The sequence below is a fragment of the Hyla sarda genome, unplaced genomic scaffold (assembly GCF_029499605.1).
Source record: "Hyla sarda isolate aHylSar1 unplaced genomic scaffold, aHylSar1.hap1 scaffold_1104, whole genome shotgun sequence".
Lineage (NCBI taxonomy): Eukaryota > Metazoa > Chordata > Amphibia > Anura > Hylidae > Hyla > Hyla sarda.
Genome location: NW_026607724.1, coordinates 10,432 through 82,520, shown reverse-complemented (window position 1 = coordinate 82,520; position 72,089 = coordinate 10,432). Strand labels below are relative to the sequence as shown.

Genomic DNA, 72,089 nt, shown 5'->3' with positions numbered 1-72,089 from the left:
TTAGACCAGACATTTTTCTCCACACAGACTTCGCATAACCACACTCCCAAAACACATGTACATAATTCTCACATCCACCGCAACCATCCCTGGGACACACTTCACTGTCTACCAATCTCCTTCTCCTCTGAATATCCCTTGTTGGCAGACACCCATGAGCTAACATCCAAGACAAGTCCTTTTGTTTATTTGTCAGTTCCTTGTGACTGACATTTTTCCACACTACCTTACAATCCTTCTCAGACAGACCTCCCACACATTCCACTGTTTCTCTCTGCTCCAACACTTTCATCACCTTCTTACTATCATTCCATTCAGTCACACATTCCAGATTATTTTTCCTGACACACCGCCCTATTCTCTGATAGAACCAAGGAACCTCAAAACTTACAGGTACCCTTAAGTCCCTTTCCATTAGCTTATATTTCAACAACACATTACCAGCCAAATACCTTACCATGCACCCAAACACACATTCCTTCTTACTTACAGCGAGACAAAAACTGACATACTTCACAGCCAGGAACACTTCCACATTCATCATTCCTTTCCCACCATGCATTCTGCTTTTCACCACCTTCCCACGACTCAATTTCTCCATCCTTGAATTCCATAAGAAAACAAAGATCTGCCTGATAATTCTTGCCAGACACCTATCCGGTGGAGGAAACACATAATTAACATAAAGCAAAATAGGAATTATAACAGCTTTAATAACCAGAATCCTTCCCTCAATCGATAAAGTCCTTAAAGACCAGAAGTTTATTTTATTCCCCACCCTCCCCAAAACCCTCTCCCAACTTTCTTTCCCATACAAATCATTATCAAACACCACCCCAAGCACTTCCACACCCCCCTCTCTCACAGGCCACTCGCACAACCCACTCTCTCCCCACCCCTCAAAAAATTTACAACCACTCTTCCCAACATTAAGCTTAAACCCACTCATTAAACAGAAACACTCAATCAATAACTTAGCACGCCTTACCCCTGCCATTGACTTACATACAACAGTAACATCATCCATGTAACCAATCACTCGCATATCCTTCCCATGACTACCAGGTATTTCTATACCCCGCATCACCTTATCTCTCCTAATCATCCCCAACAAAGGCTCAATCATACAAATAAAAAGAATTGGCGACAGGGGACACCCCTGCCGCACTCCAGATTTTATACTCACTTCCCTACTCAGAAAACCATTGACCTGAATCTTACTATAAATGTCCCTATACAAACATTCAATCCACTTCACCATTCTGTCCGGCACATTCATCCTCCTCAAAACCCTAAACAATAAATCATGCACCACCCTATCATACGCTTTTTCAAAATCCACCGTAACAACAGCCACACCTTGCTTCCTAGTTTTACAGTCCCACAATACATCCCTCAGACCTAACAGACATTCAGAAATCCTACGATCAGGCACTGTACACATTTGCTCCTCACCTACCATACAATCAATCACATCCTTTAACCTATTCGCAATAACTTTAGCAATAATTTTGTAATCACAATTCAAGAGCGCTATAGGCCTCCAATTTTTAAGATCCCTCTTATCCCCTTTTTTAAACAATAACACAGTCACACTCTCACTCATACTTTTAGATAACTTCCCTCTCCTAAGTACTTCCTTACACACCTCCCATACATAATCCCCTAACATATCCCAAAACACAAGATAAAATTCCACAGGCAAACCATCACTCCCTGCCACCTTTCCTTTCTTCATCCCATTCACAGCATCCTCCACCTCACTCTTCCTCACATCCTCTTCCATAAAGAACCCATCAATTTCATCCAAACGCTTATCCACATATCCCAAACATTCCTCCTCTAGAGTCACGTCCCGCTCCTTCTCCGTGAATAAATCAGAATAAAACTTCCACACTTCCTCTAACACCTCATCCTTACCAAAGACCTCTACCCCATCATTCGTAAAAACACTCATCATCTCAGTTTTTTTACTGAATGCCTTTTTAAAGAAAAATTTGCTACATTTCTCATCCTTCTCTTTCACTTCAACCCTAGCCTGTGCAATAATCTTCCTTCCATTCCTCTCCAGACACTCATTCACACTTCCACGAGCTTCCTCAATCTCCTTCTCAACACTCATCCCCAAACGCCTCAATTCATACAAATACTCTAACCTTCTTTGCCATCTCTCATACTCTTCTCTATCTTTCCTCCCTTTCTCACACCCTTTTTTAATAAAAAACCTTTTAGTCTCTAACTTCACCCACTCCCACCACTCAACCACACTATAAAATGCATCCTTCCTCAACACCCATCCATCAAAACGCTCCCTATATTCTTGTAATACACATTCATTATCCAATAAAGACACATTCAACTTCCAAACACCCTTTCCATACTCACTTAGACCACCACCTTTTACCACACACTCAATCCAGGCATGATCCGTGAACGGTAACCTCCTCCGTCTGAAATTAGAAACAGACATTAGTTTTGAGACAAAAATGAAATCAATACGCGAACTTGTATTGTTAGAAAAATATGTATAACCGATAGTACCATCATTATGGGCAACAAAGGAATCCTTTAACCCAAATAAATTTACAATCTCTTTAAGCTGCTTACTAGTACTGTCTAAACCAGACCCACCACCCACCGTAGTACTACTCCTATCCCCCTCTGTTATTATACAATTGAAATCCCCTATAAGGAACACATCATCCCTCCCACTCAAAAAGAAATATAATTTCTCAAACACCTCCCCTCTTTCCTTCCTCCCAGTTGGAGCATAAACATTAATTACTTTATATGTGAAACCCCTGAAAATAAAATGCACTAATAATACCCTACCCGGAACAATATGGACAACTTTTTTAACAACAAACTCATTACTTTTGAACAAAATCCCCACCCCCGAATTACGTTCCATTGAACCAGACCATACCGATTGCCCATAAGGCCAGGAGATATTTGGCTCCCCATCCAAGCAGCACTCCTGGAGACCTAGAACATCAAAAGAATATCTAGAAAGTAAATCAAAAATGGCGGATCTCCTTTCTAAAGATCTAATACTGCGGACATTTAGAGAACCAATTGTTAAACTCATTCAAACATTTGAAGGAAAAAAAGGAAATACAAAATCAAGCATTATCAAAAGGAGGCCTAGCCTTTCCCCGACCTCTACCCTTATTTTTTGCCTCCCCTTCCTTAAACTTAAGAGTCTTTGTCAATTTTTTGACTGAACATTCCTCCAAATAACCTGTGCCCAGGGAGGATAAAGAGGAGTCAGAATCAATCTGACATGACGACCCTCCACCTGCCTCCTCCCTTCCCGGGCTAGGAAAGTCCTCAATCCTTTGACTCTGAGGAGTCGGACAGTCATCCTCCGATTCTTCCACCGGCATCTTTCTCTTCAAGGATTCTTTGTCCACAGTCATCTCCTCTGGGGGATCAGAGGCCTCCGAAACAGATGCCCCCGAAACAGACTCCGCCTTCTCCCCCTCTGCCACCAAAGCATCCGGAACAGACCTAGAAATGGAAGGAAAAACAGGGGCAGACTCTGCTTCACTGGTCAGCACGCTAACCTCTGCATCGCCTGCCCTGGCAGCATTGGAGTCCTCAGGAACTGTCCCACCTCGAAGAGCCATTGCATATGATCGGGGTGCCCCGGACTGGTAAGTGGGGCAACTCCTAGCCAGGTGATCCGAAGAACCACAGAAATGACACTTGCGTTTCTCGGGACAGTCTGCAGTGCGGTGATCAGGCTTGTGGCAGTTCCTGCAAACCTGCCCGGTTGTACAGTTCTCTCTGGTATGACCAAAGCAAAAACAGTCCCGGCAAAAACTTGGCATCCCCGGGTAGTGCAGAAACCCCCTGTTGTTCCCTATCGCAAAGTTCTGCGGGGGGTGACAAAAACCTTCAGCACCACCCTCAGGGGCAGGCCTAAACTCCACCCAAAAACGTCTCATGCCTGTGAAAGTCCCCAGGATGTTATTTTTCCTCTCCGCACCAGAAACAGACACACAATACCTTCTTAGAAAGGTCTGGATCTCCTCATCCCGCACAAAAGGGTTGTACATATGCACTACCACTGGAACTTTCTTAGGCCGAGCCTCGCAGGAAATGAATCGGATCCCTTGTAGGTCAGGGTGAGAAGCATTCTCCTTACTCCGGTAGAGACAGGTACGGAGATCATCCAGGTTGTAGAAGGTCACGTCAAAGAATCCTTGGCTGGGAAAGACCTGGACACAGAAGATGGAAGCATGCGGCATCCTCAGCACTCCTTCCACGACCTTCTGCTGGACATGCAAAATCCCGTAGGCACTCCTCTTTTCCTCCTCGATAAACAGCCGTACTGTATTAGGAGCGTTCGGCGCATTAGCCATCCTCTCCGGCAGACCCGTCCTCCGATGATCACCTTCCCGTTATCCTGGGACTAAGCCCTCTCCCCAATAGCAGCAGGTGGGTGAAGCCCAGGCAATAAACCTGGGCGATCCCACAAGGCCGAGGAGAGGGGTACCCGAATACCTTAGGGCAAGACACTTGATCTTAGCCAAAAGGCCGAGAAGCGATAACCGTGAAAGGGGCGGGCCCAACAAGGTGCCCTTCATGGGCACTATCACTGCTTGCTGTCAGGGAGGCTGCCAGACAATTTTCCATGCACACTCTGGGCTGGGGGGCAGTCAACCACCAGTACACACAGCAGAACCTAAACCCATACCATTATTGCTAAGCAGCAAGACAGGGGCCCATTGCACTCCCACGGGGCCTTTTTAAATGCAATCCATAACCCGGATTTGCCAGGAACCCTTCTTACTCCTCCTACTTGCATGTGACACTGGGCTTAGGATCTGCATAGGAAACACACACACAAGCACACACCTACCTTTGTTGCCTGCAGATGCCTCCTTGGCTGTCCCCAAACGGTATCAAACCAACACCCACGGGAAGCTGTAAGCATAGAGGACATGCCTGCACCCCATTGGACTTACCTGTGTGGGTTAAACCCGGGTTATTTGACAACCTAGGGCGGTGATGGTTCTGCTCAGGCAGAGCAGTGCTGATGCTCCTCATAAAGCTGTCGCTGCTGTGAAGGTTCTAGGTGACATCACAAATCCCTATGGTTACATACACAACAAAGCTGGGTTGTTGTTGTTTACACTCTGCAAGGCCTGTGGAAGTGAGTGACATCATAGCACTGTAGTTCTGAGGGTTCTAGATGGATGCAACAATCTCCTGTTGCTTCTATGAAGGCCATAATAGACGACATCACCAAACAGCTCCATAGTCACATACACAGCAAAGGAGAGATGTTGTTTACACCTAGTGATGTCAGTGGTATTGAGTGACATCACAGCACAGTGCTAAGGCTCCTGGGCCTGGACACAGCAGCGGCTGCAATATCTCAACGGAGAATACGTTTATATATATGTGTGTGTGTGCGCGTATATATATATATATATATATATATATATATATATATATATATATATTCTCCGCCGAAATCACTTTTAAACCCATTTCCACCTTTTTTTCCCTTCTCTTCCTCTTACTTTTTTTTCACGTTTTTTTACGTTTTTCTCCTTTTCGCCTCTTTTCTGGGCGTATTATTCTTCTTTTTCTTCTTTTTTTTCGTCTAATGCATACCCCATCAGTGCAGCAATGCTTATTCAATACCGCCAGCAGATGGAGACACTGGGGGATAATTTTCTAAGGATTTATACTGATTTTTCCTGTCTGAATTTGTCGCACAGAAAGTTGCAGGCCAAATATGTGTGACATTTCTGCGACTTTAGCTTCTAGAGCATTTTTACAACATTATACATAGGTGCTGAATACATAAAAAGCGACTGTTCAGCGACAGACAAGTCGCATCGGCTGAAAGTAGGCCAGAATGTCAGTCCATGTTGGAGCAGGTTTAGATACAGTCTAAAGTATAGATCTCAAAGTCTGTGCACAGAATTTAGCAAGGGCCTCGCACCTTCTGATGCATCAGGTAGGTGCACAATAGCATAGCCTAACCCTCTGTACTTTGGTCTATATTGATGCGGGACATAGACAGCCAGCTGATGACCAATCCATTAGTGCAATGGATGGCTGGAAGCATTTGTCTTTGCCTTTGCAATACCACAGAAGCAATGCATGGTCAATGTACAGCAATGACACACCTGTGTGAACAGCCAGGAGACCCCCCCCCCCCCCCCCATGTTATGTTACATAGTTACATAGTTAGTACGGTCGAAAAAAGACATATGTCCATCAAGTTCAACCAGGGAATTAAGGGGTAGGGGTGTGGCGCGATATTGGGGAAGGGATGAGATTTTATATTTCTTCATAAGCATTAATCTTATTTTGTCAATTAGGAACATTCAGCACCCACCCGCTATCAAGGCAGCTGCCTATCATGTCATGCCCTACCTGCACAGGTGTGCTGGCTACTCAAATGATCCAATTAAGGAGGCCATTTAGTCAGCAGCAGCAGAAGTCCTGTGCCTGGACGCTCCAACAGCGGCCAGACACAAGCAGAAGCAGAAGCAGCAGAAGCAGCAGCAGCACCACCTTTTGTTTTTTGGCTGCAGCAGCAGCAAGGCCCACAGGGCTGGCTAGCTGGCTAGCCAGCAAGCAGGTAGCAATGAAAGTAGGAATCTTTCTTTTTAACCCTGTAAGGGGGTGGTGCACTGTACCCGAAGATACTGCCATATCGGGTCAATGCATAGGGCGACGGAAGCAAGCTTCGAAATCGGCCCCCGTTCTCAAAAATCCATTTAATATATGGTCCCCAGATAGGGGACGTATCAGATATTAAACTGATAAGAACAGATACTACACTTGATCTTAGCCAAAAGGCCGAGAAGCGATAACCGTGAAAGGGGCGGGCCCAACAAGGTGCCCTTCATGGGCACTATCACTGCTTGCTGTCAGGGAGGCTGCCAGACAATTTTCCATGCACACTCTGGGCTGGGGGGCAGTCAACCACCAGTACACACAGCAGAACCTAAACCCATACCATTATTGCTAAGCAGCAAGACAGGGGCCCATTGCACTCCCACGGGGCCTTTTTAAATGCAATCCATAACCCGGATTTGCCAGGAACCCTTCTTACTCCTCCTACTTGCATGTGACACTGGGCTTAGGATCTGCATAGGAAACACACACACAAGCACACACCTACCTTTGTTGCCTGCAGATGCCTCCTTGGCTGTCCCCAAACGGTATCAAACCAACACCCACGGGAAGCTGTAAGCATAGAGGACATGCCTGCACCCCATTGGACTTACCTGTGTGGGTTAAACCCGGGTTATTTGACAACCTATGGCGGTGATGGTTCTGCTCAGGCAGAGCAGTGCTGATGCTCCTCATAAAGCTGTCGCTGCTGTGAAGGTTCTAGGTGACATCACAAATCCCTATGGTTACATACACAACAAAGTTGGGTTGTTGTTGTTTACACTCTGCAAGGCCTGTGGAAGTGAGTGACATCATAGCACTGTAGTTCTGAGGGTTCTAGATGGATGCAACAATCTCCTGTTGCTTCTATGAAGGCCATAATAGACGACATCACCAAACAGCTCCATAGTCACATACACAGCAAAGGAGAGATGTTGTTTACACCTAGTGATGTCAGTGGTATTGAGTGACATCACAGCACAGTGCTAAGGCTCCTGGGCCTGGACACAGCAGCGGCTGCAATATCTCAACGGAGAATACGTTTATATATATGTGTGTGTGTGCGCGTATATATATATATATATATATATATATATATATATATTTCTCCGCCGAAATCACTTTTAAACCCATTTCCACCTTTTTTTCCCTTCTCTTCCTCTTACTTTTTTTTCACGTTTTTTTACGTTTTTCTCCTTTTCGCCTCTTTTCTGGGCGTATTATTCTTCTTTTTCTTCTTTTTTTTCGTCTAATGCATACCCCATCAGTGCAGCAATGCTTATTCAATACCGCCAGCAGATGGAGACACTGGGGGATAATTTTCTAAGGATTTATACTGATTTTTCCTGTCTGAATTTGTCGCACAGAAAGTTGCAGGCCAAATATGTGTGACATTTCTGCGACTTTAGCTTCTAGAGCATTTTTACAACATTATACATAGGTGCTGAATACATAAAAAGCGACTGTTCAGCGACAGACAAGTCGCATCGGCTGAAAGTAGGCCAGAATGTCAGTCCATGTTGGAGCAGGTTTAGATACAGTCTAAAGTATAGATCTCAAAGTCTGTGCACAGAATTTAGCAAGGGCCTCGCACCTTCTGATGCATCAGGTAGGTGCACAATAGCATAGCCTAACCCTCTGTACTTTGGTCTATATTGATGCGGGACATAGACAGCCAGCTGATGACCAATCCATTAGTGCAATGGATGGCTGGAAGCATTTGTCTTTGCCTTTGCAATACCACAGAAGCAATGCATGGTCAATGTACAGCAATGACACACCTGTGTGAACAGCCAGGAGACCCCCCCCCCCCCCCATGTTATGTTACATAGTTACATAGTTAGTACGGTCGAAAAAAGACATATGTCCATCAAGTTCAACCAGGGAATTAAGGGGTAGGGGTGTGGCGCGATATTGGGGAAGGGATGAGATTTTATATTTCTTCATAAGCATTAATCTTATTTTGTCAATTAGGAACATTCAGCACCCACCCACTATCAAGGCAGCTGCCTATCATGTCATGCCCTACCTGCACAGGTGTGCTGGCTACTCAAATGATCCAATTAAGGAGGCCATTTAGTCAGCAGCAGCAGAAGTCCTGTGCCTGGACGCTCCAACAGCGGCCAGACACAAGCAGAAGCAGAAGCAGCAGAAGCAGCAGCAGCAGCACCACCTTTTGTTTTTTGGCTGCAGCAGCAGCAAGGCCCACAGGGCTGGCTAGCTGGCTAGCCAGCAAGCAGGTAGCAATGAAAGTAGGAATCTTTCTTTTTAACCCTGTAAGGGGGTGGTGCACTGTACCCGAAGATACTGCCATATCGGGTCAATGCATAGGGCGACGGAAGCAAGCTTCGAAATCGGCCCCCGTTCTCAAAAATCCATTTAATATATGGTCCCCAGATAGGGGACGTATCAGATATTAAACTGATAAGAACAGATTTTTTACTTTTAGATATAATATTCTTAGACTAAAAGACCTTACGCAGTCCAGATTATACTTAGTCTGCTAAAAGCATATTCCACAGATGTAGATTCCAAAGACTTTTAGCCACTTTGTGACCTAATCTTTTTTTATCCAATAAATAGAAAACATACATCTCACTAAGAGCTAGGCGAACACAATCTTTAGAGGTAATAGTGTCTCTTTTAAAAAGAAGAATATTCCTCGTCTTCCATAGTGCAATTTTAATACAATTTATACTAATCCACAAAACCCGAGACTTTTCCACAGATAAAACATTATAAAATCCATATAAAATAACTTCATGATTTAAAAAATTAAGATCAGAAATGAATTTTAGTAAGGGTCCTATCAAATGCCATATCTCTTGGGCGTAAAAACAGTTCCAAAAAAGGTGTAAAACTGTTTCCTCACTAGGACACCCCATTCTCGGGCACTTTGCACTACGACACAATCCTCTTCTGTGTTGGAATTCTCTGGTAGGCAAACATTGATGTGCTATCTGCCAGGCCAGATCTTTTAAGTCATTAGATAAGAATCCCATATTCACCATCCTCCAAACTCTTAGAGATTTCTCAGTGGAATAATTAGATATTAAGCAAATCTGTTCTATCTTCCTGATTTCAGGAACTAATTTTCGTGCATTACTACAAATTTCTTGACTAAAATTAGCAATGCCATAAATACGAATAATCTTTTCTAAAACCACATAGTGCGCTGGGGGAATAAATAAGATTGGGGACGTTAAAGGTAAGGTTATCCACTTTCTTTTTCTAAAAATGTGACCTGCAGCATATTTTAAAAAATAAGACCAATAACAGTTTCTTTGCAAGCCATTAAAACACATAGAAAAAAAGTGAATATATAAAAACCTTTTTAAATCAGGCACATCCTTACCCCCCAATTTCTTTGTCTTCATCATTACATCTCTCCTGAGTTTATCCATTTTAGACCCCCATAAAAAATGAAAGCAAATCTTGTTTAAAAACTTTAAGGTGCGTTCACTCGGTGGGAAAACCAAGCTTAAATATAGCATGATAGGTAGCAACAAAGCTTTCATTATCAGTACTTTTCCTTCTATTGTTAATTTCCTCATTTTCCAAAAACTTATTTTCTTTTGCACTTTCTCTTTGACGATGGACCAGCTTTCCTCTCCATTATTTTCATTGTCAAAGATGACACCCAAGATTTTGATTTTATCATATTGCACATTCACCTCCGTATTGCCCCAATTCCCTATTGCAAAGCAATCACATTTATTTTTATTTAATTTGAAGCCAGAGCCCTCACAAAAAAATTCTGTCTGTCTGATAGCACGTTTCAGGGATGGTTCATCTGGACATAGAATATTAACATCATCCATGTATGCTATCGTCTTTACGCTCTGTCCTCCACTTCCAGGGATTGGCACTCCTCTAATGAGCTTATCTTTTCTCAAAACATTCAACAGAGGTTCTATTGCACATATGAAAAGAATGGGTGATAGGGGGCACCCCTGTTTCACCCCAGACTGTAAACATACCTCTTGGGATAAAAAACCGTTAATTAAAATACGACTAAAACAGTTTTTATATAAAAGTGCAATTTTTCCAACAATAAAATCAGGAAAATTCATTTTCTTTAAAACCAACCATAAAAAATCATGAGAAACACGGTCATAAGCCTTTTGAAAATCCAAGGATAAAATTGCCAATTTCTGATCACATTGTTTCTGATACCATAAAACATCTTTTACAAGGTTTAGATGATCACTTATTTTCCTTCCAGGTACTCCGCATACTTGGTCACTGTGTATAACCTTAGAAATTACCTGCTTGAGCCTATTTGCTAAAATTTTTGCTAAAACCTTATAGTCTGTATTTAGCAGGGTAATAGGCCTCCAATTTTCTAATTTAGAGATGTCTCCTTTTTTAAAAATCAGAGTAACAACACCATCTCTCCAGGACGCAGGTAAAATCTCAGATTTAAAAGCACAGTTAAAAATACCTAAAAGATCATCTTTTAAAATGGACCAAAAACACAGATAAAATTCAACTGGCAACCCATCCGAACCAGGTGTTTTACCATTTAAAAAACTCTTAAAAGTGCTTAAAAGTTCAGGTAAAAAGATTTCATCACAAAGGCTCTCTTGGTCAGTTTTGTCAAGTTTTGAATCCAAGGTATCTAAAACATCATTAGTAAAGGAAATATCAATATCTTTTTTATTAAAAAGCTCCTGATAAAATACTTGTGCTTCTCGCAACATCTCTTCATTAGTTATCTTCCCTTCTATTACAGATATCATTTCTTTCTTTCCCACCACCTTCTTAAAAAAGAATCTCGAACACTTTTCATCATTCTCCAGACATTGCACCTTGCTGTTAAAAATCATTTCTTTTCCTTTTTGACTAATGGCATTTTTTATTTCATTCTTTGTCTGAGCAATAACATCATCCATCTCAAGCCCGGCTTGCTTTAGTTTATAATATGTTTGGATTTTAGTGTTTAACATTTTAAACCATAACTTTTTCTCCTTAGCCTTTTGGATGCCCACACGGATAAAAAACAGTTTAGTCCACTTTTTAACATCCTCCCACCAATCCAAAATATTTTTATATTGGGATTGACGCAATCTCCATTTGTTATAAGCAGCAATAAAATCATTTTTTGTTTTCATGTCCTCTAATAAAGTAGTGTTGAGCTTCCAAACGCCTCTGCCTTTCTCTAGGCCAGGTAAAGTGACATGTGCATGTAATAACTTATGATCAGAGAAAATATTCGATAAAAGAGAAACCTCAACTAGATTAAAACTTTCCGATAAAAAAATAAAATCAATCCTGGATTTGCAGACATTATTTTCCCATGTGTAACCAGGGTCGTCTGGGTATTTTCTCCTCCAGACATCGGTAAAGTTAAAATCCTCAGTCATACTCTTAATCTGTTTCTCTGTTTTATCCACTCTGACATGCACACTTCCACTCTCACGATGATCACCACTCATACAACAATTAAAATCTCCAGCCATTAAAATAGGTGTTGAACCTGGGATAAAAGCCTGAATATCATTAATCAAGTCGGCTCTCTCATTTTTTTCAGGAGAAGCATAGATGTTAAAAAGCTTAATCTCTGAGCCATTGTACTTAATATTAACTAATAGCGCTCTACCAGGTATAATTTCTAAGAAGGACAAAACTTGTACATCTGAACCTCTAAACAAGATCCCAACACCTGAAGATCTGTTCAGATTGTCACCCGACCAGACCGATGGTCCCAAAGTCCAGCTACGACAAAGGTCCTCATAATTTGGACTATGTTCAATTCCACATTCTTGTAAAAAGAACAGAGAACAGTCCAAGGTCTCTAAAAAACTAAACAAAGCAGCCCTTCTCGTAGGGCTCTTTAGACCTCTCACATTAAGAGAGGAGCACTTTAAGGAAGCTATTCGCTACTGGAGTTTGAGTCCGATATGAAACCCACAGGTGACTCCGGGCTTTCGAACTCTTTGATATTTTTTGGATCGGACGCTGATCTTATAGAAGGCCTCCATGCATGTTGACTGTCCTCACATTCGTCTGAGCTTTTTTTGACAGGCCGTTTAATGCCAAGTTGTGGCTCATCTCCAAGTTCCTTCTTCCGCTTGATCTCCTTCACGCCAACCTCCATGGCTTCACTGCTCACTAGTGACCCTCCACCACCAGAACCCTCCACAGAAGGTCTCCCCTCTGTCTCAGGCACAGCAGAAAGGTCCATAAGCTCCGCCACGACATGAGAAGTTACAGCCGGCTTTTCTGAAGGCGCCTCAGACCGCTGGGGTGCTTTCGCAGGTGGTACTTCAGCTTGCACTACACCCACTCTCCCCGCTACACGGTCAGCCCACGATCTAGCTACACTGGAACGGAGACTGCAATCTTTAAAGGCATGGCCTTCTTCACCACAAATGTTGCAGACGATTTTAGCACAGTCCTTAGAAACATGGCCTTCTTGATTGCACCGACCACAGCGAACTGTAGTGTCCGTGCAAACTTCCATAGTATGTCCGAATTTCTTACATTTCCTACAAAAAGTAGGCATCTCGGGATAAAACAAATAGCCCTTATCCCGACCGATAGAAAAGTTGGAGGGTGGATGACACAACCCTCCAATGCCAGTAGCATCCTCCTTCATTTTCACAAAAAACTTATGTTTCCCCGTCCATAGGTCTTCTGAATTCATCACCTTATGGGAATACTTAACAGAACTGCAGTATTTCCCCAAAAAGAGCTCAATATGGGACACAGTCACAAAGGGATTGTGCATACACACAACTAGAGGAATATCGCCTCCAGTATACAACACTGTGACCGTGATCCCATCAAGCTCAGCAAGGTCTTGATTGCTTTTCAGCTTCTCAAAAAGATTCTGGCATGCATAAGCAGAGTCCAGAGTTAGGATGAAGCTGCCCTTCCGAGGATCTCTGAGACAGACGATGTTCTCTTTCTTCACCCCAAGAAGCTTGTAGAGAGTTTCTTTCACAAAATAAGAAAGTTGGACGAGTTCTTGCTTGTCTTCATCAACATCAAAGCGAAAGGAAAAACGAATCCGCGTTTCACCGGATGTAAGGTAACGGATGCGAACACCCATCTTGTCGATCGCCTTTTCGGTTCCTCGTAGCAGCCCCCCTTGGAAAAGGTAGGACAAACTCCCAGGATCCTCCTGACCAGACACTTGATCTAGCCAAAAGGCCGAGAAGCGATAACCGTGAAAGGGGCGGGCCCAACAAGGTGCCCTTCATGGGCACTATCACTGCTTGCTGTCAGGGAGGCTGCCAGACAATTTTCCATGCACACTCTGGGCTGGGGGGCAGTCAACCACCAGTACACACAGCAGAACCTAAACCCATACCATTATTGCTAAGCAGCAAGACAGGGGCCCATTGCACTCCCACGGGGCCTTTTTAAATGCAATCCATAACCCGGATTTGCCAGGAACCCTTCTTACTCCTCCTACTTGCATGTGACACTGGGCTTAGGATCTGCATAGGAAACACACACACAAGCACACACCTACCTTTGTTGCCTGCAGATGCCTCCTTGGCTGTCCCCAAACGGTATCAAACCAACACCCACGGGAAGCTGTAAGCATAGAGGACATGCCTGCACCCCATTGGACTTACCTGTGTGGGTTAAACCCGGGTTATTTGACAACCTATGGCGGTGATGGTTCTGCTCAGGCAGAGCAGTGCTGATGCTCCTCATAAAGCTGTCGCTGCTGTGAAGGTTCTAGGTGACATCACAAATCCCTATGGTTACATACACAACAAAGCTGGGTTGTTGTTGTTTACACTCTGCAAGGCCTGTGGAAGTGAGTGACATCATAGCACTGTAGTTCTGAGGGTTCTAGATGGATGCAACAATCTCCTGTTGCTTCTATGAAGGCCATAATAGACGACATCACCAAACAGCTCCATAGTCACATACACAGCAAAGGAGAGATGTTGTTTACACCTAGTGATGTCAGTGGTATTGAGTGACATCACAGCACAGTGCTAAGGCTCCTGGGCCTGGACACAGCAGCGGCTGCAATATCTCAACGGAGAATACGTTTATATATATGTGTGTGTGTGCGCGTATATATATATATATATATATATATATATATATATATATATATTTCTCCGCCGAAATCACTTTTAAACCCATTTCCACCTTTTTTTCCCTTCTCTTCCTCTTACTTTTTTTTCACGTTTTTTTACGTTTTTCTCCTTTTCGCCTCTTTTCTGGGCGTATTATTCTTCTTTTTCTTCTTTTTTTTCGTCTAATGCATACCCCATCAGTGCAGCAATGCTTATTCAATACCGCCAGCAGATGGAGACACTGGGGGATAATTTTCTAAGGATTTATACTGATTTTTCCTGTCTGAATTTGTCGCACAGAAAGTTGCAGGCCAAATATGTGTGACATTTCTGCGACTTTAGCTTCTAGAGCATTTTTACAACATTATACATAGGTGCTGAATACATAAAAAGCGACTGTTCAGCGACAGACAAGTCGCATCGGCTGAAAGTAGGCCAGAATGTCAGTCCATGTTGGAGCAGGTTTAGATACAGTCTAAAGTATAGATCTCAAAGTCTGTGCACAGAATTTAGCAAGGGCCTCGCACCTTCTGATGCATCAGGTAGGTGCACAATAGCATAGCCTAACCCTCTGTACTTTGGTCTATATTGATGCGGGACATAGACAGCCAGCTGATGACCAATCCATTAGTGCAATGGATGGCTGGAAGCATTTGTCTTTGCCTTTGCAATACCACAGAAGCAATGCATGGTCAATGTACAGCAATGACACACCTGTGTGAACAGCCAGGAGACCCCCCCCCCCCCCCCATGTTATGTTACATAGTTACATAGTTAGTACGGTCGAAAAAAGACATATGTCCATCAAGTTCAACCAGGGAATTAAGGGGTAGGGGTGTGGCGCGATATTGGGGAAGGGATGAGATTTTATATTTCTTCATAAGCATTAATCTTATTTTGTCAATTAGGAACATTCAGCACCCACCCGCTATCAAGGCAGCTGCCTATCATGTCATGCCCTACCTGCACAGGTGTGCTGGCTACTCAAATGATCCAATTAAGGAGGCCATTTAGTCAGCAGCAGCAGAAGTCCTGTGCCTGGACGCTCCAACAGCGGCCAGACACAAGCAGAAGCAGAAGCAGCAGAAGCAGCAGCAGCACCACCTTTTGTTTTTTGGCTGCAGCAGCAGCAAGGCCCACAGGGCTGGCTAGCTGGCTAGCCAGCAAGCAGGTAGCAATGAAAGTAGGAATCTTTCTTTTTAACCCTGTAAGGGGGTGGTGCACTGTACCCGAAGATACTGCCATATCGGGTCAATGCATAGGGCGACGGAAGCAAGCTTCGAAATCGGCCCCCGTTCTCAAAAATCCATTTAATATATGGTCCCCAGATAGGGGACGTATCAGATATTAAACTGATAAGAACAGATACTACACTTGATCTTAGCCAAAAGGCCGAGAAGCGATAACCGTGAAAGGGGCGGGCCCAACAAGGTGCCCTTCATGGGCACTATCACTGCTTGCTGTCAGGGAGGCTGCCAGACAATTTTCCATGCACACTCTGGGCTGGGGGGCAGTCAACCACCAGTACACACAGCAGAACCTAAACCCATACCATTATTGCTGAGCAGCAAGACAGGGGCCCATTGCACTCCCACGGGGCCTTTTTAAATGCAATCCATAACCCGGATTTGCCAGGAACCCTTCTTACTCCTCCTACTTGCATGTGACACTGGGCTTAGGATCTGCATAGGAAACACACACACAAGCACACACCTACCTTTGTTGCCTGCAGATGCCTCCTTGGCTGTCCCCAAACGGTATCAAACCAACACCCACGGGAAGCTGTAAGCATAGAGGACATGCCTGCACCCCATTGGACTTACCTGTGTGGGTTAAACCCGGGTTATTTGACAACCTATGGCGGTGATGGTTCTGCTCAGGCAGAGCAGTGCTGATGCTCCTCATAAAGCTGTCGCTGCTGTGAAGGTTCTAGGTGACATCACAAATCCCTATGGTTACATACACAACAAAGCTGGGTTGTTGTTGTTTACACTCTGCAAGGCCTGTGGAAGTGAGTGACATCATAGCACTGTAGTTCTGAGGGTTCTAGATGGATGCAACAATCTCCTGTTGCTTCTATGAAGGCCATAATAGACGACATCACCAAACAGCTCCATAGTCACATACACAGCAAAGGAGAGATGTTGTTTACACCTAGTGATGTCAGTGGTATTGAGTGACATCACAGCACAGTGCTAAGGCTCCTGGGCCTGGACACAGCAGCGGCTGCAATATCTCAACGGAGAATACGTTTATATATATGTGTGTGTGTGCGCGTATATATATATATATATATATATATATATATATATATATTTCTCCGCCGAAATCACTTTTAAACCCATTTCCACCTTTTTTTCCCTTCTCTTCCTCTTACTTTTTTTTCACGTTTTTTTACGTTTTTCTCCTTTTCGCCTCTTTTCTGGGCGTATTATTCTTCTTTTTCTTCTTTTTTTTCGTCTAATGCATACCCCATCAGTGCAGCAATGCTTATTCAATACCGCCAGCAGATGGAGACACTGGGGGATAATTTTCTAAGGATTTATACTGATTTTTCCTGTCTGAATTTGTCGCACAGAAAGTTGCAGGCCAAATATGTGTGACATTTCTGCGACTTTAGCTTCTAGAGCATTTTTACAACATTATATATAGGTGCTGAATACATAAAAAGCGACTGTTCAGCGACAGACAAGTCGCATCGGCTGAAAGTAGGCCAGAATGTCAGTCCATGTTGGAGCAGGTTTAGATACAGTCTAAAGTATAGATCTCAAAGTCTGTGCACAGAATTTAGCAAGGGCCTCGCACCTTCTGATGCATCAGGTAGGTGCACAATAGCATAGCCTAACCCTCTGTACTTTGGTCTATATTGATGCGGGACATAGACAGCCAGCTGATGACCAATCCATTAGTGCAATGGATGGCTGGAAGCATTTGTCTTTGCCTTTGCAATACCACAGAAGCAATGTATGGTCAATGTACAGCAATGACACACCTGTGTGAGCAGCCAGGAGACCCCCCCCCCCCCCCCCCCCATGTTATGTTACATAGTTACATAGTTAGTACGGTCGAAAAAAGACATATGTCCATCAAGTTCAACCAGGGAATTAAGGGGTAGGGGTGTGGCGCGATATTGGGGAAGGGATGAGATTTTATATTTCTTCATAAGCATTAATCTTATTTTGTCAATTAGGAACATTCAGCACCCACCCGCTATCAAGGCAGCTGCCTATCATGTCATGCCCTACCTGCACAGGTGTGCTGGCTACTCAAATGATCCAATTAAGGAGGCCATTTAGTCAGCAGCAGCAGAAGTCCTGTGCCTGGACGCTCCAACAGCGGCCAGACACAAGCAGAAGCAGAAGCAGCAGAAGCAGCAGCAGCACCACCTTTTGTTTTTTGGCTGCAGCAGCAGCAAGGCCCACAGGGCTGGCTAGCCAGCAAGCAGGTAGCAATGAAAGTAGGAATCTTTCTTTTTAACCCTGTAAGGGGGTGGTGCACTGTACCCGAAGATACTGCCATATCGGGTCAATGCATAGGGCGACGGAAGCAAGCTTCGAAATCGGCCCCCGTTCTCAAAAATCCATTTAATATATGGTCCCCAGATAGGGGACGTATCAGATATTAAACTGATAAGAACAGATTTTTTTTTTTTTTTTTTTATTGAAAAGGAAATATACAATACATAACCAAGTAAATCATTCAAAAAATTACATATTCATCTGAAAACACATGAATAACACATATTTGACATATACAATATATACAGGAAGCATGTCTTTACATGTACATATAACAAAAAGCTTTCCCTTCATGACTTTCCCTCAGAAAAAATAAATTGCAGCGGATTCTGTCCCTCCAACTCTCCCTTCATATCAGGATATAATCTGTAAGAAAAGAAAAAGAAAGACAAATAAGAATACAATCATAACCAGTACTTCCATTTTTTGTGTTTCCAGATCCCCTCTGCATCATCAGAACCATAGTTTTTCCTATCACATAATACGTAAAGTAAATTTTACCACGGATCATGCCCAGACATTCCTTCACACTTACTTCAGTTTGATTGAAAATCCTAATATTCCTTACATCCCACAGAACCTCTTTTACACAATTTACTATGAACCATAACACTCTTGCCTTCTCTCTCTCCACTGCACACAAACCAAACATCATCATATTAAAGGATAAGATTTCAATTCCAGTAAGATTTTTAATTAGACCAGACATTTTTCTCCACACAGACTTCGCATAACCACACTCCCAAAACACATGTACATAATTCTCACATCCACCGCAACCATCCCTGGGACACACTTCACTGTCTACCAATCTCCTTCTCCTCTGAAATTCCCTTGTTGGCAGACACCCATGAGCTAACATCCAAGACAAGTCCTTTTGTTTATTTGTCAGTTCCTTGTGACTGACATTTTTCCACACTACCTTACAATCCTTCTCAGACAGACCTCCCACACATTCCACTGTTTCTCTCTGCTCCAACACTTTCATCACCTTCTTACTATCATTCCATTCAGTCACACATTCCAGATTATTTTTCCTGACACACCGCCCTATTCTCTGATAGAACCAAGGAACCTCAAAACTTACAGGTACCCTTAAGTCCCTTTCCATTAGCTTATATTTCAACAACACATTACCAGCCAAATACCTTACCATGCACCCAAACACACATTCCTTCTTACTAACAGCGAGACAAAAACTGACATACTTCACAGCCAGGAACACTTCCACATTCATCATTCCTTTCCCACCATGCATTCTGCTTTTCACCACCTTCCCACGACTCAATTTCTCCATCCTTGAATTCCATAAGAAAACAAAGATCTGCCTGATAATTCTTGCCAGACACCTATCCGGTGGAGGAAACACATAATTAACATAAAGCAAAATAGGAATTATAACAGCTTTAATAACCAGAATCCTTCCCTCAATCGATAAAGTCCTTAAAGACCAGAAGTTTATTTTATTCCCCACCCTCCCCAAAACCCTCTCCCAACTTTCTTTCCCATACAAATCATTATCAAACACCACCCCAAGCACTTCCACACCCCCCTCTCTCACAGGCCACTCGCACAACCCACTCTCTCCCCACCCCTCAAAAAATTTACAACCACTCTTCCCAACATTAAGCTTAAACCCACTCATTAAACAGAAACACTCAATCAATAACTTAGCACGTCTTACCCCTGCCATTGACTTACATACAACAGTAACATCATCCATGTAACCAATCACTCGCATATCCTTCCCATGACTACCAGGTATTTCTATACCCCGCATCACCTTATCTCTCCTAATCATCCCCAACAAAGGCTCAATCATACAAATAAAAAGAATTGGCGACAGGGGACACCCCTGCCGCACTCCAGATTTTATACTCACTTCCCTACTCAGAAAACCATTGACCTGAATCTTACTATAAATGTCCCTATACAAACATTCAATCCACTTCACCATTCTGTCCGGCACATTCATCCTCCTCAAAACCCTAAACAATAAATCATGCACCACCCTATCATACGCTTTTTCAAAATCCACCGTAACAACAGCCACACCTTGCTTCCTAGTTTTACAGTCCCACAATACATCCCTCAGACCTAACAGACATTCAGAAATCCTACGATCAGGCACTGTACACATTTGCTCCTCACCTACCATACAATCAATCACATCCTTTAACCTATTCGCAATAACTTTAGCAATAATTTTGTAATCACAATTCAAGAGCGCTATAGGCCTCCAATTTTTAAGATCCCTCTTATCCCCTTTTTTAAACAATAACACAGTCACACTCTCACTCATACTTTTAGATAACTTCCCTCTCCTAAGTACTTCCTTACACACCTCCCATACATAATCCCCTAACATATCCCAAAACACAAGATAAAATTCCACAGGCAAACCATCACTCCCTGCCACCTTTCCTTTCTTCATCCCATTCACAGCATCCTCCACCTCACTCTTCCTCACATCCTCTTCCATAAAGAACCCATCAATTTCATCCAAACGCTTATCCACATATCCCAAACATTCCTCCTCTAGAGTCACGTCCCGCTCCTTCTCCGTGAATAAAACAGAATAAAACTTCCACACTTCCTCTAACACCTCATCCTTACCAAAGACCTCTACCCCATCATTCGTAAAAACACTCATCATCTCAGTTTTTTTACTGAATGCCTTTTTAAAGAAAAATTTGCTACATTTCTCATCCTTCTCTTTCACTTCAACCCTAGCCTGTGCAATAATCTTCCTTCCATTCCTCTCCAGACACTCATTCACACTTCCACGAGCTTCCTCAATCTCCTTCTCAACACTCATCCCCAAACGCCTCAATTCATACAAATACTCTAACCTTCTTTGCCATCTCTCATACTCTTCTCTATCTTTCCTCCCTTTCTCACACCCTTTTTTAATAAAAAACCTTTTAGTCTCTAACTTCACCCACTCCCACCACTCAACCACACTATAAAATGCATCCTTCCTCAACACCCATCCATCAAAACGCTCCCTATATTCTTGTAATACACATTCATTATCCAATAAAGACACATTCAACTTCCAAACACCCTTTCCATACTCACTTAGACCACCACCTTTTACCACACACTCAATCCAGGCATGATCCGTGAACGGTAACCTCCTCCGTCTGAAATTAGAAACAGACATTAGTTTTGAGACAAAAATGAAATCAATACGCGAACTTGTATTGTTAGAAAAATATGTATAACCGATAGTACCATCATTATGGGCAACAAAGGAATCCTTTAACCCAAATAAATTTACAATCTCTTTAAGCTGCTTACTAGTACTGTCTAAACCAGACCCACCACCCACCGTAGTACTACTCCTATCCCCCTCTGTTATTATACAATTGAAATCCCCTATAAGGAACACATCATCCCTCCCACTCAAAAAGAAATATAATTTCTCAAACACCTCCCCTCTTTCCTTCCTCCCAGTTGGAGCATAAACATTAATTACTTTATATGTGAAACCCCTGAAAATAAAATGCACTAATAATACCCTACCCGGAACAATATGGACAACTTTTTTAACAACAAACTCATTACTTTTGAACAAAATCCCCACCCCCGAATTACGTTCCATTGAACCAGACCATACCGATTGCCCATAAGGCCAGGAGATATTTGGCTCCCCATCCAAGCAGCACTCCTGGAGACCTAGAACATCAAAAGAATATCTAGAAAGTAAATCAAAAATGGCGGATCTCCTTTCTAAAGATCTAATACTGCGGACATTTAGAGAACCAATTGTTAAACTCATTCAAACATTTGAAGGAAAAAAAGGAAATACAAAATCAAGCATTATCAAAAGGAGGCCTAGCCTTTCCCCGACCTCTACCCTTATTTTTTGCCTCCCCTTCCTTAAACTTAAGAGTCTTTGTCAATTTTTTGACTGAACATTCCTCCAAATAACCTGTGCCCAGGGAGGATAAAGAGGAGTCAGAATCAATCTGACATGACGACCCTCCACCTGCCTCCTCCCTTCCCGGGCTAGGAAAGTCCTCAATCCTTTGACTCTGAGGAGTCGGACAGTCATCCTCCGATTCTTCCACCGGCATCTTTCTCTTCAAGGATTCTTTGTCCACAGTCATCTCCTCTGGGGGATCAGAGGCCTCCGAAACAGATGCCCCCGAAACAGACTCCGCCTTCTCCCCCTCTGCCACCAAAGCATCCGGAACAGACCTAGAAATGGAAGGAAAAACAGGGGCAGACTCTGCTTCACTGGTCAGCACGCTAACCTCTGCATCGCCTGCCCTGGCAGCATTGGAGTCCTCAGGAACTGTCCCACCTCGAAGAGCCATTGCATATGATCGGGGTGCCCCGGACTGGTAAGTGGGGCAACTCCTAGCCAGGTGATCCGAAGAACCACAGAAATGACACTTGCGTTTCTCGGGACAGTCTGCAGTGCGGTGATCAGGCTTGTGGCAGTTCCTGCAAACCTGCCCGGTTGTACAGTTCTCTCTGGTATGACCAAAGCAAAAACAGTCCCGGCAAAAACTTGGCATCCCCGGGTAGTGCAGAAACCCCCTGTTGTTCCCTATCGCAAAGTTCTGCGGGGGGTGACAAAAACCTTCAGCACCACCCTCAGGGGCAGGCCTAAACTCCACCCAAAAACGTCTCATGCCTGTGAAAGTCCCCAGGATGTTATTTTTCCTCTCCGCACCAGAAACAGACACACAATACCTTCTTAGAAAGGTCTGGATCTCCTCATCCCGCACAAAAGGGTTGTACATATGCACTACCACTGGAACTTTCTTAGGCCGAGCCTCGCAGGAAATGAATCGGATCCCTTGTAGGTCAGGGTGAGAAGCATTCTCCTTACTCCGGTAGAGACAGGTACGGAGATCATCCAGGTTGTAGAAGGTCACGTCAAAGAATCCTTGGCTGGGAAAGACCTGGACACAGAAGATGGAAGCATGCGGCATCCTCAGCACTCCTTCCACGACCTTCTGCTGGACATGCAAAATCCCGTAGGCACTCCTCTTTTCCTCCTCGATAAACAGCCGTACTGTATTAGGAGCGTTCGGCGCATTAGCCATCCTCTCCGGCAGACCCGTCCTCCGATGATCACCTTCCCGTTATCCTGGGACTAAGCCCTCTCCCCAATAGCAGCAGGTGGGTGAAGCCCAGGCAATAAACCTGGGCGATCCCACAAGGCCGAGGAGAGGGGTACCCGAATACCTTAGGGCAAGACACTTGATCTTAGCCAAAAGGCCGAGAAGCGATAACCGTGAAAGGGGCGGGCCCAACAAGGTGCCCTTCATGGGCACTATCACTGCTTGCTGTCAGGGAGGCTGCCAGACAATTTTCCATGCACACTCTGGGCTGGGGGGCAGTCAACCACCAGTACACACAGCAGAACCTAAACCCATACCATTATTGCTAAGCAGCAAGACAGGGGCCCATTGCACTCCCACGGGGCCTTTTTAAATGCAATCCATAACCCGGATTTGCCAGGAACCCTTCTTACTCCTCCTACTTGCATGTGACACTGGGCTTAGGATCTGCATAGGAAACACACACACAAGCACACACCTACCTTTGTTGCCTGCAGATGCCTCCTTGGCTGTCCCCAAACGGTATCAAACCAACACCCACGGGAAGCTGTAAGCATAGAGGACATGCCTGCACCCCATTGGACTTACCTGTGTGGGTTAAACCCGGGTTATTTGACAACCTATGGCGGTGATGGTTCTGCTCAGGCAGAGCAGTGCTGATGCTCCTCATAAAGCTGTCGCTGCTGTGAAGGTTCTAGGTGACATCACAAATCCCTATGGTTACATACACAACAAAGTTGGGTTGTTGTTGTTTACACTCTGCAAGGCCTGTGGAAGTGAGTGACATCATAGCACTGTAGTTCTGAGGGTTCTAGATGGATGCAACAATCTCCTGTTGCTTCTATGAAGGCCATAATAGACGACATCACCAAACAGCTCCATAGTCACATACACAGCAAAGGAGAGATGTTGTTTACACCTAGTGATGTCAGTGGTATTGAGTGACATCACAGCACAGTGCTAAGGCTCCTGGGCCTGGACACAGCAGCGGCTGCAATATCTCAACGGAGAATACGTTTATATATATGTGTGTGTGTGCGCGTATATATATATATATATATATATATATATATATATATATATTTCTCCGCCGAAATCACTTTTAAACCCATTTCCACCTTTTTTTCCCTTCTCTTCCTCTTACTTTTTTTTCACGTTTTTTTACGTTTTTCTCCTTTTCGCCTCTTTTCTGGGCGTATTATTCTTCTTTTTCTTCTTTTTTTTCGTCTAATGCATACCCCATCAGTGCAGCAATGCTTATTCAATACCGCCAGCAGATGGAGACACTGGGGGATAATTTTCTAAGGATTTATACTGATTTTTCCTGTCTGAATTTGTCGCACAGAAAGTTGCAGGCCAAATATGTGTGACATTTCTGCGACTTTAGCTTCTAGAGCATTTTTACAACATTATACATAGGTGCTGAATACATAAAAAGCGACTGTTCAGCGACAGACAAGTCGCATCGGCTGAAAGTAGGCCAGAATGTCAGTCCATGTTGGAGCAGGTTTAGATACAGTCTAAAGTATAGATCTCAAAGTCTGTGCACAGAATTTAGCAAGGGCCTCGCACCTTCTGATGCATCAGGTAGGTGCACAATAGCATAGCCTAACCCTCTGTACTTTGGTCTATATTGATGCGGGACATAGACAGCCAGCTGATGACCAATCCATTAGTGCAATGGATGGCTGGAAGCATTTGTCTTTGCCTTTGCAATACCACAGAAGCAATGCATGGTCAATGTACAGCAATGACACACCTGTGTGAACAGCCAGGAGACCCCCCCCCCCCCCATGTTATGTTACATAGTTACATAGTTAGTACGGTCGAAAAAAGACATATGTCCATCAAGTTCAACCAGGGAATTAAGGGGTAGGGGTGTGGCGCGATATTGGGGAAGGGATGAGATTTTATATTTCTTCATAAGCATTAATCTTATTTTGTCAATTAGGAACATTCAGCACCCACCCACTATCAAGGCAGCTGCCTATCATGTCATGCCCTACCTGCACAGGTGTGCTGGCTACTCAAATGATCCAATTAAGGAGGCCATTTAGTCAGCAGCAGCAGAAGTCCTGTGCCTGGACGCTCCAACAGCGGCCAGACACAAGCAGAAGCAGAAGCAGCAGAAGCAGCAGCAGCAGCACCACCTTTTGTTTTTTGGCTGCAGCAGCAGCAAGGCCCACAGGGCTGGCTAGCTGGCTAGCCAGCAAGCAGGTAGCAATGAAAGTAGGAATCTTTCTTTTTAACCCTGTAAGGGGGTGGTGCACTGTACCCGAAGATACTGCCATATCGGGTCAATGCATAGGGCGACGGAAGCAAGCTTCGAAATCGGCCCCCGTTCTCAAAAATCCATTTAATATATGGTCCCCAGATAGGGGACGTATCAGATATTAAACTGATAAGAACAGATTTTTTACTTTTAGATATAATATTCTTAGACTAAAAGACCTTACGCAGTCCAGATTATACTTAGTCTGCTAAAAGCATATTCCACAGATGTAGATTCCAAAGACTTTTAGCCACTTTGTGACCTAATCTTTTTTTATCCAATAAATAGAAAACATACATCTCACTAAGAGCTAGGCGAACACAATCTTTAGAGGTAATAGTGTCTCTTTTAAAAAGAAGAATATTCCTCGTCTTCCATAGTGCAATTTTAATACAATTTATACTAATCCACAAAACCCGAGACTTTTCCACAGATAAAACATTATAAAATCCATATAAAATAACTTCATGATTTAAAAAATTAAGATCAGAAATGAATTTTAGTAAGGGTCCTATCAAATGCCATATCTCTTGGGCGTAAAAACAGTTCCAAAAAAGGTGTAAAACTGTTTCCTCACTAGGACACCCCATTCTCGGGCACTTTGCACTACGACACAATCCTCTTCTGTGTTGGAATTCTCTGGTAGGCAAACATTGATGTGCTATCTGCCAGGCCAGATCTTTTAAGTCATTAGATAAGAATCCCATATTCACCATCCTCCAAACTCTTAGAGATTTCTCAGTGGAATAATTAGATATTAAGCAAATCTGTTCTATCTTCCTGATTTCAGGAACTAATTTTCGTGCATTACTACAAATTTCTTGACTAAAATTAGCAATGCCATAAATACGAATAATCTTTTCTAAAACCACATAGTGCGCTGGGGGAATAAATAAGATTGGGGACGTTAAAGGTAAGGTTATCCACTTTCTTTTTCTAAAAATGTGACCTGCAGCATATTTTAAAAAATAAGACCAATAACAGTTTCTTTGCAAGCCATTAAAACACATAGAAAAAAAGTGAATATATAAAAACCTTTTTAAATCAGGCACATCCTTACCCCCCAATTTCTTTGTCTTCATCATTACATCTCTCCTGAGTTTATCCATTTTAGACCCCCATAAAAAATGAAAGCAAATCTTGTTTAAAAACTTTAAGGTGCGTTCACTCGGTGGGAAAACCAAGCTTAAATATAGCATGATAGGTAGCAACAAAGCTTTCATTATCAGTACTTTTCCTTCTATTGTTAATTTCCTCATTTTCCAAAAACTTATTTTCTTTTGCACTTTCTCTTTGACGATGGACCAGCTTTCCTCTCCATTATTTTCATTGTCAAAGATGACACCCAAGATTTTGATTTTATCATATTGCACATTCACCTCCGTATTGCCCCAATTCCCTATTGCAAAGCAATCACATTTATTTTTATTTAATTTGAAGCCAGAGCCCTCACAAAAAAATTCTGTCTGTCTGATAGCACGTTTCAGGGATGGTTCATCTGGACATAGAATATTAACATCATCCATGTATGCTATCGTCTTTACGCTCTGTCCTCCACTTCCAGGGATTGGCACTCCTCTAATGAGCTTATCTTTTCTCAAAACATTCAACAGAGGTTCTATTGCACATATGAAAAGAATGGGTGATAGGGGGCACCCCTGTTTCACCCCAGACTGTAAACATACCTCTTGGGATAAAAAACCGTTAATTAAAATACGACTAAAACAGTTTTTATATAAAAGTGCAATTTTTCCAACAATAAAATCAGGAAAATTCATTTTCTTTAAAACCAACCATAAAAAATCATGAGAAACACGGTCATAAGCCTTTTGAAAATCCAAGGATAAAATTGCCAATTTCTGATCACATTGTTTCTGATACCATAAAACATCTTTTACAAGGTTTAGATGATCACTTATTTTCCTTCCAGGTACTCCGCATACTTGGTCACTGTGTATAACCTTAGAAATTACCTGCTTGAGCCTATTTGCTAAAATTTTTGCTAAAACCTTATAGTCTGTATTTAGCAGGGTAATAGGCCTCCAATTTTCTAATTTAGAGATGTCTCCTTTTTTAAAAATCAGAGTAACAACACCATCTCTCCAGGACGCAGGTAAAATCTCAGATTTAAAAGCACAGTTAAAAATACCTAAAAGATCATCTTTTAAAATGGACCAAAAACACAGATAAAATTCAACTGGCAACCCATCCGAACCAGGTGTTTTACCATTTAAAAAACTCTTAAAAGTGCTTAAAAGTTCAGGTAAAAAGATTTCATCACAAAGGCTCTCTTGGTCAGTTTTGTCAAGTTTTGAATCCAAGGTATCTAAAACATCATTAGTAAAGGAAATATCAATATCTTTTTTATTAAAAAGCTCCTGATAAAATACTTGTGCTTCTCGCAACATCTCTTCATTAGTTATCTTCCCTTCTATTACAGATATCATTTCTTTCTTTCCCACCACCTTCTTAAAAAAGAATCTCGAACACTTTTCATCATTCTCCAGACATTGCACCTTGCTGTTAAAAATCATTTCTTTTCCTTTTTGACTAATGGCATTTTTTATTTCATTCTTTGTCTGAGCAATAACATCATCCATCTCAAGCCCGGCTTGCTTTAGTTTATAATATGTTTGGATTTTAGTGTTTAACATTTTAAACCATAACTTTTTCTCCTTAGCCTTTTGGATGCCCACACGGATAAAAAACAGTTTAGTCCACTTTTTAACATCCTCCCACCAATCCAAAATATTTTTATATTGGGATTGACGCAATCTCCATTTGTTATAAGCAGCAATAAAATCATTTTTTGTTTTCATGTCCTCTAATAAAGTAGTGTTGAGCTTCCAAACGCCTCTGCCTTTCTCTAGGCCAGGTAAAGTGACATGTGCATGTAATAACTTATGATCAGAGAAAATATTCGATAAAAGAGAAACCTCAACTAGATTAAAACTTTCCGATAAAAAAATAAAATCAATCCTGGATTTGCAGACATTATTTTCCCATGTGTAACCAGGGTCGTCTGGGTATTTTCTCCTCCAGACATCGGTAAAGTTAAAATCCTCAGTCATACTCTTAATCTGTTTCTCTGTTTTATCCACTCTGACATGCACACTTCCACTCTCACGATGATCACCACTCATACAACAATTAAAATCTCCAGCCATTAAAATAGGTGTTGAACCTGGGATAAAAGCCTGAATATCATTAATCAAGTCGGCTCTCTCATTTTTTTCAGGAGAAGCATAGATGTTAAAAAGCTTAATCTCTGAGCCATTGTACTTAATATTAACTAATAGCGCTCTACCAGGTATAATTTCTAAGAAGGACAAAACTTGTACATCTGAACCTCTAAACAAGATCCCAACACCTGAAGATCTGTTCAGATTGTCACCCGACCAGACCGATGGTCCCAAAGTCCAGCTACGACAAAGGTCCTCATAATTTGGACTATGTTCAATTCCACATTCTTGTAAAAAGAACAGAGAACAGTCCAAGGTCTCTAAAAAACTAAACAAAGCAGCCCTTCTCGTAGGGCTCTTTAGACCTCTCACATTAAGAGAGGAGCACTTTAAGGAAGCTATTCGCTACTGGAGTTTGAGTCCGATATGAAACCCACAGGTGACTCCGGGCTTTCGAACTCTTTGATATTTTTTGGATCGGACGCTGATCTTATAGAAGGCCTCCATGCATGTTGACTGTCCTCACATTCGTCTGAGCTTTTTTTGACAGGCCGTTTAATGCCAAGTTGTGGCTCATCTCCAAGTTCCTTCTTCCGCTTGATCTCCTTCACGCCAACCTCCATGGCTTCACTGCTCACTAGTGACCCTCCACCACCAGAACCCTCCACAGAAGGTCTCCCCTCTGTCTCAGGCACAGCAGAAAGGTCCATAAGCTCCGCCACGACATGAGAAGTTACAGCCGGCTTTTCTGAAGGCGCCTCAGACCGCTGGGGTGCTTTCGCAGGTGGTACTTCAGCTTGCACTACACCCACTCTCCCCGCTACACGGTCAGCCCACGATCTAGCTACACTGGAACGGAGACTGCAATCTTTAAAGGCATGGCCTTCTTCACCACAAATGTTGCAGACGATTTTAGCACAGTCCTTAGAAACATGGCCTTCTTGATTGCACCGACCACAGCGAACTGTAGTGTCCGTGCAAACTTCCATAGTATGTCCGAATTTCTTACATTTCCTACAAAAAGTAGGCATCTCGGGATAAAACAAATAGCCCTTATCCCGACCGATAGAAAAGTTGGAGGGTGGATGACACAACCCTCCAATGCCAGTAGCATCCTCCTTCATTTTCACAAAAAACTTATGTTTCCCCGTCCATAGGTCTTCTGAATTCATCACCTTATGGGAATACTTAACAGAACTGCAGTATTTCCCCAAAAAGAGCTCAATATGGGACACAGTCACAAAGGGATTGTGCATACACACAACTAGAGGAATATCGCCTCCAGTATACAACACTGTGACCGTGATCCCATCAAGCTCAGCAAGGTCTTGATTGCTTTTCAGCTTCTCAAAAAGATTCTGGCATGCATAAGCAGAGTCCAGAGTTAGGATGAAGCTGCCCTTCCGAGGATCTCTGAGACAGACGATGTTCTCTTTCTTCACCCCAAGAAGCTTGTAGAGAGTTTCTTTCACAAAATAAGAAAGTTGGACGAGTTCTTGCTTGTCTTCATCAACATCAAAGCGAAAGGAAAAACGAATCCGCGTTTCACCGGATGTAAGGTAACGGATGCGAACACCCATCTTGTCGATCGCCTTTTCGGTTCCTCGTAGCAGCCCCCCTTGGAAAAGGTAGGACAAACTCCCAGGATCCTCCTGACCAGACACTTGATCTAGCCAAAAGGCCGAGAAGCGATAACCGTGAAAGGGGCGGGCCCAACAAGGTGCCCTTCATGGGCACTATCACTGCTTGCTGTCAGGGAGGCTGCCAGACAATTTTCCATGCACACTCTGGGCTGGGGGGCAGTCAACCACCAGTACACACAGCAGAACCTAAACCCATACCATTATTGCTAAGCAGCAAGACAGGGGCCCATTGCACTCCCACGGGGCCTTTTTAAATGCAATCCATAACCCGGATTTGCCAGGAACCCTTCTTACTCCTCCTACTTGCATGTGACACTGGGCTTAGGATCTGCATAGGAAACACACACACAAGCACACACCTACCTTTGTTGCCTGCAGATGCCTCCTTGGCTGTCCCCAAACGGTATCAAACCAACACCCACGGGAAGCTGTAAGCATAGAGGACATGCCTGCACCCCATTGGACTTACCTGTGTGGGTTAAACCCGGGTTATTTGACAACCTATGGCGGTGATGGTTCTGCTCAGGCAGAGCAGTGCTGATGCTCCTCATAAAGCTGTCGCTGCTGTGAAGGTTCTAGGTGACATCACAAATCCCTATGGTTACATACACAACAAAGCTGGGTTGTTGTTGTTTACACTCTGCAAGGCCTGTGGAAGTGAGTGACATCATAGCACTGTAGTTCTGAGGGTTCTAGATGGATGCAACAATCTCCTGTTGCTTCTATGAAGGCCATAATAGACGACATCACCAAACAGCTCCATAGTCACATACACAGCAAAGGAGAGATGTTGTTTACACCTAGTGATGTCAGTGGTATTGAGTGACACCACAGCACAGTGCTAAGGCTCCTGGGCCTGGACACAGCAGCGGCTGCAATATCTCAACGGAGAATACGTTTATATATATGTGTGTGTGTGCGCGTATATATATATATATATATATATATATATATATATATATATATATATTTCTCCGCCGAAATCACTTTTAAACCCATTTCCACCTTTTTTTCCCTTCTCTTCCTCTTACTTTTTTTTCACGTTTTTTTACGTTTTTCTCCTTTTCGCCTCTTTTCTGGGCGTATTATTCTTCTTTTTCTTCTTTTTTTTCGTCTAATGCATACCCCATCAGTGCAGCAATGCTTATTCAATACCGCCAGCAGATGGAGACACTGGGGGATAATTTTCTAAGGATTTATACTGATTTTTCCTGTCTGAATTTGTCGCACAGAAAGTTGCAGGCCAAATATGTGTGACATTTCTGCGACTTTAGCTTCTAGAGCATTTTTACAACATTATACATAGGTGCTGAATACATAAAAAGCGACTGTTCAGCGACAGACAAGTCGCATCGGCTGAAAGTAGGCCAGAATGTCAGTCCATGTTGGAGCAGGTTTAGATACAGTCTAAAGTATAGATCTCAAAGTCTGTGCACAGAATTTAGCAAGGGCCTCGCACCTTCTGATGCATCAGGTAGGTGCACAATAGCATAGCCTAACCCTCTGTACTTTGGTCTATATTGATGCGGGACATAGACAGCCAGCTGATGACCAATCCATTAGTGCAATGGATGGCTGGAAGCATTTGTCTTTGCCTTTGCAATACCACAGAAGCAATGCATGGTCAATGTACAGCAATGACACACCTGTGTGAACAGCCAGGAGACCCCCCCCCCCCCCCCATGTTATGTTACATAGTTACATAGTTAGTACGGTCGAAAAAAGACATATGTCCATCAAGTTCAACCAGGGAATTAAGGGGTAGGGGTGTGGCGCGATATTGGGGAAGGGATGAGATTTTATATTTCTTCATAAGCATTAATCTTATTTTGTCAATTAGGAACATTCAGCACCCACCCGCTATCAAGGCAGCTGCCTATCATGTCATGCCCTACCTGCACAGGTGTGCTGGCTACTCAAATGATCCAATTAAGGAGGCCATTTAGTCAGCAGCAGCAGAAGTCCTGTGCCTGGACGCTCCAACAGCGGCCAGACACAAGCAGAAGCAGAAGCAGCAGAAGCAGCAGCAGCACCACCTTTTGTTTTTTGGCTGCAGCAGCAGCAAGGCCCACAGGGCTGGCTAGCTGGCTAGCCAGCAAGCAGGTAGCAATGAAAGTAGGAATCTTTCTTTTTAACCCTGTAAGGGGGTGGTGCACTGTACCCGAAGATACTGCCATATCGGGTCAATGCATAGGGCGACGGAAGCAAGCTTCGAAATCGGCCCCCGTTCTCAAAAATCCATTTAATATATGGTCCCCAGATAGGGGACGTATCAGATATTAAACTGATAAGAACAGATACTACACTTGATCTTAGCCAAAAGGCCGAGAAGCGATAACCGTGAAAGGGGCGGGCCCAACAAGGTGCCCTTCATGGGCACTATCACTGCTTGCTGTCAGGGAGGCTGCCAGACAATTTTCCATGCACACTCTGGGCTGGGGGGCAGTCAACCACCAGTACACACAGCAGAACCTAAACCCATACCATTATTGCTAAGCAGCAAGACAGGGGCCCATTGCACTCCCACGGGGCCTTTTTAAATGCAATCCATAACCCGGATTTGCCAGGAACCCTTCTTACTCCTCCTACTTGCATGTGACACTGGGCTTAGGATCTGCATAGGAAACACACACACAAGCACACACCTACCTTTGTTGCCTGCAGATGCCTCCTTGGCTGTCCCCAAACGGTATCAAACCAACACCCACGGGAAGCTGTAAGCATAGAGGACATGCCTGCACCCCATTGGACTTACCTGTGTGGGTTAAACCCGGGTTATTTGACAACCTATGGCGGTGATGGTTCTGCTCAGGCAGAGCAGTGCTGATGCTCCTCATAAAGCTGTCGCTGCTGTGAAGGTTCTAGGTGACATCACAAATCCCTATGGTTACATACACAACAAAGTTGGGTTGTTGTTGTTTACACTCTGCAAGGCCTGTGGAAGTGAGTGACATCATAGCACTGTAGTTCTGAGGGTTCTAGATGGATGCAACAATCTCCTGTTGCTTCTATGAAGGCCATAATAGACGACATCACCAAACAGCTCCATAGTCACATACACAGCAAAGGAGAGATGTTGTTTACACCTAGTGATGTCAGTGGTATTGAGTGACATCACAGCACAGTGCTAAGGCTCCTGGGCCTGGACACAGCAGCGGCTGCAATATCTCAACGGAGAATACGTTTATATATATGTGTGTGTGTGCGCGTATATATATATATATATATATATATATATATATATATATATTTCTCCGCCGAAATCACTTTTAAACCCATTTCCACCTTTTTTTCCCTTCTCTTCCTCTTACTTTTTTTTCACGTTTTTTTACGTTTTTCTCCTTTTCGCCTCTTTTCTGGGCGTATTATTCTTCTTTTTCTTCTTTTTTTTCGTCTAATGCATACCCCATCAGTGCAGCAATGCTTATTCAATACCGCCAGCAGATGGAGACACTGGGGGATAATTTTCTAAGGATTTATACTGATTTTTCCTGTCTGAATTTGTCGCACAGAAAGTTGCAGGCCAAATATGTGTGACATTTCTGCGACTTTAGCTTCTAGAGCATTTTTACAACATTATACATAGGTGCTGAATACATAAAAAGCGACTGTTCAGCGACAGACAAGTCGCATCGGCTGAAAGTAGGCCAGAATGTCAGTCCATGTTGGAGCAGGTTTAGATACAGTCTAAAGTATAGATCTCAAAGTCTGTGCACAGAATTTAGCAAGGGCCTCGCACCTTCTGATGCATCAGGTAGGTGCACAATAGCATAGCCTAACCCTCTGTACTTTGGTCTATATTGATGCGGGACATAGACAGCCAGCTGATGACCAATCCATTAGTGCAATGGATGGCTGGAAGCATTTGTCTTTGCCTTTGCAATACCACAGAAGCAATGCATGGTCAATGTACAGCAATGACACACCTGTGTGAACAGCCAGGAGACCCCCCCCCCCCCCCATGTTATGTTACATAGTTACATAGTTAGTACGGTCGAAAAAAGACATATGTCCATCAAGTTCAACCAGGGAATTAAGGGGTAGGGGTGTGGCGCGATATTGGGGAAGGGATGAGATTTTATATTTCTTCATAAGCATTAATCTTATTTTGTCAATTAGGAACATTCAGCACCCACCCGCTATCAAGGCAGCTGCCTATCATGTCATGCCCTACCTGCACAGGTGTGCTGGCTACTCAAATGATCCAATTAAGGAGGCCATTTAGTCAGCAGCAGCAGAAGTCCTGTGCCTGGACGCTCCAACAGCGGCCAGACACAAGCAGAAGCAGAAGCAGCAGAAGCAGCAGCAGCACCACCTTTTGTTTTTTGGCTGCAGCAGCAGCAAGGCCCAAAGGGCTGGCTAGCTGGCTAGCCAGCAAGCAGGTAGCAATGAAAGTAGGAATCTTTCTTTTTAACCCTGTAAGGGGGTGGTGCACTGTACCCGAAGATACTGCCATATCGGGTCAATGCATAGGGCGACGGAAGCAAGCTTCGAAATCGGCCCCCGTTCTCAAAAATCCATTTAATATATGGTCCCCAGATAGGGGAAGTATCAGATATTAAACTGATAAGAACAGATACTACACTTGATCTTAGCCAAAAGGCCGAGAAGCGATAACCGTGAAAGGGGCGGGCCCAACAAGGTGCCCTTCATGGGCACTATCACTGCTTGCTGTCAGGGAGGCTGCCAGACAATTTTCCATGCACACTCTGGGCTGGGGGGCAGTCAACCACCAGTACACACAGCAGAACCTAAACCCATACCATTATTGCTAAGCAGCAAGACAGGGGCCCATTGCACTCCCACGGGGCCTTTTTAAATGCAATCCATAACCCGGATTTGCCAGGAACCCTTCTTACTCCTCCTACTTGCATGTGACACTGGGCTTAGGATCTGCATAGGAAACACACACACAAGCACACACCTACCTTTGTTGCCTGCAGATGCCTCCTTGGCTGTCCCCAAACGGTATCAAACCAACACCCACGGGAAGCTGTAAGCATAGAGGACATGCCTGCACCCCATTGGACTTACCTGTGTGGGTTAAACCCGGGTTATTTGACAACCTATGGCGGTGATGGTTCTGCTCAGGCAGAGCAGTGCTGATGCTCCTCATAAAGCTGTCGCTGCTGTGAAGGTTCTAGGTGACATCACAAATCCCTATGGTTACATACACAACAAAGCTGGGTTGTTGTTGTTTACACTCTGCAAGGCCTGTGGAAGTGAGTGACATCATAGCACTGTAGTTCTGAGGGTTCTAGATGGATGCAACAATCTCCTGTTGCTTCTATGAAGGCCATAATAGACGACATCACCAAACAGCTCCATAGTCACATACACAGCAAAGGAGAGATGTTGTTTACACCTAGTGATGTCAGTGGTATTGAGTGACATCACAGCACAGTGCTAAGGCTCCTGGGCCTGGACACAGCAGCGGCTGCAATATCTCAACGGAGAATACGTTTATATATATGTGTGTGTGTGCGCGTATATATATATATATATATATATATATATATATATATTTCTCCGCCGAAATCACTTTGAAACCCATTTCCACCTTTTTTTCCCTTCTCTTCCTCTTACTTTTTTTTCACGTTTTTTTACGTTTTTCTCCTTTTCGCCTCTTTTCTGGGCGTATTATTCTTCTTTTTCTTCTTTTTTTTCGTCTAATGCATACCCCATCAGTGCAGCAATGCTTATTCAATACCGCCAGCAGATGGAGACACTGGGGGATAATTTTCTAAGGATTTATACTGATTTTTCCTGTCTGAATTTGTCGCACAGAAAGTTGCAGGCCAAATATGTGTGACATTTCTGCGACTTTAGCTTCTAGAGCATTTTTACAACATTATACATAGGTGCTGAATACATAAAAAGCGACTGTTCAGCGACAGACAAGTCGCATCGGCTGAAAGTAGGCCAGAATGTCAGTCCATGTTGGAGCAGGTTTAGATACAGTCTAAAGTATAGATCTCAAAGTCTGTGCACAGAATTTAGCAAGGGCCTCGCACCTTCTGATGCATCAGGTAGGTGCACAATAGCATAGCCTAACCCTCTGTACTTTGGTCTATATTGATGCGGGACATAGACAGCCAGCTGATGACCAATCCATTAGTGCAATGGATGGCTGGAAGCATTTGTCTTTGCCTTTGCAATACCACAGAAGCAATGCATGGTCAATGTACAGCAATGACACACCTGTGTGAACAGCCAGGAGACCCCCCCCCCCCCATGTTATGTTACATAGTTACATAGTTAGTACGGTCGAAAAAAGACATATGTCCATCAAGTTCAACCAGGGAATTAAGGGGTAGGGGTGTGGCGCGATATTGGGGAAGGGATGAGATTTTATATTTCTTCATAAGCATTAATCTTATTTTGTCAATTAGGAACATTCAGCACCCACCCGCTATCAAGGCAGCTGCCTATCATGTCATGCCCTACCTGCACAGGTGTGCTGGCTACTCAAATGATCCAATTAAGGAGGCCATTTAGTCAGCAGCAGCAGAAGTCCTGTGCCTGGACGCTCCAACAGCGGCCAGACACAAGCAGAAGCAGAAGCAGCAGAAGCAGCAGCAGCACCACCTTTTGTTTTTTGGCTGCAGCAGCAGCAAGGCCCACAGGGCTGGCTAGCTGGCTAGCCAGCAAGCAGGTAGCAATGAAAGTAGGAATCTTTCTTTTTAACCCTGTAAGGGGGTGGTGCACTGTACCCGAAGATACTGCCATATCGGGTCAATGCATAGGGCGACGGAAGCAAGCTTCGAAATCGGCCCCCGTTCTCAAAAATCCATTTAATATATGGTCCCCAGATAGGGGAAGTATCAGATATTAAACTGATAAGAACAGATACTACACTTGATCTTAGCCAAAAGGCCGAGAAGCGATAACCGTGAAAGGGGCGGGCCCAACAAGGTGCCCTTCATGGGCACTATCACTGCTTGCTGTCAGGGAGGCTGCCAGACAATTTTCCATGCACACTCTGGGCTGGGGGGCAGTCAACCACCAGTACACACAGCAGAACCTAAACCCATACCATTATTGCTAAGCAGCAAGACAGGGGCCCATTGCACTCCCACGGGGCCTTTTTAAATGCAATCCATAACCCGGATTTGCCAGGAACCCTTCTTACTCCTCCTACTTGCATGTGACACTGGGCTTAGGATCTGCATAGGAAACACACACACAAGCACACACCTACCTTTGTTGCCTGCAGATGCCTCCTTGGCTGTCCCCAAACGGTATCAAACCAACACCCACGGGAAGCTGTAAGCATAGAGGACATGCCTGCACCCCATTGGACTTACCTGTGTGGGTTAAACCCGGGTTATTTGACAACCTATGGCGGTGATGGTTCTGCTCAGGCAGAGCAGTGCTGATGCTCCTCATAAAGCTGTCGCTGCTGTGAAGGTTCTAGGTGACATCACAAATCCCTATGGTTACATACACAACAAAGCTGGGTTGTTGTTGTTTACACTCTGCAAGGCCTGTGGAAGTGAGTGACATCATAGCACTGTAGTTCTGAGGGTTCTAGATGGATGCAACAATCTCCTGTTGCTTCTATGAAGGCCATAATAGACGACATCACCAAACAGCTCCATAGTCACATACACAGCAAAGGAGAGATGTTGTTTACACCTAGTGATGTCAGTGGTATTGAGTGACATCACAGCACAGTGCTAAGGCTCCTGGGCCTGGACACAGCAGCGGCTGCAATATCTCAACGGAGAATACGTTTATATATATGTGTGTGTGTGCGCGTATATATATATATATATATATATATATATATTTCTCCGCCGAAATCACTTTGAAACCCATTTCCACCTTTTTTTCCCTTCTCTTCCTCTTACTTTTTTTTCACGTTTTTTTACGTTTTTCTCCTTTTCGCCTCTTTTCTGGGCGTATTATTCTTCTTTTTCTTCTTTTTTTTCGTCTAATGCATACCCCATCAGTGCAGCAATGCTTATTCAATACCGCCAGCAGATGGAGACACTGGGGGATAATTTTCTAAGGATTTATACTGATTTTTCCTGTCTGAATTTGTCGCACAGAAAGTTGCAGGCCAAATATGTGTGACATTTCTGCGACTTTAGCTTCTAGAGCATTTTTACAACATTATACATAGGTGCTGAATACATAAAAAGCGACTGTTCAGCGACAGACAAGTCGCATCGGCTGAAAGTAGGCCAGAATGTCAGTCCATGTTGGAGCAGGTTTAGATACAGTCTAAAGTATAGATCTCAAAGTCTGTGCACAGAATTTAGCAAGGGCCTCGCACCTTCTGATGCATCAGGTAGGTGCACAATAGCATAGCCTAACCCTCTGTACTTTGGTCTATATTGATGCGGGACATAGACAGCCAGCTGATGACCAATCCATTAGTGCAATGGATGGCTGGAAGCATTTGTCTTTGCCTTTGCAATACCACAGAAGCAATGCATGGTCAATGTACAGCAATGACACACCTGTGTGAACAGCCAGGAGACCCCCCCCCCCCCCCCCCATGTTATGTTACATAGTTACATAGTTAGTACGGTCGAAAAAAGACATATGTCCATCAAGTTCAACCAGGGAATTAAGGGGTAGGGGTGTGGCGCGATATTGGGGAAGGGATGAGATTTTATATTTCTTCATAAGCATTAATCTTATTTTGTCAATTAGGAACATTCAGCACCCACCCGCTATCAAGGCAGCTGCCTATCATGTCATGCCCTACCTGCACAGGTGTGCTGGCTACTCAAATGATCCAATTAAGGAGGCCATTTAGTCAGCAGCAGCAGAAGTCCTGTGCCTGGACGCTCCAACAGCGGCCAGACACAAGCAGAAGCAGAAGCAGCAGAAGCAGCAGCAGCACCACCTTTTGTTTTTTGGCTGCAGCAGCAGCAAGGCCCACAGGGCTGGCTAGCTGGCTAGCCAGCAAGCAGGTAGCAATGAAAGTAGGAATCTTTCTTTTTAACCCTGTAAGGGGGTGGTGCACTGTACCCGAAGATACTGCCATATCGGGTCAATGCATAGGGCGACGGAAGCAAGCTTCGAAATCGGCCCCCGTTCTCAAAAATCCATTTAATATATGGTCCCCAGATAGGGGACGTATCAGATATTAAACTGATAAGAACAGATACTACACTTGATCTTAGCCAAAAGGCCGAGAAGCGATAACCGTGAAAGGGGCGGGCCCAACAAGGTGCCCTTCATGGGCACTATCACTGCTTGCTGTCAGGGAGGCTGCCAGACAATTTTCCATGCACACTCTGGGCTGGGGGGCAGTCAACCACCAGTACACACAGCAGAACCTAAACCCATACCATTATTGCTAAGCAGCAAGACAGGGGCCCATTGCACTCCCACGGGGCCTTTTTAAATGCAATCCATAACCCGGATTTGCCAGGAACCCTTCTTACTCCTCCTACTTGCATGTGACACTGGGCTTAGGATCTGCATAGGAAACACACACACAAGCACACACCTACCTTTGTTGCCTGCAGATGCCTCCTTGGCTGTCCCCAAACGGTATCAAACCAACACCCACGGGAAGCTGTAAGCATAGAGGACATGCCTGCACCCCATTGGACTTACCTGTGTGGGTTAAACCCGGGTTATTTGACAACCTATGGCGGTGATGGTTCTGCTCAGGCAGAGCAGTGCTGATGCTCCTCATAAAGTTGTCGCTGCTGTGAAGGTTCTAGGTGACATCACAAATCCCTATGGTTACATACACAACAAAGCTGGGTTGTTGTTGTTTACACTCTGCAAGGCCTGTGGAAGTGAGTGACATCATAGCACTGTAGTTCTGAGGGTTCTAGATGGATGCAACAATCTCCTGTTGCTTCTATGAAGGCCATAATAGACGACATCACCAAACAGCTCCATAGTCACATACACAGCAAAGGAGAGATGTTGTTTACACCTAGTGATGTCAGTGGTATTGAGTGACATCACAGCACAGTGCTAAGGCTCCTGGGCCTGGACACAGCAGCGGCTGCAATATCTCAACGGAGAATACGTTTATATATATGTGTGTGTGTGCGCGTATATATATATATATATATATATATATATATATATTTCTCCGCCGAAATCACTTTTAAACCCATTTCCACCTTTTTTTCCCTTCTCTTCCTCTTACTTTTTTTTCACTTTTTTTTACGTTTTTCTCCTTTTCGCCTCTTTTCTGGGCGTATTATTCTTCTTTTTCTTCTTTTTTTTCGTCTAATGCATACCCCATCAGTGCAGCAATGCTTATTCAATACCGCCAGCAGATGGAGACACTGGGGGATAATTTTCTAAGGATTTATACTGATTTTTCCTGTCTGAATTTGTCGCACAGAAAGTTGCAGGCCAAATATGTGTGACATTTCTGCGACTTTAGCTTCTAGAGCATTTTTACAACATTATACATAGGTGCTGAATACATAAAAAGCGACTGTTCAGCGACAGACAAGTCGCATCGGCTGAAAGTAGGCCAGAATGTCAGTCCATGTTGGAGCAGGTTTAGATACAGTCTAAAGTATAGATCTCAAAGTCTGTGCACAGAATTTAGCAAGGGCCTCGCACCTTCTGATGCATCAGGTAGGTGCACAATAGCATAGCCTAACCCTCTGTACTTTGGTCTATATTGATGCGGGACATAGACAGCCAGCTGATGACCAATCCATTAGTGCAATGGATGGCTGGAAGCATTTGTCTTTGCCTTTGCAATACCACAGAAGCAATGCATGGTCAATGTACAGCAATGACACACCTGTGTGAACAGCCAGGAGACCCCCCCCCCCCCATGTTATGTTACATAGTTACATAGTTAGTACGGTCGAAAAAAGACATATGTCCATCAAGTTCAACCAGGGAATTAAGGGGTAGGGGTGTGGCGCGATATTGGGGAAGGGATGAGATTTTATATTTCTTCATAAGCATTAATCTTATTTTGTCAATTAGGAACATTCAGCACCCACCCGCTATCAAGGCAGCTGCCTATCATGTCATGCCCTACCTGCACAGGTGTGCTGGCTACTCAAATGATCCAATTAAGGAGGCCATTTAGTCAGCAGCAGCAGAAGTCCTGTGCCTGGACGCTCCAACAGCGGCCAGACACAAGCAGAAGCAGAAGCAGCAGAAGCAGCAGCAGCACCACCTTTTGTTTTTTGGCTGCAGCAGCAGCAAGGCCCACAGGGCTGGCTAGCTGGCTAGCCAGCAAGCAGGTAGCAATGAAAGTAGGAATCTTTCTTTTTAACCCTGTAAGGGGGTGGTGCACTGTACCCGAAGATACTGCCATATCGGGTCAATGCATAGGGCGACGGAAGCAAGCTTCGAAATCGGCCCCCGTTCTCAAAAATCCATTTAATATATGGTCCCCAGATAGGGGACGTATCAGATATTAAACTGATAAGAACAGATTTTTTTTTTTTTTTTTTTTTTAAACCTTCAGGTTTGGACATTAAAACATCAAAATCCAACTCCATACTTCGTCACTTAGACTTTCTGAAGTAAAGTCCAACTCATCATTAGGTCTTTCTTTTTATTTTCAATTTCAAACAAACATAAATACCATCACCAATTACAAACTTACAAGATATCTCCATTTCAAAAACTTCCATATCCCCTCAGCATCCTTATCCCCCAAATTCTTCCTATCACACAAATAAACAACATATAACCTATCTAGAATCATCTTAATACAACCCTCCACCGACACGTTTTTTCTTTTGAATACACATAAATTCCTAACATCCCAAAGTACTTCTTTAATAATGGCAAGCAACACAAAAAAAACCCTTTCCTTATCTCTCCCTACCATACTAAGTCCAAACATAACCACATCATACGACATATACCTTATACCAGTCAATTCTTTAAACAGCAATCTCATCCCTTTCCACACACCTTGCGCCATTTCACAATTCCAAAATACATGCATCACACTCTCAATCCCATCACACCCATCTCTTGGACACCTCTCATACCTTCCAATCCCTCTATTTCTTTGAAATTCTCTTACCGGTAACGCACCATGCAAACTCTGCCATACTATCTCACGTTGTCTATTTGTTACTCCAACAGTCATTATACTCTTCCACACTCTCCCCACATCTACAGCTCTCACCATATTAATTGAACATTCAACTTCGTCTTTTTTAATGTACCCAATCATACTCTTTTTACTCACAAACACTTCTGGACCCACACCAATCAACCTATAATTCTCCAAAAATTTCACCACATATACATACCAACTAGGACACACAAAAGCATAAGGCACTCTCAAATCTCTTTCCAACCAACCCAATTTACATAACACACTGCCACCCAAATATCTCACCATACATGCACAACTCTTTTCACCTCCCATCATTCTTTTCAAAGCAAAAACAATATTCACACCCAGATACACATCAACATTCGGAAAGTCCATTCCTCCATTTTTACCATCTTTCATTACAATCTCTCTCTTAACTCTTTCCATCTTTGTACCCCACAAAAACACAAATAACATTCTTTTCACCTTCCGCAAAACCATATAACTTGGCGGAAACACAACAGCAACATATAACAGTATTGGCAAAATCACACTCTTCACTATCATAACCTTACCAACCATTGACAACTCTCTCAACCTCCAAAAATTCAATTTCTTTTGCACTCTCTTCCCCACATCCTCCCAACTATTTCTACCATCCAACCGTTCATCCATCTTCACCCCCAACACCTGAATAGGCCCTTCCACCCCTTCCATACCAACATCTTCACTCTGAGTCACACCACCAAAACATTTATATTCACTCTTTCCCCAATTGACCTTAAAACCAGACGCACCACAAAACAGACTTACCAATAACTTGGATCTTCTTATAGCCGCAACAGATTCACTTACCACACATACATCATCCATATAAGCCAACACTTTAACCTCTTTACCACGACCCCCCGGAACTCTCACACCTCTCACACATTTATCCTTACGCAATAATTCTAATAATGGTTCCATAGCACAAATAAAAGCAATAGGTGACAAGGGACATCCCTGTCTCACCCCTGAACATACTTTAATCTCCTCAGTCATCCATCCATTAATCAGAATCTTACTATACACTTCCTTATACAACATTCTCACAATATTCACAAAATCACCTGGAAACCCCATTTTAACTAGCACCTTAAACAAAAACCCATGCGACAAACGGTCAAAAGCTTTTTCAAAATCAATTGACAACACACGAACCACCTGCTTTCTACACATACCATCCCACAATATATCTCTCAACAAACACAAATTCTCACTAATTCTTCTTCCTGGCACACCACACACTTGCTCCTCCCCAATCACTTGCTCTATCACGTCCCTCATTCTATTTGTAATCAGCTTTGCAAATATTTTATAATCCACATTCAACAAAGTTATCGGCCTCCAATTCCTTACATCATTCACATCCCCTTTCTTATAAATCAAAACCACTATCCCACTCTTCATACTTTCCACCAATCTTCCATTAGCCCACATATACTTAAAGATACTCTCCATATCATCCTTCAGTACATCCCACAATTTCACATAAAACTCAGCCGGCAACCCATCCTCTCCAGGAGTCTTATTTTTAGCCATACTATCAACCGTCCTTTTAATTTCTTCCATTCCAATCTCTCTCATTAAACTCTCATACTCATTACAATCTACCTTCTTATCAATCACTTCCAGCACTTCCTCAGCCAAACCCCTATCACACTGTTTGACTGCATATAAGTCCTCATAAAACTCTTTCACCACATTCAGTACAGCTTTGCCTCTCACCAAACCACCATCCTTATCATACACACTCACTAAATCATCCTTTCTCCCAATCACTTTCTTAAAAAAAAATCTTGAACACTTTTCATCCTTCTCCAATTTGTCCACTTTTGCTCGGTACATTAACTCTTTTCCTCTTTCATTCAACCAATCCTTTATATCTCTTTTCACAGCATCAATCTTACCATCCACTCTCCATCCCTTCTTTTTCAACTTAATGAGAAACCCCAACCTTTTATTCAGCCATTCATACTTCTTTCTTTCCCTAGCTTTCCTTTTATAACCTTCCCTCTTGAAAAAAACCTTAGTTCTTTCTTTAACCCACTCCCACCAACACAATAAATCCAAAAATTCTTTTTTCTTCTCACACCATAACTTATACTTCTTAATATACCTATCATATACCTCCTTTTCATCCAACAGTTTCACATTAAGCTTCCAGTAACCCCTCCCACTTATGCAAATCTCATCCAACACCAAACCACAACTCACACGCTCATGATCAGAATAAATCACTCTCTCTTGCTTATACCACATACATCCTATCATTTTGGACACAAAACACATATCTAATCTTGACTCACTCCTTCCACTCTCAGCATGATATGTTGCTAACACAGGATTCACACCACACACTTCAACCACATCTCTTAACTTGAAATCACTCACCATACTCTTAAGCATATTTCCAGAAACATCCGCATCCCTCCCAATCTCACAGTTGAAATCACCTACTAACAACACTGGTTCCTTCCCAGACAAAAACCCCTTAATTATTTCAAACAAACCCACCCTCTCCTCCTTATTCACAGGTGCATAAACATTAATTAACTTAAACTTAAACCCATGTAACCCAACCTCCACCAACACACACCTTCCTTCCCTTAACACCATTTGACTACAAACTTTAAACTTATTATTCCTAAACAAAATCCCAACTCCATCATTTCTATTTACATTAGAGCAAGACCACACTGCTGGTCCATATCTCCACTCCTCCTTTTTTGGAGGAAAATCCAATCCACATTCCTGTAGACAAATTATGTCATTATTAGTTCCTGCCAATTCCTCCAGAATGGCCGCTCTTCTATTCTTATTTTTAAAGACTCTAACATTTGACAAACTAACCGAAAAAGACATATCAAATCAAATAACAACCCATAGGAAGAAAAAACCTAGAAGAGAGTTAATGAACTTTACGGCTCAGTGTCGAGGGAGAAGTTTCTTCTCCAATGCATTTATCCATTTCACCCTCAGATATTGCGGCAAAACGATTACTCGTCTCCACCACCGTCTGCTCCATCTTTTCACCACTGGCACCTCTCGCCGCCTTCCGTGGGGGACGAAAAAGATCTTCCTCTCTCTCTTTAGCACTTTCCTCTTCTGAATTCGACCATTCAACTTTTTGAGTGCCAGACACCTGAGGACTAGGCACCTCTTCAATTCTCACCTCCTCCTCCATCTCCTCTTCAATCTCCTCCTGCACCTTCTCTTCCACCACCGTTGCTTTCTCAATAATGCTAGCAATCACACTCTTTTCTGCCATGTCTGCCTTTGCCTTTTCCCTTTTTTTAATTGCCAAATCTTTTCTGGCCTCTTTCTCCTTCTCCCTCTTAGCCACCTCCGGACAATTTCTATACACATGTCCAACAAGGCCACAAAGATCACAAGTTCTGGGCTGTGGACAAGCTCCCGCCTCATGCCCTGGCATTTTACAATTTCGGCACTTCTTATTACCTGGACAAGCCTCTTTAACATGTCCAAAAAGCAAACAATCACGGCAAAACAATGGCTGGCCATAATAATAGACATAACCCCGGTTTCCAGCGATTGAAAAATTGGCCGGTGGGTGTTTCACTCCACCAATGCTCCCAGGATCCAGCTTCAGTTTTACAAAGAACTTCCATGTGCCATTAAACACACCCAAACTACTAGTTTGCTTCACTCCCCCTTGGACACTTTCACAGTAGATACTTAGAAAGTTCTTAATCATATCCGGGTCTAAGAACGGATTGTACATATGTACAAACAGAGTCTTCACTCCCATCTCAAACAGAGGAAAAAACTTTACATTTTCCAAGACAGGGTTATTAGCATTTCTTTTCAAACATTCATAGAAGTTCTGGCAATCAGCTTCATAGATGAAGGACACATCATATATTCCTTGCTTCCTATTCTCTTGCACACAGAACAAACTATCCATGCCAAAACCGCCCAATTTCTCCACAAGTTCATGTCCAATGTACTCAATCCGATTCTTACCCCGGTCAGAAGTTTCCACCACAAAACGTACAGTCTTCTCAATCGCAGGGAGGTGTTCCTTTCCAGCCATTGTTCTTCTCTTGTCTGTCGATTCCACAGTAAGATCACCACTCCGGATTCCTGCTCAGCAGAACACCCGCACCCCTGACCCAGACCAAGTTTTTTTTTTTTTTTTTTTTTGATTGAAAGAGCTTTATTTTCCGTTCAGTCATTACAAGTCGTACAATAAATTACAGTCACACAAAGCATGATAGTACGATACACAGCAAAGGTTCCCTAAGCTATACATCGCACACCATGCTACTCTAACATTCAGCTCAATCCTGCAATATAAAGGCACAAGAGATCAAACAAAAACCAAATAATACAATCTGTGATCGGGGTAGGGGTGTGGGCGACTATGTGGGGGTAGGGAGGGGGCAGATCACAGGGCCAAACTGTTGGGCTGTATCTTCAGGGGGACATGGGAGAAGGAGAGGGGTCTTCACTCCTCTTCTTCCTCATCAACGGCCGAGCTGTCCAAGATGGAATAGTCTCTAAGCAGGTTCTTGATGAACCTGCGGCAGTCCCGGACGGACATGTTTTCCCTGTTGATCACGAGGCGGTTCCTGGCAAGCCACACTGCGTCCTTAAAACAGTTCATAAGGCGCCAGGCCTCCTGGATGGCCTCCACGTCGTGGGTCCCAGGGAACAGGCCGTAAAGCACCGAATGGTACGATAGGCAGCTCCTGGGCACTGAGTCTCTGAGTTCCTGTTCTAGGGCGTCCAACAGACCCTGTGCAAAGGGGCACTGCCAAAACACGTGGAAAGATGTTTCCTCCACGTAGGGGCAACGGGGGCAGTACCGGGTCTTGCACAGGTTGCGGGCATGCATGAATGACCTGAGAGAGAGACCTCCCATGACGGCCATCCACGACAAGTCCTTGTGTCCATTGGTAAGCCGCTTTGAGGCCACATTGTTCCAAACTGTCTCTGCAGTGGCTGCGGGGAGTCCCGGAACCAGCTCGGTCGAGTCCTTAGCTCGGATGAGCTTGTGGATTGTCTTCGGCTTCCATAGGTCTGGTTTCAGTCCTTCCAGCTGGTGCTCCCTCACAAACCGGACAACATCCCCATAGAACCAGGGAGTGTTCCAGTTGTAAGGGATGGAGCTGTCCCACTTGTCCCAGCCCAGCTGTCTCCAGAGGGGCATGAGAAGCAAGCGAGACATGGACCTGCCCGCTGAGCCAGTCTTTTCTACAAGAGTCCGCTGCACCGTGACACATGCAAAGGAGGCCCTCAGCAGAGCGGGGATGTCGGGTATTCCCTTCCCACCCTTGCGGGGTTCCTTGTACATCACGGTCCTCTTGACTCTGTCCATTTTGCCCCAGACGAAGCCAAACACTGTCCGGGTGATGGCCTTGCAAACGGTGGTATGGGGAGGCCAGGCCTGTGCGGTATATTGGAGCACAGGCAAAACTTCACTCCGCAGGACAAGTGCCTTGCCTTCCATCGTGAGCTTTCTGGAGCTCCACAGTCCGATCTTTGAGTTTATCCTTCCTAGTCGGTCTTGCCAAGACTTAAGGGCCGCTCCTTCCTTCCCGAACCAGACTCCAAGAATTTGAATGAAGTCCGGCTTAATAGTAAAGGGGAAGGGGGCGGAAGAAGCCAGGTGCCACTCCCCGAAGAGCATGGCCTCCGACTTCCCGCAGTTGACTTTTGCCCCCGAAGCTCTGCCGAAGTCCTCGCAGGTCTGGACGAGTGCAGTCACCGAACGCTGGTCAGCGCAGAAGACGGTCACGTCGTCCATGTAGAGCGAGCACTTGACCTCGTGGCGATCTGGTCCTGGTGCGGTGATCCCTCTGATCTCTCCATTCTGCCGGATAGTCTCAGCGAAGAGCTCTATAACACAAACAAAAAGGAGAGGTGAAAGAGGGCAGCCTTGTCTAACCCCTGAAAGAATGGAAAAGGGGTCAGTCTTCCAGCCGTTCACCAACTCCGTGCTGTAAATGTCAAAATACATAACGTTAACAAAAGAGCAAAACATCTTCCCCAGACCCAGCCTGCGCAAAACCCTGTCCATGAATGCGTGGGAGACACGGTCGAACGCCTTCTCCTGATCTAAGCTGACCAGGGCGGCGCGGCCCCCGCGGTCCTGGATGTAATGGACCGTGTCTCTCACAAGGGCAAGGCTGTCGGCAATCCTGCGGCCAGGAATGCTGCAGGTCTGGTCCGGATGGACGATCTGCCCCATGACAGGTTTCAGCCTGTTGGCCAGCACCTTGGCGAGGATCTTGTAGTCCACGTTCAGGAGAGAGATGGGACGCCAGTTTTTCAGGTCACACCTCTCCCCCTTCCGCTTATACAAGATCGTGATCATCCCTTCCCTCAACGACGGAGGCATTCTGCCCCCCACCACCATCTCCTCGTACACCTCCAACAGGTCCGGACAGATCAGGTCACCCAGCGCTACGTAGAGCTCGGCCGGGAGACCGTCACTGCCCGGGGTCCTGCCGGGCTTAAAGGATTTAGAGGCAGAGAGCAGCTCCCCCACCGTCAAGGGATCGTCCATAGCCGCCGCACCTGCGGGATCAACAACGTTAGTGACACCTGACAGGAACCTCTCGGCGGCTTCGGGGTCGGATGACTTGGGGGCGTAGAGGTTGCTGTAGAAGTCGTGGACGACCCCCATCACTTCCTCCTTGCCGCTCCTCATGTGTCCGGTCTCATCTCGTAGCTCAGTCAGGGGCGTGTGGCCGGCATGGAGCTTCCTGAAAAAGAAAGAGTTACATTTCTCACCCTTCTCCAGGTTCTCCACCTTGGAACGAAAGACGATTCGCTTGGATTCCTCCTCAAAGTGCCTTTTCAAGCTCTTTTTGGTCTCCTCCAGCTCCTCCCTGACGTCCCAGCCACACTGGAGCAGGTCCTGCAGGGACCGCAGCTCGCGCTGCAGTTTCCTCAAGTCCCACTTCTTCGCACACGCCTGTTGTCTGCCTTTTGCCTGAAAGAAACAACGGAATTCGACTTTAACATATTCCCACCAATCGCTGATGCACTTGAACAGACATTTGTCATTTCGCCATACAAGGTAAGCATCCCTAAGTTCCTCCATGACCTCCCTCTGCTCCAACAGGGCACAATTCAACTTCCAGGAGCCCGGGCCAGGTGGGAATCCATGGCCCAGAGTCCCCCGGAATCGAATGGCCCTGTGGTCAGAGAAGAAGCAGGGGACCATAGAGTACGACACCTTTCTGACTGCTCTCGAAGTGAAGATGAAGTCTATCCGAGAACGGAGCGAGCCATCGGGGCGGCTCCACGTATAGTTTACGGAGCCGTTCCCGATGGACCCGACAACGTCCTGCAAGGATGCCTCCGTCACCATCTCAATCAGCAGTTTAGACGTCACGTCCAGGTTGGCGGATGTGCCAGAACTGCGCCCTTCCACCTCAATGGGGCAGTTGAAGTCACCACCCAACACTACTGCCCTAGTGGTGGCGAGTTCAGCCCGCAGGGCCTGGAGAACCTCCAGTCGGACATCCCTCTCAGGGGAGGCATACACGCTGATGAGCCGCACGGGCTCACCCGCCCAGGAACCGTCTGCGACAAGAAGTCTGCCACAGACGAGCTCCCGGACGGAATCAAGTGCAAAGTTACCTCCCCTGATCAGGATGGCCACCCCCGCAGACCTATTGTCGCCCCCACCAGACCAGTAGGAAGGGCCGTGAGGCCACTGCCTGGCCAGATGGTTGTAAGACCTAGAAGCAGACAAAGCACATTCCTGCAACATGTAAACATCACACCTCTGGGAATCTAAGAACGTAAGAACAGTCTGAAATCTGAACCAAGCTCTAATACTCCTCACATTAATGCAGAAGATGTTGAGATCAGCCATGGGAATAAAAAGAGAGGTTAGTTCTGATACTAGTTACCAGTCTGGTCGGACGGGTCCTCTTCTCTGGCGCCTGTCGGCTCCTGTGGCTTCTCGTAGCGCCCTTCCAAGAACTCGTCGTAGACCGTGTTGGACGGAGTGTCCAGGATTTTCTTAACCTCTGGGTCCTGCAGCAGCTCCTCCATAGATTGAGCTTGGACTGGCTCTGCTTGGACCTGCTCCACTTGGGCCTGCTCCATCACCTCCTCTCCTTCTGAAGCCTCAAGGCTCTCGCAGACCTGCTCCATCTCCTCCTCCTCATCTGAAGCTTGAGGGGTCTCGCAGGTCTCGATTATCTTTCTTTTGTGGGACTCTTCTGATACGTTGTCCCTTCCTTTCCTCTTCCTCTGTATGGTACCTGGGGGAGGAAGCACAGGAAAGTCCTCCGAAGGGCGGGCACCAGCAGCTGGAGGGGGGTTAGGTGCTGCTGGGCCAGGAGAGAAAGGAGGCTGGGTGGGGCGGGGGGCAGGAGAGAGTGCCCGGGCAGGGGAGGACGGGGCAGGGGTGGGCCGGGCAGGGGAGGACGGGGCAGGGGTGGGCCGGGCAGGGGAGGACGGGGCAGGGGTGGGCCGGGGTGGGGTACGGGGGGCAGGGGTGGGGCGGGATGGGGCAGGAGGGGCAGGGGTGGGACGGGATGGGGCAGGAGGGGCAGGGGTGGGACGGGATGGGGCAGGGGTGGGACGGGATGGGGCAGGGGTGGGGCGGGATGGGGCAGGAGATGGGGCGGGAGGGGCAGGGGATGGGGCGGGAGGGGCAGGGGAGGGGCGGGACGGGGCAGGGGTGGTGGCTTTCGCCTTCTTACCCTCCTTGGTCGGCTTGGCCATCCGTGGTGCTGGCTCCGGAGCTGGGGCTGGCTTCGGTGCTCTCGCTGCCACAGATGCCCATGTTCTCTCCCTCTGGGGGCAGTCCTTGTAGCTGTGGGCTGCCAGTCCGCAGAGGTTGCAGGTCTTGCTCTTGGGGCAGTCCTTGGTCGTGTGACCTGTCACACGGCAATACCTGCAGGCATCCTCCGTACAGTCCTTGCCCTCGTGGCCCATCTTGCCACATCTCCTGCAGGTCTGCGGCATGTCCGGGTAGAAGATAAGTCCTGTGGAGTTGCCCAAGGAAAATGTCGTTGGCAGGTGCTGTAGTCCGTCTGGAGAAGCAGGGTTCTTGTTGAGTCTGACGACCACAGACCACTTGCAGGTCCAGTATCCGAGTGAGTTCAGGATGCGGGTGGGCTCCCTCACCACGGTGCAGAAGCGCTTCAGGAAGGTCGAGATGTCCGTGCCTGGGGTGTGTGGGTTCCGCATTGAGACCGTCACCCGCCTCTCCTCTCTCTGAATAAGGCAGTTGCCCACAAAGCGAGAGAAAGGGGATTCGGGACTCGCCGCTTTCACCACCTCCCAGTATCTTCTACAGGTCCCAATGGTGGCAAAGGTGATGTAGAAGATTCCCGAAAAGAAGGTTGCTATTCCCAGGGTGTCAGCCGTGGGGAAGCCTTGATCCGCCAGCATCTTCTTGCAGAACACGTCGTGGGACATGTCCGGCACCCTTCCGTCCACGGGCTTGAGCTTCAAGGCAACAGTCTGCCTCATCCAGGGCTCCAGGGTTGGAGCTTCCAGGTTAGGAATTCTGCCGCCCTTCTGCCTTGCCGTGGTGGAGGTTGAAGCTTGCTGTGGTTGGGGCTGGACCTCCAGGCCTTGCCCTGCAGCCTCCTGGGTGGACTTGCTGGTTGAGGCCATGGCTTCTTCCAGCAGGCTCTTTTCCGCTTCCTTGCTTGCTTGTGGAGAGAGGCTTCGCAAAGTCTTCTTTCCCGGGTGGGAGGAGCTATGCAGATCCGGTCCCGGTGGGAGGAGCTATGCAAATCCTTCTCCAGAGGCAGCGAGTTTCTTCGAAAAGATTCTGCGCCGCCTTCCTCTTCGCCGCTGTTCCGGAATTCACCGCCGATTCCCTTCTTCCAGGTTCTTCGTCGGCTTCTTCCGGAGCTGCAGTCTTCAAGATCTTCTCCTTCTTCAGATGTTCCGAGGCAGGCAGGAGACGATCTTCAGGTGGTATGCTCTAGAGAAATGCGGTTCTAATAAGAACGAAAAGTACTGCAATCGTACTACGCAAAATCTCTACCACAATGCTTGGAGTTCTTCAGACCGTAGCGATCATGGTATCTCCCCTGCCAGGTTTACACTTGATCGGAGCCAAAAGGCCGAGAAGCGATAACCGTGAAAGGGGCGGGCCCAACAAGGTGCCCTTCATGGGCACTATCACTGCTTGCTGTCAGGGAGGCTGCCAGACAATTTTCCATGCACACTCTGGGCTGGGGGGCAGTCAACCACCAGTACACACAGCAGAACCTAAACCCATACCATTATTGCTAAGCAGCAAGACAGGGGCCCATTGCACTCCCACGGGGCCTTTTTAAATGCAATCCATAACCCGGATTTGCCAGGAACCCTTCTTACTCCTCCTACTTGCATGTGACACTGGGCTTAGGATCTGCATAGGAAACACACACACAAGCACACACCTACCTTTGTTGCCTGCAGATGCCTCCTTGGCTGTCCCCAAACGGTATCAAACCAACACCCACGGGAAGCTGTAAGCATAGAGGACATGCCTGCACCCCATTGGACTTACCTGTGTGGGTTAAACCCGGGTTATTTGACAACCTATGGCGGTGATGGTTCTGCTCAGGCAGAGCAGTGCTGATGCTCCTCATAAAGCTGTCGCTGCTGTGAAGGTTCTAGGTGACATCACAAATCCCTATGGTTACATACACAACAAAGCTGGGTTGTTGTTGTTTACACTCTGCAAGGCCTGTGGAAGTGAGTGACATCATAGCACTGTAGTTCTGAGGGTTCTAGATGGATGCAACAATCTCCTGTTGCTTCTATGAAGGCCATAATAGACGACATCACCAAACAGCTCCATAGTCACATACACAGCAAAGGAGAGATGTTGTTTACACCTAGTGATGTCAGTGGTATTGAGTGACATCACAGCACAGTGCTAAGGCTCCTGGGCCTGGACACAGCAGCGGCTGCAATATCTCAACGGAGAATACGTTTATATATATGTGTGTGTGTGCGCGTATATATATATATATATATATATATATATATATATATATATATATATTTCTCCGCCGAAATCACTTTTAAACCCATTTCCACCTTTTTTTCCCTTCTCTTCCTCTTACTTTTTTTCACGTTTTTTTACGTTTTTCTCCTTTTCGCCTCTTTTCTGGGCGTATTATTCTTCTTTTTCTTCTTTTTTTTCGTCTAATGCATACCCCATCAGTGCAGCAATGCTTATTCAATACCGCCAGCAGATGGAGACACTGGGGGATAATTTTCTAAGGATTTATACTGATTTTTCCTGTCTGAATTTGTCGCACAGAAAGTTGCAGGCCAAATATGTGTGACATTTCTGCGACTTTAGCTTCTAGAGCATTTTTACAACATTATACATAGGTGCTGAATACATAAAAAGCGACTGTTCAGCGACAGACAAGTCGCATCGGCTGAAAGTAGGCCAGAATGTCAGTCCATGTTGGAGCAGGTTTAGATACAGTCTAAAGTATAGATCTCAAAGTCTGTGCACAGAATTTAGGAAGGGCCTCGCACCTTCTGATGCATCAGGTAGGTGCACAATAGCATAGCCTAACCCTCTGTACTTTGGTCTATATTGATGCGGGACATAGACAGCCAGCTGATGACCAATCCATTAGTGCAATGGATGGCTGGAAGCATTTGTCTTTGCCTTTGCAATACCACAGAAGCAATGCATGGTCAATGTACAGCAATGACACACCTGTGTGAACAGCCAGGAGACCCCCCCCCCCCATGTTATGTTACATAGTTACATAGTTAGTACGGTCGAAAAAAGACATATGTCCATCAAGTTCAACCAGGGAATTAAGGGGTAGGGGTGTGGCGCGATATTGGGGAAGGGATGAGATTTTATATTTCTTCATAAGCATTAATCTTATTTTGTCAATTAGGAACATTCAGCACCCACCCGCTATCAAGGCAGCTGCCTATCATGTCATGCCATACCTGCACAGGTGTGCTGGCTACTCAAATGATCCAATTAAGGAGGCCATTTAGTCAGCAGCAGCAGAAGTCCTGTGCCTGGACGCTCCAACAGCGGCCAGACACAAGCAGAAGCAGCAGAAGCAGCAGCAGCAGCACCTTTTGTTTTTTGGCTGCAGCAGCAGCAAGGCCCACAGGGCTGGCTAGCTGGCTAGCCAGCAAGCAGGTAGCAATGAAAGTAGGAATCTTTCTTTTTAACCCTGTAAGGGGGTGGTGCACTGTACCCGAAGATACTGCCATATCGGGTCAATGCATAGGGCGACGGAAGCAAGCTTCGAAATCGGCCCCCGTTCTCAAAAATCCATTTAATATATGGTCCCCAGATAGGGGACGTATCAGATATTAAACTGATAAGAACAGATACTACACTTGATCTTAGCCAAAAGGCCGAGAAGCGATAACCGTGAAAGGGGCGGGCCCAACAAGGTGCCCTTCATGGGCACTATCACTGCTTGCTGTCAGGGAGGCTGCCAGACAATTTTCCATGCACACTCTGGGCTGGGGGGCAGTCAACCACCAGTACACACAGCAGAACCTAAACCCATACCATTATTGCTAAGCAGCAAGACAGGGGCCCATTGCACTCCCACGGGGCCTTTTTAAATGCAATCCATAACCCGGATTTGCCAGGAACCCTTCTTACTCCTCCTACTTGCATGTGACACTGGGCTTAGGATCTGCATAGGAAACACACACACAAGCACACACCTACCTTTGTTGCCTGCAGATGCCTCCTTGGCTGTCCCCAAACGGTATCAAACCAACACCCACGGGAAGCTGTAAGCATAGAGGACATGCCTGCACCCCATTGGACTTACCTGTGTGGGTTAAACCCGGGTTATTTGACAACCTATGGCGGTGATGGTTCTGCTCAGGCAGAGCAGTGCTGATGCTCCTCATAAAGCTGTCGCTGCTGTGAAGGTTATAGGTGACATCACAAATCCCTATGGTTACATACACAACAAAGCTGGGTTGTTGTTGTTTACACTCTGCAAGGCCTGTGGAAGTGAGTGACATCATAGCACTGTAGTTCTGAGGGTTCTAGATGGATGCAACAATCTCCTGTTGCTTCTATGAAGGCCATAATAGACGACATCACCAAACAGCTCCATAGTCACATACACAGCAAAGGAGAGATGTTGTTTACACCTAGTGATGTCAGTGGTATTGAGTGACATCACAGCACAGTGCTAAGGCTCCTGGGCCTGGACACAGCAGCGGCTGCAATATCTCAACGGAGAATACGTTTATATATATGTGTGTGTGTGCGCGTATATATATATATATATATATATATATATATATATATATATATATATATATATTTCTCCGCCGAAATCACTTTTAAACCCATTTCCACCTTTTTTTCCCTTCTCTTCCTCTTACTTTTTTTCACGTTTTTTTACGTTTTTCTCCTTTTCGCCTCTTTTCTGGGCGTATTATTCTTCTTTTTCTTCTTTTTTTTCGTCTAATGCATACCCCATCAGTGCAGCAATGCTTATTCAATACCGCCAGCAGATGGAGACACTGGGGGATAATTTTCTAAGGATTTATACTGATTTTTCCTGTCTGAATTTGTCGCACAGAAAGTTGCAGGCCAAATATGTGTGACATTTCTGCGACTTTAGCTTCTAGAGCATTTTTACAACATTATACATAGGTGCTGAATACATAAAAAGCGACTGTTCAGCGACAGACAAGTCGCATCGGCTGAAAGTAGGCCAGAATGTCAGTCCATGTTGGAGCAGGTTTAGATACAGTCTAAAGTATAGATCTCAAAGTCTGTGCACAGAATTTAGGAAGGGCCTCGCACCTTCTGATGCATCAGGTAGGTGCACAATAGCATAGCCTAACCCTCTGTACTTTGGTCTATATTGATGCGGGACATAGACAGCCAGCTGATGACCAATCCATTAGTGCAATGGATGGCTGGAAGCATTTGTCTTTGCCTTTGCAATACCACAGAAGCAATGCATGGTCAATGTACAGCAATGACACACCTGTGTGAACAGCCAGGAGACCCCCCCCCCCCCATGTTATGTTACATAGTTACATAGTTAGTACGGTCGAAAAAAGACATATGTCCATCAAGTTCAACCAGGGAATTAAGGGGTAGGGGTGTGGCGCGATATTGGGGAAGGGATGAGATTTTATATTTCTTCATAAGCATTAATCTTATTTTGTCAATTAGGAACATTCAGCACCCACCCGCTATCAAGGCAGCTGCCTATCATGTCATGCCATACCTGCACAGGTGTGCTGGCTACTCAAATGATCCAATTAAGGAGGCCATTTAGTCAGCAGCAGCAGAAGTCCTGTGCCTGGACGCTCCAACAGCGGCCAGACACAAGCAGAAGCAGAAGCAGAAGCAGCAGAAGCAGCAGCAGCACCACCTTTTGTTTTTTGGCTGCAGCAGCAGCAAGGCCCACAGGGCTGGCTAGCTGGCTAGCCAGCAAGCAGGTAGCAATGAAAGTAGGAATCTTTCTTTTTAACCCTGTAAGGGGGTGGTGCACTGTACCCGAAGATACTGCCATATCGGGTCAATGCATAGGGCGACGGAAGCAAGCTTCGAAATCGGCCCCCGTTCTCAAAAATCCATTTAATATATGGTCCCCAGATAGGGGACGTATCAGATATTAAACTGATAAGAACAGATTTTTTTACTTTTAGATATAATATTCTTAGACTAAAAGACCTTACGCAGTCCAGATTATACTTAGTCTGCTAAAAGCATATTCCACAGATGTAGATTCCAAAGACTTTTAGCCACTTTGTGACCTAATCTTTTTTTATCCAATAAATAGAAAACATACATCTCACTAAGAGCTAGGCGAACACAATCTTTAGAGGTAATAGTGTCTCTTTTAAAAAGAAGAATATTCCTCGTCTTCCATAGTGCAATTTTAATACAATTTATACTAATCCACAAAACCCGAGACTTTTCCACAGATAAAACATTATAAAATCCATATAAAATAACTTCATGATTTAAAAAATTAAGATCAGAAATGAATTTTAGTAAGGGTCCTATCAAATGCCATATCTCTTGGGCGTAAAAACAGTTCCAAAAAAGGTGTAAAACTGTTTCCTCACTAGGACACCCCATTCTCGGGCACTTTGCACTACGACACAATCCTCTTCTGTGTTGGAATTCTCTGGTAGGCAAACATTGATGTGCTATCTGCCAGGCCAGATCTTTTAAGTCATTAGATAAGAATCCCATATTCACCATCCTCCAAACTCTTAGAGATTTCTCAGTGGAATAATTAGATATTAAGCAAATCTGTTCTATCTTCCTGATTTCAGGAACTAATTTTCGTGCATTACTACAAATTTCTTGACTAAAATTAGCAATGCCATAAATACGAATAATCTTTTCTAAAACCACATAGTGCGCTGGGGGAATAAATAAGATTGGGGACGTTAAAGGTAAGGTTATCCACTTTCTTTTTCTAAAAATGTGACCTGCAGCATATTTTAAAAAATAAGACCAATAACAGTTTCTTTGCAAGCCATTAAAACACATAGAAAAAAAGTGAATATATAAAAACCTTTTTAAATCAGGCACATCCTTACCCCCCAATTTCTTTGTCTTCATCATTACATCTCTCCTGAGTTTATCCATTTTAGACCCCCATAAAAAATGAAAGCAAATCTTGTTTAAAAACTTTAAGGTGCGTTCACTCGGTGGGAAAACCAAGCTTAAATATAGCATGATAGGTAGCAACAAAGCTTTCATTATCAGTACTTTTCCTTCTATTGTTAATTTCCTCATTTTCCAAAAACTTATTTTCTTTTGCACTTTCTCTTTGACGATGGACCAGCTTTCCTCTCCATTATTTTCATTGTCAAAGATGACACCCAAGATTTTGATTTTATCATATTGCACATTCACCTCCGTATTGCCCCAATTCCCTATTGCAAAGCAATCACATTTATTTTTATTTAATTTGAAGCCAGAGCCCTCACAAAAAAATTCTGTCTGTCTGATAGCACGTTTCAGGGATGGTTCATCTGGACATAGAATATTAACATCATCCATGTATGCTATCGTCTTTACGCTCTGTCCTCCACTTCCAGGGATTGGCACTCCTCTAATGAGCTTATCTTTTCTCAAAACATTCAACAGAGGTTCTATTGCACATATGAAAAGAATGGGTGATAGGGGGCACCCCTGTTTCACCCCAGACTGTAAACATACCTCTTGGGATAAAAAACCGTTAATTAAAATACGACTAAAACAGTTTTTATATAAAAGTGCAATTTTTCCAACAATAAAATCAGGAAAATTCATTTTCTTTAAAACCAACCATAAAAAATCATGAGAAACACGGTCATAAGCCTTTTGAAAATCCAAGGATAAAATTGCCAATTTCTGATCACATTGTTTCTGATACCATAAAACATCTTTTACAAGGTTTAGATGATCACTTATTTTCCTTCCAGGTACTCCGCATACTTGGTCACTGTGTATAACCTTAGAAATTACCTGCTTGAGCCTATTTGCTAAAATTTTTGCTAAAACCTTATAGTCTGTATTTAGCAGGGTAATAGGCCTCCAATTTTCTAATTTAGAGATGTCTCCTTTTTTAAAAATCAGAGTAACAACACCATCTCTCCAGGACGCAGGTAAAATCTCAGATTTAAAAGCACAGTTAAAAATACCTAAAAGATCATCTTTTAAAATGGACCAAAAACACAGATAAAATTCAACTGGCAACCCATCCGAACCAGGTGTTTTACCATTTAAAAAACTCTTAAAAGTGCTTAAAAGTTCAGGTAAAAAGATTTCATCACAAAGGCTCTCTTGGTCAGTTTTGTCAAGTTTTGAATCCAAGGTATCTAAAACATCATTAGTAAAGGAAATATCAATATCTTTTTTATTAAAAAGCTCCTGATAAAATACTTGTGCTTCTCGCAACATCTCTTCATTAGTTATCTTCCCTTCTATTACAGATATCATTTCTTTCTTTCCCACCACCTTCTTAAAAAAGAATCTCGAACACTTTTCATCATTCTCCAGACATTGCACCTTGCTGTTAAAAATCATTTCTTTTCCTTTTTGACTAATGGCATTTTTTATTTCATTCTTTGTCTGAGCAATAACATCATCCATCTCAAGCCCGGCTTGCTTTAGTTTATAATATGTTTGGATTTTAGTGTTTAACATTTTAAACCATAACTTTTTCTCCTTAGCCTTTTGGATGCCCACACGGATAAAAAACAGTTTAGTCCACTTTTTAACATCCTCCCACCAATCCAAAATATTTTTATATTGGGATTGACGCAATCTCCATTTGTTATAAGCAGCAATAAAATCATTTTTTGTTTTCATGTCCTCTAATAAAGTAGTGTTGAGCTTCCAAACGCCTCTGCCTTTCTCTAGGCCAGGTAAAGTGACATGTGCATGTAATAACTTATGATCAGAGAAAATATTCGATAAAAGAGAAACCTCAACTAGATTAAAACTTTCCGATAAAAAAATAAAATCAATCCTGGATTTGCAGACATTATTTTCCCATGTGTAACCAGGGTCGTCTGGGTATTTTCTCCTCCAGACATCGGTAAAGTTAAAATCCTCAGTCATACTCTTAATCTGTTTCTCTGTTTTATCCACTCTGACATGCACACTTCCACTCTCACGATGATCACCACTCATACAACAATTAAAATCTCCAGCCATTAAAATAGGTGTTGAACCTGGGATAAAAGCCTGAATATCATTAATCAAGTCGGCTCTCTCATTTTTTTCAGGAGAAGCATAGATGTTAAAAAGCTTAATCTCTGAGCCATTGTACTTAATATTAACTAATAGCGCTCTACCAGGTATAATTTCTAAGAAGGACAAAACTTGTACATCTGAACCTCTAAACAAGATCCCAACACCTGAAGATCTGTTCAGATTGTCACCCGACCAGACCGATGGTCCCAAAGTCCAGCTACGACAAAGGTCCTCATAATTTGGACTATGTTCAATTCCACATTCTTGTAAAAAGAACAGAGAACAGTCCAAGGTCTCTAAAAAACTAAACAAAGCAGCCCTTCTCGTAGGGCTCTTTAGACCTCTCACATTAAGAGAGGAGCACTTTAAGGAAGCTATTCGCTACTGGAGTTTGAGTCCGATATGAAACCCACAGGTGACTCCGGGCTTTCGAACTCTTTGATATTTTTTGGATCGGACGCTGATCTTATAGAAGGCCTCCATGCATGTTGACTGTCCTCACATTCGTCTGAGCTTTTTTTGACAGGCCGTTTAATGCCAAGTTGTGGCTCATCTCCAAGTTCCTTCTTCCGCTTGATCTCCTTCACGCCAACCTCCATGGCTTCACTGCTCACTAGTGACCCTCCACCACCAGAACCCTCCACAGAAGGTCTCCCCTCTGTCTCAGGCACAGCAGAAAGGTCCATAAGCTCCGCCACGACATGAGAAGTTACAGCCGGCTTTTCTGAAGGCGCCTCAGACCGCTGGGGTGCTTTCGCAGGTGGTACTTCAGCTTGCACTACACCCACTCTCCCCGCTACACGGTCAGCCCACGATCTAGCTACACTGGAACGGAGACTGCAATCTTTAAAGGCATGGCCTTCTTCACCACAAATGTTGCAGACGATTTTAGCACAGTCCTTAGAAACATGGCCTTCTTGATTGCACCGACCACAGCGAACTGTAGTGTCCGTGCAAACTTCCATAGTATGTCCGAATTTCTTACATTTCCTACAAAAAGTAGGCATCTCGGGATAAAACAAATAGCCCTTATCCCGACCGATAGAAAAGTTGGAGGGTGGATGACACAACCCTCCAATGCCAGTAGCATCCTCCTTCATTTTCACAAAAAACTTATGTTTCCCCGTCCATAGGTCTTCTGAATTCATCACCTTATGGGAATACTTAACAGAACTGCAGTATTTCCCCAAAAAGAGCTCAATATGGGACACAGTCACAAAGGGATTGTGCATACACACAACTAGAGGAATATCGCCTCCAGTATACAACACTGTGACCGTGATCCCATCAAGCTCAGCAAGGTCTTGATTGCTTTTCAGCTTCTCAAAAAGATTCTGGCATGCATAAGCAGAGTCCAGAGTTAGGATGAAGCTGCCCTTCCGAGGATCTCTGAGACAGACGATGTTCTCTTTCTTCACCCCAAGAAGCTTGTAGAGAGTTTCTTTCACAAAATAAGAAAGTTGGACGAGTTCTTGCTTGTCTTCATCAACATCAAAGCGAAAGGAAAAACGAATCCGCGTTTCACCGGATGTAAGGTAACGGATGCGAACACCCATCTTGTCGATCGCCTTTTCGGTTCCTCGTAGCAGCCCCCCTTGGAAAAGGTAGGACAAACTCCCAGGATCCTCCTGACCAGACACTTGATCTAGCCAAAAGGCCGAGAAGCGATAACCGTGAAAGGGGCGGGCCCAACAAGGTGCCCTTCATGGGCACTATCACTGCTTGCTGTCAGGGAGGCTGCCAGACAATTTTCCATGCACACTCTGGGCTGGGGGGCAGTCAACCACCAGTACACACAGCAGAACCTAAACCCATACCATTATTGCTAAGCAGCAAGACAGGGGCCCATTGCACTCCCACGGGGCCTTTTTAAATGCAATCCATAACCCGGATTTGCCAGGAACCCTTCTTACTCCTCCTACTTGCATGTGACACTGGGCTTAGGATCTGCATAGGAAACACACACACAAGCACACACCTACCTTTGTTGCCTGCAGATGCCTCCTTGGCTGTCCCCAAACGGTATCAAACCAACACCCACGGGAAGCTGTAAGCATAGAGGACATGCCTGCACCCCATTGGACTTACCTGTGTGGGTTAAACCCGGGTTATTTGACAACCTATGGCGGTGATGGTTCTGCTCAGGCAGAGCAGTGCTGATGCTCCTCATAAAGCTGTCGCTGCTGTGAAGGTTCTAGGTGACATCACAAATCCCTATGGTTACATACACAACAAAGCTGGGTTGTTGTTGTTTACACTCTGCAAGGCCTGTGGAAGTGAGTGACATCATAGCACTGTAGTTCTGAGGGTTCTAGATGGATGCAACAATCTCCTGTTGCTTCTATGAAGGCCATAATAGACGACATCACCAAACAGCTCCATAGTCACATACACAGCAAAGGAGAGATGTTGTTTACACCTAGTGATGTCAGTGGTATTGAGTGACATCACAGCACAGTGCTAAGGCTCCTGGGCCTGGACACAGCAGCGGCTGCAATATCTCAACGGAGAATACGTTTATATATATGTGTGTGTGTGCGCGTATGTATATATATATATATATATATATATATATATATATATATATATATATATATATATTTCTCCGCCGAAATCACTTTTAAACCCATTTCCACCTTTTTTTCCCTTCTCTTCCTCTTACTTTTTTTTCACGTTTTTTTACGTTTTTCTCCTTTTCGCCTCTTTTCTGGGCGTATTATTCTTCTTTTTCTTCTTTTTTTTCGTCTAATGCATACCCCATCAGTGCAGCAATGCTTATTCAATACCGCCAGCAGATGGAGACACTGGGGGATAATTTTCTAAGGATTTATACTGATTTTTCCTGTCTGAATTTGTCGCACAGAAAGTTGCAGGCCAAATATGTGTGACATTTCTGCGACTTTAGCTTCTAGAGCATTTTTACAACATTATACATAGGTGCTGAATACATAAAAAGCAACTGTTCAGCGACAGACAAGTCGCATCGGCTGAAAGTAGGCCAGAATGTCAGTCCATGTTGGAGCAGGTTTAGATACAGTCTAAAGTATAGATCTCAAAGTCTGTGCACAGAATTTAGCAAGGGCCTCGCACCTTCTGATGCATCAGGTAGGTGCACAATAGCATAGCCTAACCCTCTGTACTTTGGTCTATATTGATGCGGGACATAGACATCCAGCTGATGACCAGTCCATTAGTGCAATGGATGGCTGGAAGCATTTGTCTTTGCCTTTGCAATACCACAGAAGCAATGCATGGTCAATGTACAGCAATGACACACCTGTGTGAACAGCCAGGAGACCCCCCCCCCCCCATGTTATGTTACATAGTTACATAGTTAGTACGGTCGAAAAAAGACATATGTCCATCAAGTTCAACCAGGGAATTAAGGGGTAGGGGTGTGGCGCGATATTGGGGAAGGGATGAGATTTTATATTTCTTCATAAGCATTAATCTTATTTTGTCAATTAGGAACATTCAGCACCCACCCGCTATCAAGGCAGCTGCCTATCATGTCATGCCCTACCTGCACAGGTGTGCTGGCTACTCAAATGATCCAATTAAGGAGGCCATTTAGTCAGCAGCAGCAGAAGTCCTGTGCCTGGACGCTCCAACAGCGGCCAGACACAAGCAGAAGCAGAAGCAGCAGAAGCAGCAGCAGCAGCACCTTTTGTTTTTTGGCTGCAGCAGCAGCAAGGCCCACAGGGCTGGCTAGCTGGCTAGCCAGCAAGCAGGTAGCAATGAAAGTAGGAATCTTTCTTTTTAACCCTGTAAGGGGGTGGTGCACTGTACCCGAAGATACTGCCATATCGGGTCAATGCATAGGGCGACGGAAGCAAGCTTCGAAATCGGCCCCCGTTCTCAAAAATCCATTTAATATATGGTCCCCAGATAGGGGACGTATCAGATATTAAACTGATAAGAACAGATTTTTTTTTTTTTTTTTTTTTTTTTTTTTTTTCCTCAGTTACAGACTATTGTTTGGACGATCATCAGGTCACCTACCAAGACTCGTCACTTAAAACAATATCTGAAAAAACATCATACGGAAAAAACTAACTAAGGGAACCGAGTGCCAAGAAAAAGTGACCAAACAACAAAACAAAAAAACATGTCAAAAACAATCACAGAAATTGGTCAAAAACTTACAGCTTTCTCCTTTACGTACTTCTTATAAATTTTTCCATCGTGTATGCATCCAGATTTTCTCCGCTTCTTCTTCACCAATTCTCTTTTTGTCCAGTAGAAAGATAGTAAAAATCCTTCCTAAAAACAATCTTTTCAATTCCCTCGGAGAAATAACAACATTTTTAAAAACAAGCAAATTGCGTGAGTCCCATAAAACCTCTTTAAAAACAGAAAAAAGAATCCAATTAGTACGTGTATCTTCCTTTTTACTAAGATCTTGACCAATAAAAACTTTCTCAAAAGAAAAACTGTTATATCCAGTGAGTTGGATTAAAAACTTCTTTAAAAACATAAAAAATTCTTTTGCATAAAAACAGTCCCAATAAAGATGCACTAAGTCTTCTCTACCTCCACAACCCTCTCTTGGGCATCTGTCACTTATTCTCAAACCTCTTCCATTTAAAAAAGATCGGGTTGGGAGGCAGCCATGAAAGGACATCCAACTAACGTCTTTTTGTCTGTTTGATAGTCCAATAACTTTAAAAAACTTCCAAATCTTCACAGACTGAGCATTAGTGCAGAATGGTACTTCATATAATCTCTCATTTTTCCTTATTTCTTGTTCTATTTTCTTTTTATCAGGTTCACCTAAAGAGCTCAAACCAAATTGATCATTGAAAGACCTGAGGAGCACATAGAAGGTAGGTATCACATGTGCTATGGGTCTCCTCAAATCCCTCTCACACCAGCCCCATTTGGAAAACAACCATCCTGCAAGGTATTTACTCATGTCTGCCGCCCTATTATTGCACTGTATCAATTTAAAAATTAAAAGAAAATAGTGCACCTTTAAAAACAGATCAATGTTTGGAAAGTTATATCCGCCCAAATTCATACTCTTCATCACTTCTTCTCTTCTCATTTTCTCCATCTTAGACCCCCAGAAGAACACAAAAAGCTTCCTTGTGACTCTCCTAGTCCATAACTTCCCTGGAGGAAGCACCATAGCCGTATACAAGAGAAGCGGTAGGATTACAGACTTAATGATAAGAACTTTCCCTTTAAGTGACAAGTTCCTTAACCTCCAGAAGGATAGCTTCTTCTCAATTTTACTGTCCAAAGTCTCATAACTTTTCTTTCCTTTGAGGTCTTTATCAAATATCACTCCTAGCACTTCAATGTCTTCTTTTTCCTTAACACCATCCACTACTATATTCTCTTGGTTCCCAAAACTGCATAATTGGCACTTCCCCCAGTTCACATTCATCCCAGCCACACAACAAAAAATCCTCACATGCAAATTTACTCTGTTGAGATCTGCTTGGGATGTACAAGTAAAAACCACATCGTCCATATAACTTAAAACCTTTAACTTACTACCATCACTACCTGGAATAAAAACACCACTCACACATTTATCTTTCTGCACATTCTTCAACAGGCCCTCTATAACGCATATAAACAGAATTGGGGAGAGTGGGCATCCCTGTCTGACTCCAGACAAGACATTAAAAGCAGGCCCCACATGCCCATTTACTAAAATCTGACTTGTCACCCCATGATAAAAACTCATAATAACAGATAATAACTTTTCTGGAATACCTAAGTGTTTTAAAGCAATGAACATAAAATCATGTGCAACCTTATCATAAGCCTTTTCGAAATCTATGGACTCAACAAACAGTGCATTCTTGTTAAAGTTACTGTAATAAATAGAGTCTCTTAAAAGCAATAAATTATCTGTTATTTTTCTTTTCGGTACTGCACAAACTTGGTATTCTCCCACAAGGTGGTCCACTACATCACTCAGTCTATTAGCCACAATCTTAGCAATTATCTTGTAGTCACAATTTAATAAAGTTATAGGTCTCCAATTTTTAAGATCTCTGCCATCACCTTTTTTATGAATTAATGTTATGACCCCTTTCTTCATAGATTCAGCTAAAACACCTGAGTTAAAAACATATTGCACCACCCGTGTAAACTCTTTACTTAAAATATTCCAGAACGCGGAATAAAACTCAGCGGGGAGACCATCACAGCCTGGTGTCTTCCCTTTGGCCATCTTATCCAGGGCCTGCTTGATCTCCCCTTCACTAACATCATCAATCAAAAAATCTACTTTTTCAACAGGAACATTATTCTCCAAAATATTACAATAATCATTCATCTCCGTCTCACTGGCTCTGCTCTTATTACTAAAGAGTGTCTCATAAAATCTGCCAATCTCCTTCACCATCTCCTCTCCAAAAACTTCCCCCGTAGGGGTAAAAACTGATTTAAAAACACCTTTAGCATTAAAACATTTTTTAAAGAAATACCGTGTACACTGCTCATTTTCTTCTAGGTGTTGCACTTTAGACTTATATACAATATTCCTTCCCTTTTCCAACAACCTTTTTTTCATCTCCCCCTTCACCTTAACAATCTCATCCTCCACCTCCACACCAACACGTTTAAACTTATAGAGAGTCTCTAACCGGGATACAAGCCTTTCATCACTCCTCCTCTTCTCTTGTGCTCTCTTTATGCAAAACATCTTAAAGAAATTAGAAAACTCTCCTTTAGCCCATTCCCACCACACTAAGACATTACTAAAATCAGGTTGTTTAGAAACACAGGATAAAAACACATGATTAAAACCAGCCATTACTTCCTCATCTTCCAATAGACTTACATTTAATTTCCAGAGCCCCCTCCCAAAATGAAGGGACTCTGTGACACTTATCTCAGCCGACACCATTTTGTGGTCTGAGAAAGTTGACATCATTTGATTGCACCGGACCACCTTAATCCCATCAGAGACCAGGATGTAATCGATCCGGGATTTACAGCGGCCACTATCTGATATGTACGTATATCTTTCATCAGTGCTAACCATCAGTCCAACATCAGTAAAATGCAAGTCTTGAATAATTTGATTTAAAACATTGGAAGTAATATCAGTTCTAACCTCAGCAGAGCTCTCACGATCATTGACGGATCTAATGCAGTTAAAATCGCCAACAATAATAGTATCTTCACGACCAGGGATAAAAAACTTAAGGGACTCTAAAAAAGACAAACGTGCTTGTTTTTCTGCTGGAGCATACACATTAAAAATTCTCATCCTCTGGCCCAAAACCTCAAAAATTAAAACCATACAACGACCAGGTACTAAAGTTTGGCAATTTAAAACTTTAATGTCCCTGTTTCGCAATAAAATCCCAACACCTTCATTTTTGTTTTCTGCACATGTGGACCAGAAGGACTGCCCACACTTCCACTCATTTGCATAAGGTGCTGACTTTATTGCACACTCCTGTAAACATATCACATCACTTCTAACATTCTCAAGAATATCAAAAATTGCAGCTCTCCTAATTTCAGACTCAATACTTCTTACATTAATAGTTGTTACAACCAAAGTCATAATAACTAGGAAAAGAAAACCAAATGCTTTAAAATCCATCTTAACTTAGAAATTAACATTTTGGCCTTCAACTTTCCTATGTAAACTTGCAAAACAATCAGGCGACCCTATGTTAGAGTCCCTGTCTATTTCATTATCACTACCAAGAACAAGGGCTTCCTGATCCTCAGACCAGCTCCCTGTCTTACACCTTTTATTCACAACCTGCACATCCTCATCTTCCTCCTCCTCTTCTTCCTTACTGCGAGAAACTCTCTGACCAGGTGTTAGAGATCTCTGAGATGACCCAACAACTTCCATTCCCTCCTCCTCCCCCACAATTGGGTTTGGACATTCAATATCATCCATAGCCTCTTCACTAGAAAGAACATCACCATACACTGTCTCAATTTTCTCCACCACTTTCACTTTTTTTTCTTTTTTCTTTTTCACCAAGGTAAATTCACCTCCCACACCTGTCTCCTCACCAGTCACAGCAGTGGAAACACCCTCCTCCCCTGACCTCTCCTGAGTGCTAATGTGCTCCACTATCACAGAACTTTCCTCAGCCACCTGTGCCACATTAACACTCACACTCACACTCTCACCAACTCCAGGAACAAACCTCCCTCCCCCTTTTTCTCTTTGTTCTCCTCTATTCCCAGCTGCATCAGCATAACTTCTCTTCTTTTTATACCACATATCACAGCCTCTTGCCAAATGTTCCTCACTTCCACAGATATCACATGTCTTCTTCTCTGTACAAATACTTGCTTCATGACCAGTTTTCCCACAATTTCTGCAACATTCTCCTTTCTCAGGGCAATAATCCTGCACATGGCCATAGGCATGGCACTTTCTACAATATTGCAACTGGCCTTCATAAAAGCAGAAACCTCTCTCTCCTCCGATAGAAAACACCTGTGGTATGCTCTTCCTTCCATCTTGCATTCCTTCATCTTTTTTAAATTTTACAATAAACTTTCTCTTACAATTAAAGTACCCAAACTTGTTCTTAAGTCTTCCTATAAATTTCACTTCCTCGCAATACCGGAACAAAAAGTTTGTAACCATTTCATCAGAAACCTTAGGATTATACATGTGGACAATTACTACCTTTGTTGTATTCATAAATAACGGTTCCACTTTAATCTTCTTCATTATAGCAGGCTCACTTTTCCTCTTCATTTCTTCAAGATCCATATAGACTCTCTGGCAAATCTCAGAACCACAAAAAGTAATATCATAAATTCCTTGCCTAGGAAAATCCTGTATAGCCAATACATTCCATACCTGTAGGTAATCAAGCTTGCGAAGAATCTCCACAACGATTTGGTCAAGTCCGATCGTCCCCCGGTGCTCGCCAGGAACGTAGATCCGCACCGTGTCCTCAAGTCCACGCGCCTTCTCGCTCATTTTTGCAGGTAAAACCCACGATCGCAGCTCAGCAACAATCCAGGGCCCCCCGTAAAGAGGGCCCCGATCACCACTCCTTTCAACCCAAACCACGCACAGAAATCCACACGTGATCTTAGCCAAAAGGCCGAGAAGCGATAACCGTGAAAGGGGCGGGCCCAACAAGGTGCCCTTCATGGGCACTATCACTGCTTGCTGTCAGGGAGGCTGCCAGACAATTTTCCATGCACACTCTGGGCTGGGGGGCAGTCAACCACCAGTACACACAGCAGAACCTAAACCCATACCATTATTGCTAAGCAGCAAGACAGGGGCCCATTGCACTCCCACGGGGCCTTTTTAAATGCAATCCATAACCCGGATTTGCCAGGAACCCTTCTTACTCCTCCTACTTGCATGTGACACTGGGCTTAGGATCTGCATAGGAAACACACACACAAGCACACACCTACCTTTGTTGCCTGCAGATGCCTCCTTGGCTGTCCCCAAACGGTATCAAACCAACACCCACGGGAAGCTGTAAGCATAGAGGACATGCCTGCACCCCATTGGACTTACCTGTGTGGGTTAAACCCGGGTTATTTGACAACCTATGGCGGTGATGGTTCTGCTCAGGCAGAGCAGTGCTGATGCTCCTCATAAAGCTGTCGCTGCTGTGAAGGTTATAGGTGACATCACAAATCCCTATGGTTACATACACAACAAAGCTGGGTTGTTGTTGTTTACACTCTGCAAGGCCTGTGGAAGTGAGTGACATCATAGCACTGTAGTTCTGAGGGTTCTAGATGGATGCAACAATCTCCTGTTGCTTCTATGAAGGCCATAATAGACGACATCACCAAACAGCTCCATAGTCACATACACAGCAAAGGAGAGATGTTGTTTACACCTAGTGATGTCAGTGGTATTGAGTGACATCACAGCACAGTGCTAAGGCTCCTGGGCCTGGACACAGCAGCGGCTGCAATATCTCAACGGAGAATACGTTTATATATATGTGTGTGTGTGCGCGTATATATATATATATATATATATATATATATATATATATATATATTTCTCCGCCGAAATCACTTTTAAACCCATTTCCACCTTTTTTTCCCTTCTCTTCCTCTTACTTTTTTTTCACGTTTTTTTACGTTTTTCTCCTTTTCGCCTCTTTTCTGGGCGTATTATTCTTCTTTTTCTTCTTTTTTTTCGTCTAATGCATACCCCATCAGTGCAGCAATGCTTATTCAATACCGCCAGCAGATGGAGACACTGGGGGATAATATTCTAAGGATTTATACTGATTTTTCCTGTCTGAATTTGTCGCACAGAAAGTTGCAGGCCAAATATGTGTGACATTTCTGCGACTTTAGCTTCTAGAGCATTTTTACAACATTATACATAGGTGCTGAATACATAAAAAGCGACTGTTCAGCGACAGACAAGTCGCATCGGCTGAAAGTAGGCCAGAATGTCAGTCCATGTTGGAGCAGGTTTAGATACAGTCTAAAGTATAGATCTCAAAGTCTGTGCACAGAATTTAGCAAGGGCCTCGCACCTTCTGATGCATCAGGTAGGTGCACAATAGCATAGCCTAACCCTCTGTACTTTGGTCTATATTGATGCGGGACATAGACAGCCAGCTGATGACCAATCCATTAGTGCAATGGATGGCTGGAAGCATTTGTCTTTGCCTTTGCAATACCACAGAAGCAATGCATGGTCAATGTACAGCAATGACACACCTGTGTGAACAGCCAGGAGACCCCCCCCCCCCCCATGTTATGTTACATAGTTACATAGTTAGTACGGTCGAAAAAAGACATATGTCCATCAAGTTCAACCAGGGAATTAAGGGGTAGGGGTGTGGCGCGATATTGGGGAAGGGATGAGATTTTATATTTCTTCATAAGCATTAATCTTATTTTGTCAATTAGGAACATTCAGCACCCACCCGCTATCAAGGCAGCTGCCTATCATGTCATGCCCTACCTGCACAGGTGTGCTGGCTACTCAAATGATCCAATTAAGGAGGCCATTTAGTCAGCAGCAGCAGAAGTCCTGTGCCTGGACGCTCCAACAGCGGCCAGACACAAGCAGAAGCAGAAGCAGCAGAAGCAGCAGCAGCACCACCTTTTGTTTTTTGGCTGCAGCAGCAGCAAGGCCCACAGGGCTGGCTAGCTGGCTAGCCAGCAAGCAGGTAGCAATGAAAGTAGGAATCTTTCTTTTTAACCCTGTAAGGGGGTGGTGCACTGTACCCGAAGATACTGCCATATCGGGTCAATGCATAGGGCGACGGAAGCAAGCTTCGAAATCGGCCCCCGTTCTCAAAAATCCATTTAATATATGGTCCCCAGATAGGGGACGTATCAGATATTAAACTGATAAGAACAGATTTTTTTTTTTTTTTTTTTTTTTTTTTTTATCTAAAGCCGAGGAACGTGCTTTCGATTCACCCAAAGTGCAAGAAAAAGTGCAAACGTGTTACACTAAAAAAAAACGTGCACAAAGGATGCGGTCTATCGCAAGCCCTTCTCCGATAGGAGAGAGGCCCCCCAACAAACCTTACCCTTCGCCTCCGGACCAAAAGGTACCTGCGAGGTTCCAGGTTCGATGTCCCTTTTCGCCGAAGCTACTAGGGGACCACAAATGCTCCCGGCATCCCCCTTGGCGTTAGCCAAGGTATCTGCCCGCAGAGCCGATTACGGTAGGTACCCTGCCAAAGCAGGAGTACCCGGGGTGTTTGCAGGGAGGTGCGGAACCTAATGGCCACACACACCTCCCCTAGACCGCCAGGAGGGACACCCAGAAGGGCTACCGCATCCTGACAAATCCTGTGAACACACAACACGCAAAAAGTGACACAGTGAGACAAAAAAGAAATAAATAAGTGAATGTGTGCAGATATACTGCCCGGACATCCGGCCGGATCTATAAAAATTTCTCTGATCCTAGCCAGAAGGCCGGGAATCAAGAGGTGAGTGCCACAAGGTGAAGAGATTATGGTGCCCGTGCTTCAACTCAGTGAGTCTATTCTCCCAG

At 44.2% G+C, this 72,089-nt stretch overlaps 10 non-coding genes and 4 pseudogenes across 10 annotated transcripts; all 14 read right to left on the bottom strand.

Moving 5' to 3' along the window:
* Nucleotides 1–6,649: 6,649 nt before the first annotated feature.
* Nucleotides 6,650–6,840, bottom strand: LOC130300902 (U2 spliceosomal RNA). The gene has a single exon (XR_008851643.1). It is a non-coding gene; the product is annotated as a U2 spliceosomal RNA (small nuclear RNA).
* Nucleotides 6,841–8,927: 2,087 nt separating this feature from the next.
* Nucleotides 8,928–9,103, bottom strand: LOC130300911 (U2 spliceosomal RNA; annotated as a pseudogene).
* A 6,803-nt stretch (nucleotides 9,104–15,906) lies between these two features.
* On the bottom strand, nucleotides 15,907–16,097 carry LOC130300927 (U2 spliceosomal RNA). The gene has a single exon (XR_008851658.1). It is a non-coding gene; the product is annotated as a U2 spliceosomal RNA (small nuclear RNA).
* Nucleotides 16,098–18,180: 2,083 nt separating this feature from the next.
* On the bottom strand, nucleotides 18,181–18,365 carry LOC130300908 (U2 spliceosomal RNA). The gene has a single exon (XR_008851648.1). It is a non-coding gene; the product is annotated as a U2 spliceosomal RNA (small nuclear RNA).
* Nucleotides 18,366–25,551: 7,186 nt separating this feature from the next.
* LOC130300910 (U2 spliceosomal RNA) lies at nucleotides 25,552–25,727 on the bottom strand (annotated as a pseudogene).
* A 6,807-nt stretch (nucleotides 25,728–32,534) lies between these two features.
* On the bottom strand, nucleotides 32,535–32,725 carry LOC130300926 (U2 spliceosomal RNA). Its single transcript, XR_008851657.1, has one exon. It is a non-coding gene; the product is annotated as a U2 spliceosomal RNA (small nuclear RNA).
* A 2,088-nt stretch (nucleotides 32,726–34,813) lies between these two features.
* On the bottom strand, nucleotides 34,814–35,004 carry LOC130300906 (U2 spliceosomal RNA). Its single transcript, XR_008851646.1, has one exon. It is a non-coding gene; the product is annotated as a U2 spliceosomal RNA (small nuclear RNA).
* Nucleotides 35,005–37,086: 2,082 nt separating this feature from the next.
* On the bottom strand, nucleotides 37,087–37,277 carry LOC130300904 (U2 spliceosomal RNA). The gene has a single exon (XR_008851645.1). It is a non-coding gene; the product is annotated as a U2 spliceosomal RNA (small nuclear RNA).
* Nucleotides 37,278–39,358: 2,081 nt separating this feature from the next.
* On the bottom strand, nucleotides 39,359–39,549 carry LOC130300925 (U2 spliceosomal RNA). The gene has a single exon (XR_008851655.1). It is a non-coding gene; the product is annotated as a U2 spliceosomal RNA (small nuclear RNA).
* A 2,080-nt stretch (nucleotides 39,550–41,629) lies between these two features.
* LOC130300922 (U2 spliceosomal RNA) lies at nucleotides 41,630–41,811 on the bottom strand. The gene has a single exon (XR_008851654.1). It is a non-coding gene; the product is annotated as a U2 spliceosomal RNA (small nuclear RNA).
* Nucleotides 41,812–54,613: 12,802 nt separating this feature from the next.
* Nucleotides 54,614–54,804, bottom strand: LOC130300913 (U2 spliceosomal RNA). The gene has a single exon (XR_008851650.1). It is a non-coding gene; the product is annotated as a U2 spliceosomal RNA (small nuclear RNA).
* A 2,103-nt stretch (nucleotides 54,805–56,907) lies between these two features.
* On the bottom strand, nucleotides 56,908–57,084 carry LOC130300917 (U2 spliceosomal RNA; annotated as a pseudogene).
* A 6,816-nt stretch (nucleotides 57,085–63,900) lies between these two features.
* Nucleotides 63,901–64,102, bottom strand: LOC130300920 (U2 spliceosomal RNA; annotated as a pseudogene).
* Nucleotides 64,103–71,289: 7,187 nt separating this feature from the next.
* Nucleotides 71,290–71,484, bottom strand: LOC130300919 (U2 spliceosomal RNA). Its single transcript, XR_008851653.1, has one exon. It is a non-coding gene; the product is annotated as a U2 spliceosomal RNA (small nuclear RNA).
* Nucleotides 71,485–72,089: the final 605 nt, after the last annotated feature.